Raw genomic sequence first — 61,070 nt, 5'->3', positions numbered from 1 at the left:
TCAACCTATTGTTCCTGTAAGTTTATTTGTAATTGTCCTATTTATAGTTAAATCCCCCTCTCATAATATTGTAAAGCGCTACGGAATCTGTTGGCGCTATATAAATGGCATTAATAAATAAATAAATAAATTTCAAAACACATTCGCACAAGTGTATAAAAAACACAAAAGAAAAAAAACAAGCCAAATATCAGTAGATCTGTACACTATACTGATATCTGTGGTTATCACATTCTGAGAAGTGTTGTGTATACGATAGCCTACAGTCCTGTAGAAGTGAAGCTATATTAAGATGATGTTTAAACAATAAGTAACTACCTTTTGTTTAAAGGGATAGGCAGTCAACCATTGCACATGTAGACAACAAGTTCAGCAAAAAGTTGGTATACCAATAGAAAACACACACAAACAATATATTGACTGAAGTTCAGCTGTGCTTGCTCCCAGATGGCTCCATTTCCAATTGGAGTTGTAAGAGGACAAATGTGGCATGTGTTGTGAGATGTACTCATTGCAAACCATTGTGTCCAAGTTTAGTGGCACAGGAGCAAGTCAGCATCCAAAGAGTACTATTTAAATTTCTGTAACCTATCTCTGTACATCTGATGAAACTAGGAGTGGAAAAAACAGGGCTCTCCTGCCATGCCCCTTTAATCCTCCACGTGGACTATTCAGACAAAAAGAATTAATGAAGGTCATTGAGAAACGGCAATAACTATACTTTTCCAGCCATAGTGAAGCTTGCACAGGGACTGAGCAAAGGGAGGCCCTCGGGTCATGTGATCGTACCTGACTGACAGTTATACATTTTAATTTGGAATTACCATCTTACAATATGAAACTCAACTCTGTCGTATAGAACTCATATTGCAAAACTCAGGTTTACATTAAGAAGTCTTTTCAAGGATTTTTTCTGCCTTTTGGACAGTGAGGAAACCAATTGACTACATAATTGACAATGATATTCTTTAATATTTTGCTTCTGGTCAATGGTCAGCTTTTTGACTGTTATATACACATACAGAATGCGCGTGTGAAAGATGTATGCAATCAAATTAATAGATATCGCTTGAAAATGACTTCCTATCGGGTGACCCTCAAATATCCTTTGGTTCAATATGGATTTGCCATCTATTGCATACGACAAAAACAGACAAAAAAATATATATTACCATGTCATTTAATATCGGACTGTGTGGAAATGTGATCGAGATATAATTAAGGATGATCCCTGTAAGCATCAAACGATGCCATCGTCCCTTAATTGTCACATTAATTATGTTGAATATTATCATCAATAGAAAGAAAAAATGATTCTCTAAAGCAGTTATTCCTCTGTGTCTTTTTTGCTAGTCTCCTGTCCCTCAAAAATTGGATACTTCTTCTCCACTTCTGCCCAACTTATGAAACCGTTTGCCAAGTCGCGAACAATCCCAGGAAGTTCAGAAATCTGAAAAGAAAACATGTGATGTCATATTATTAAAGTTATTCACCTGTAAAAATACGCTTTACTAGATTATAGAGACCATAATGCTACCATAAGTTGCTGATCCAAATAAGCACAAACCTTTAAACACCATAATGCATAGGCCATATCGAAGGGTAAGCCTTCGAAGCCTAAGAATTGTTACAGGTGTTAGACAGCCTCCTGTTGCTGTGAAACCAGGCAGCACAGCCGTTCGATTGGGCTATATCAGTTTTGTATAACAGCCAGCAGCACAAGCACACAAACTGGGCTGCGCTCGCGAAACTGCGGCTCGGCCAAGAGCTTAACTTGCTTTACAAAGCAGTACGGCAGCGGCTTTAGAGAAGTTCTACTCCTGTGAAGAGTAGAACTGCTGTTTGTGGATAAACTAATTATCCCATAAACCCCTACAACTCTAGGCTCACTGAATAAACCGTGATTTGGTTGGGAACCTTTATGGTATTCACATTTTACATTTTTTAAATTACATTTTTGTGCCTTTTTTGAAATAAATATTTATATAATGCGCAAACAAATTAAGGGGGGGGGGGGGGGGGGAGGTTATTTTACCCCCATAGACTCCCTTCAACTTTTATTGTCCTAGGAAGTCACCCTGGAGACTGTTACTTCCCAGCTGCGCACGTCCTAGTCAATGACCAGGATATGAATGCCACCTGGATTTTGAGTGACTGTAACAAGACATCAAAAATGTCTGATTGCAAGTAGCTCAGTTGGCTATCTCAGTACCTGCTTTCTGAGACACAGGGGTTACATACAAGATAAATGAAGGCAATTACCATTATATTAGAATTTATCAAAAGGTGCTATTTGATGCAACAAGCATTCATTTCAAGGCAGGGATGGCTCTTTAGGATGAAATAAAGAGAGAGGTCTCCTTAAGAAATATTGCACATATTAGTATTATAAGGCAAGATTATAATTTAACGATGCTTGCATTCTGGTCTGAATCCCCGAGCATCAGACAATCAGAATTCTGGGACAGAGAAACAACTATTGTGCATGCAGGTCCACACATTCCATTCAGGTGCAGCTGAGATTTAAACAGGGTTATCTTAGACCTATATATTTATAGGCAATTTGAAAAGTGTGATGGACAGATTTAAACTGACTCTGCGTCAATCATAAATAACAAACACACTTGAATGACTTAGATTGAGGAGTAAGTCTTTGACACAAAAACATAAAAAACTGTAATATGCTATTTATGGGTATAAATAAACATCACTCCAAAAGTAGAGCATGTCTTATTGCGTACTAAATGTGGAGAACACATTGTATTTGTTTTGTACTTTACTTTTATAAACACAGAATGAGCTTGTTGGGGAACTCCTGTTAAGCGATACGGAAAACAAATTTCCTACATTTAGGCGAATGTAAAAAGCAGCTGGAAAAACCAGAACATTTTTCAGTTGGCAATATTGATAAATCCATAGAATCACTGGAGAATAGCATACAAGGTCTGTCCAGAAAGCATCCAGCCATGTAATATGAAAAATTGAGACATTTATTGAAGAAGAAACAAGAAACATTGTACATAGGGCATTGACGCCTCAGTCTCCTTCAAAGTAGGCACCTTGGGACCTCACACAGTTCTCTCAGCGTCTCTTCCACTGTTCAAAACACTCTTCAAAATCATTTGTTGGAATCGCCATCAACTGCATCATAACGTTTACCTGGATTACATCGAATGTCTGAAATCTCTTCCCTTTTAAAGAAGATTTTTAGTTTTGGGAAAAGCAAGGGCGCCAAATCTTTCAACAGATTCTCGCTCGACCATCTTTGTGGTGTTTGTGCCACACTTTTATTAGGCACTGGACTCCGAATAGTTTCCACGGAGGCATGTTGAAGCTTAACGCAAAATTTAATGCAGATTCATTGCTCTACTCGCTCAGTCATTTTGAATAAGACATCCACACATCCACATAAGACTCACTGACTAGTACAGTGAAGTAGTCATTGTTCACGCATGCGCATTCCAGTCCGCTCTCCTTGGCTTCCAAGTTACATTGATGTAGAGCAAACCGTTCTCGTCATATTACCAATGGCTGAATTTTTTCTGGACAGGCCTCATATATTAAAAATAATGACAATTTGGGTGCAAATGAAGCAACAATTAAAAAGTCCCCCCAAAACCAGTGAATTGTAAAAAAAAAAAAAAAAAAAATTAGGAATGACACTTTAATAAATCATCCCGCCATGGGTGCACATTGTTCTGAATTACCACTAGAAGGTCTGAGGGACAAGTGGAGGGACCCTGGTTGCCCAGCCATGACTAATTTCAATATACCACAGAACATTTTGTGGACAACGGTGCAAAGTAATTACCTCAGCACGGATTTGCCTCATGCTGTCACGGTCTCTAAGTGTTGCGGTGTGAGGTGTGCGGTTGACTGTATCAAAGTCTATAGTAATTCCAAAGGCCACACCGATCTCGTCTGTGCGGGCATAGCGTCTTCCTATGGAACCTGAAGAGTCGTCCACTTTGTGGGATACACCATTCTTCGTTAATGCTTCAGCTATGGAAATATTGAGACAACGTCAATCAATAAGCAATATAACATGCTGGTCTGCATGATGATGAACGATGAAAAAAAGAATAAATCTAAAACAACATGTAAATGCAGTCAAACTATCAAAACACCTGTCGTTTCTCGACAGGCAATAATCTATTTTCGTACATGGAAGTGATGGGAATTTTAGCCCACACAGAACCCCTGTTATTCATAATTTTGATTTCATCGATAGAATGAACCACAATTAATCAAAAGGGAACTTCAATTTGTATGCTGTAGTAGCTGAATTAGAAACATTCTCCAAAATATATTTTTGGTTTGACGATTTTTGCATCTATTTTTAAAACTCTTCTGAAAAAAAAGAGAAAAAAAAAAAGAAAAGCGAAAATCACTTTAGTGTAAAACTTTAAAATATTACAAAGGTCTGTAAAGTGAAACCGAAAGAGACCACTGACAGGCCTGCGTCTCGAGCCCGACTAGCTGTGGGACAGTAGGAACTGTAAATCTGCCTCTTTAAAGATCCATGCCTCTTTTACACGATTCAGGGTACGGGGGGGATTTGGTACTTACATAATTCTTTGACAAATGGTACAAATTCCTGATTTTGGCTGAGAGGAAGCACAGAGCATTTATATGGTGCAATAATGGCAGGGAAGCTGAAGTACTGAAAAAAAAAAAGAAACAAAACCCATTGTTATGAATATAAAACAGTTACGTTCAAGAAAAGCCGGACGCAATAAATGGAAAGGGAAAAAAAGAAAAATGACAAACTAGTTCATGTGAACAGAATAACACTTTAAGAAAGACCTGCTAAAAGACGTTTAGAATGTAAAGTAGCTATAGCGTAACTCAGCACTCTCTTGCACATTTTTTTTGTTGTTGCTCTAACTATAGCTTAATTTAATGTCCATGGGTGCCAGTTTAAAAAAGTTTAACATTATTATCACGAAGTTCTTCGTGTGGCAATTACCTACCCATCCCAACAAAAAAAAAAAATATTTTTAACATTGTAAATCATTAACAATAAAAGTGGCTCTGCAACAAAATTATAATTATTAGGGACACTCCACTGCGCAGATCCCCAAAAATTTGAATCACTATTTTGCAGCTATAGCCCAATGCATATCTAAAAACTGCTTGGAAAAGCTACAGTCCTCTTGTCTGACTTTCAATATCTGTCCAATCACAGACTTCCCAATGCAGTTCCATCCACCTAGGGCAGGCATAGGCAACCTTCGGCTCTGCAGATGTTTTGGACTACACCTCCCATGATGCTTTGCCAGCATTATGTGTGTAAGAGCATTATGGGGGATGTAGTCCACAACATCTGGAGAGCCAAAGGTTGCCTATCCCTGACCTAGGGGGTCAGTCTAGACCTGTGATGGCTGTTGTGGTCTACATTTAACACAATGTTCAGCCAGTGAAAAACATTTAAAAAATAATTATTTAGTATTTCTCAGGAGAGGTGATTGCAGAGCTGATGTTTTTTTTTGTGTAACATAGAAACATAGAATGTGACGGCTGATCAGAACCATTCGGCCCATCTAGTCTGCCCAGTTTTCTAAATACTTTCATTAGTCTCTGGTCTTATCTTATAGTTAGGATAGCCTTATGCCTATCCCACGCATGCTTAAACTCCTTTACTGTGTTAACCTCTACCACTTCAGCTGGAAGCCTATTCCATGCATCCACTACCCTCTCAGTAAAGTAATACTTCCTGATATTATTTTTAAACCTTTGTCCCTCTAATTTAAGACTATGTCCTCTTGTTGTGGTAGTTTTTCTTCTTTTAAATATAGTCTCCTCCTTTACTGTGTTGATTCCCTTTATGTATTTAGTGTACTTAGGGACTATGCTGCAGCTTGTAATATAATGAAAACGTAACAATTCAGGTTTGAAGTTGTTAATATACAGTCTAGCCATGTAGTTACAATCTTTAACTGGATTCCCTACATTGAAGAAAATAGGTTTAATAAAAACATGTATGCGTGTTATTTCATATATATTTTCTAACAAGGATATTTCACCTGGATTACAACTTGAATAGTTCTGAGGACAGGAGCAGATCCCAAGCACACATAACAAGTATCAGAAACGAAAGAAGGAAGTATGATTAAACTGCTGATCCTTCTAAGTAAATATTAGAGGGACAGTGTAAGTACCAAAATCACTTCAACTTAAAGTGGTGTTGAGGCACCGTTGCTGATCCAGCAGCCTTGCCTCTGAGAAAGGACTGTTTACATTTTCACGCACTAGCATGTTTCATTTAAATCATGAAGCCGGATTTATATAAATTTGACTTCAAATAATGTTATAGCTCAACATTTGCGGCTGCTTGTGTGCCGTTCAGACCGTCGAGATTAACAGCATCCAACAGCCAGCAAAATCTTACCGTCCTCTGCTCGTCTCCTTGTCGGATTTGGAATGTGTGCTCGAAAACCGTGTACATGATCCTTCCAAGACCGAATGAGGGCTCAATCACATTTGGTACAATTTCCTCGACTGGAGGGAGAGGAGGGGGGGGGGGGAGAAAAAAAATAAGCTTAATGTACCTTTTTCCCAGGGTGGTTTTCTTTTCTTCTTAAATTAAATACAAAGAAACAATAATTTTCAAGCCGTAATGGGACACCCTAAACACAATAACTACTGTTATTTGTTGCAGTGGTCTGGTAAAAACTAGGTTGCTCCCAATATCATAAAGAGACTCTTCGGTCACCTACCAGTTGACTTCTGCTGTACCCCTATAAATATGTTCTAGTGATGGGCTGCACTGCCTTTCTAGAATGGATAGATACGCATGGTGGATGAGGAGTCCAGATTTGAGTGCCAAGAGTTTATATCAAACTTCTCCAGAACATATGGTGGCTACAATGCAGTATTCTAATGTCAATACATTTCTCAATATTTTACTTCAATGGGCATTTAGTAAATTGTGGCAGGAAAGTGGTTAAAATTGGCACCAATCAAAAAAGTTTTACTAAAACAGCTTGTTTTTGGCAGAAGATCAGAAAGTGCAGCTTTATTTTTAATTGTTTAGCAGTGTTTTTTCTTTTAGGTTTATAAAGTGTAGGCCACGGTCCCAATTTCAACTGTTTCCATGGTGACCGTAGAATTCTATTGAATTCCTTCTCTGTGCTATTGGCCTGTTCCCATAGTTATAAAACAGTCAAGGTTTTTTCGGTGTAGAATGGAAGAGTAAGCAGTAAGACACACATTGTTCAATCACAGGCGTGGGAGGAGGGGTCAGCACAATGCACAGCGCGCTGTAATTCACAAGCTATTCTTATTGTTACTGGAAGCCTTCTGCTCCTCTATGTCTATACATATTCTAAGTGAAACAAAAACAAAAGAATAACTCTGGCATACAGCTTTTATTGTTCTAAATGCAAGAAGAGGTGAATAACGTTTACCGTTGTATAACCCATCACGTCAGAACACAGGCCATACAATAAGCAGGGTCTTCTGTATCAACATTCTATATTGCACTCAATAATAGGACAAGATCAGCTTTATTTCAGATAGATACAAACTCCAAGGCCATCACTCAAGGCACAATAACATAAAATGACAGCTTTCAATTCTGATCTTCTGCAGAATATCGTATGATTCACTTAACAGGAAGCTAACAAACCCAGACGTACACAAAGTACCTCCACACAAATTCCAAACTATCTCCCCTGTTTGAAACAACGAAAATGAAACTTTAACAAAGTCTTACTGGACAGATTCTACCACCACTAAAAGAATCCCCACTGTGAATGGCGTTCCGCTGGTCAATGCATTATGGCACGGTTCTGTATAAGAAGCTACTCCAGTTACAAACAAAGACTTGGAGATTAAAAGCTTTGAGCTACAATTACAAAGAACGTAAAACCTTGGCTTCTTTCATCAGCAAAATCATTGCAGGACTAAGTCATCAAAATACTTTAATTGGCTGTGTGCCGGAAAGAATTTTAAAATCCATGTTCGGTTTTTAAAAATGTAACAGAATTAGCAGTTCTTTTGGAACTGAACGTTGAAATTCTTAGGGTGAGAGATGTTTTCAGACCTCACTAGTTAAAATGTGGAGATCCACACCTTTCACATCACAAGGGTAATGGCTAAACCAATTCATTCGGGACATGGCTTGTTCCGTGTTGTATGAATGTGTTTAAATAAATATGAAGATACAGGGGACTCTCACACATGCATCAGATAGGTTCAAAGGAAAACATAATGTAGGGAGAGGCTGATTATAAAATATATGTATATAAAAATACATAGGGTTCGATTCTGGACCAAAGAGCGCACACACAAATTAAAGAGAAATGGCTAATTAACCCTATAAATTAGCATTAATAGGGTTAAAGTGTGCTGCAGCGGTAAGCAGAAGACGCACTTATCTTCATTACATTTCCAGGTGTTGGCACCTTCGTCGTCCCAACATATGTGAGATTTGTTTTAATATGTTATCCCATAAAGCTGAACAAATGTCACTGGGATTTACAGTAAACAGCATACTGGTAGCCTCCCATTTTATAAAAAAAACTAAAATAAAATAAAATAGTGCAATCCATACCTTGCTGTAGAATGATGTACATATCCTAGAAAATGTATGTTCAAATTGTAGTTTTTAAAACACATTGCAATAGCAGCAGTTTTAGGTATCTCCATTATTGTACAGGAGCAGATGGGATATGAATATAAAAGGTTTTGATGGTAGTAAAGCTTGGTGGTTGGCTAATGATAAATAACGCTGATCTTACCATGTATGGTTTTCTGAAACTTCTTTACGCTGACCATGTCCTTCGTTAGCTGAAATGTCTTCCCTTCTGTTTCAATGGTAAATTCCCTGAAATCGGAAACAAATGATTAACGGGTGATGTATTAATACAGTTAAACCAAAGTCAAAGCCCTGGCGTGGATACAGGACTCCACAATGTGCAAGTGCCTAGAGCAGACCATGCATTGCCAGGTTAAGACAAGCTGCAGATTGACCTGGCGGTGCAGGGAATAGAAGAAAGGCATATCTTGCTATTGTGCTACATTACAAAATCTTCAAAAGTCATTAAAACAGTCATTTTATGTCGTGGCTCATTACCCAAAACGTGGACCTCATGCTAAGTTCAGTGAGCCACCACAGTAAAAAAACAAAAAACAAAACAGGCTTATCAGTCAGGTACCAGGAAAAAAATGTTTAGTGTAGCATTGAACCTATGAAGATTCAAACAAAGGAGTTAGGCCTGCAAAGTGTGCAGACATTACCAAGAGGCAACAAACATACGTTTCTGTAATAAAAACGTCTCGTTTTCGAATCAGCTCCTGCTATTGCTGCAGTGAGGTCACAATTTGCAAAGAACTGAACAACAAGCAGTACATTTAGTAAACAGTAAACTTTCTGGTGCCCATACATAGGTGTTTGAGATGTAATATAAACAGGAAAGTACATCGACAAAAAATAGAAAATAACTACAACGCCAATTTCATCACTTTGAGATATCTTTTTACATTAAATCTAAACATTGATTAGAGTGAGTGACAGCCCTGCTCAGGGAGCAGGGGGCTTCTACTGTCTAGGCCAATACAACAGATAACTATGATATGCCAAACATGGAGCTGGGAGACACTATGAGAGTAGTACATCCCGACGTTCCCTCCCTGACACAATACACACAGCGTGCATCTTCACTCACCAGTTTGGGGGATTAAACTGATTTATATTGTAAGCTCAGGCTGCACCAGGGAGGTTGCAATGAGAAACTAAAACAAAACTCTTTTTTAAAGGAACACTATAGTCACCTAAACAACTTTAGCTAAATAAAGCAGTTTTAGTGTATAGATCATGCCTCTCCGGTTTTACTGCTCAATTCACTGCCATTTAGGAGTTAAATCACTTTGTTTCTGTTTATGCAGCCCTTGTCACACCTCCCCTGAATCTGATTGACAGCGCCTGCATTAAAAAAAACTGGTTTCACTTTCAATCAGATGTAATTTACCTTAAACAATTGTATCTCTTTCTCTGCAAATTAAACTTTAATCACATTTAGGAGGCTCTTGCAGGGTCTAGCAAGCTATTAACATAGCAGGGGATAAGAGAATATAAATTAAACAGAACTTGCAATAAAGGAAGGCTAAACTTTAGATGACTCTTTACAGGAAGTGTTTGGGAAGGCTGTGCAAGTCACATGCAGGGAGGTGTGACTAGGGTTCATAAACAAAGTGATTTAACTCCTAAATGGCATAGAATTGAGAAGTGAGGCTGCAGGAGCATGATCTTTACACCAACACTGCTTTATTAAGCTAAAGTTGTTTTGGTGACTATAGTATCTCTTAAACTAAAAGAAAATATAACCAGCAGCCAGCTTTCAGCTAAATACAGTCAGGCAATTAAAGCATACTAATCCTCTACACACACACACATTTCAGTGGAGATTATTAAATGAAATACTCGTACCCTTTTTCGTTTAGCAGCTGCTCCATTTCTGTGATGTAGCAGGAATCGCAGATAGCGAGATATTCCATGACCAGTTTAGCATCTTTCTTGAAGGCTTTGCCGAGGGCTCCCTTATTGGCATCAAACTGAATTACATTCACAGTCTTGTACACTTGAGTCAAGAAACTTAAATATCAGAGTCATTTATTTTTTTTACACAAATTAAGGACCTTATTGCAGTTAATCTTAATCACCATTATAGCAAATGGTATCACCCCATCAGAAGCATTTTGCCAAATATAGGCGTAACAATATTGCTTCAAAAGTAGCTAATGAACTAACCAGAACTCTGTTTAATAAACTTACCTGATAAAAAAAAAAAAAAAAAAAACATGAAAAACTATTTAAAACAAAAACACATGATTCATCTGAAAATGGGGGCAAAATAAGGTAATAAAAATAAATAAAATCCAAAACACATGACAGAAAGCCAGTTTGTATGAATACCCCTTACCCAAATAGTATTGATATCAAATACATTTTCACACTGTAAAGCGTATCCTATCCTCGGAAATTCAAATATTAAACTAAAATAGCACAATTGAAAAAAAAAAAAAAATGATACGGTTACTCATTCAAACAGCGATGCTCTAGCGCCATCTGCTGGTAATAAAGCAGTTTCTACATCGCACTAAAATTATCTATAGAATATAAACACCCCAAATCAAGGATATGGGTTCCTTAAGTGGCTTTTCAGCAACGAGGGGGACTTTAGTGGCTCTGGCGTGACAGGAGAGGTCATAACATGATCGATCTGCGCAGCCAACAATTTCTATCCAACCCTAGAAAAGAAAACCACACAAATTAGTCATTGTTTTCAAACCTCTTAGGTGAGTCCTACACTAACAATTCACCTTGCTTCTTTAACCCCTTAAGGACACATGACATGTGTGACATGTCATGATTCCCTTTTATTCCAGAAGTTTGGTCCTTAAGGGGTTAAAGTGACACTCCAGGCACCCAGACTACTTCTGCCCATTGGAGTGGTCTGGGTGCCAACTCCCACTACCCTTAACCCTGCAACTGTAATTATTGCAGTTTTCATAAACTTCAATAATTACCTTGCAGGGTTGAGTCCTCCCCTAGTGGCTGTCTACTAGACAGCCACTAGAGGGCACTTCCTGGTGCATAGCACAGGTTTTCTGTACTATAGCGTCGCTGGACGTCCTCACACTGTGTGAGGACCTCCAGCGTCGCTAAAATCCCCATAGGAAAGCATTAAAAAGCATTTTCAATGCTTTCCTAAGGAGAGGTCTTATGCGTGTGCACGGCATTGCCGCGGATGCGCATTAGGTCGCCCCAGCCGGCGGGTGTGATCAGTATCCCCCGTCGGCTGATGTAATGAAGTGGAGGAGCGTCGTCGGAGGAGGAAGAAGCAGCGACGAGGGACATCGTCACTGCCTTTGGTAAGTGACTGAAGGGGTTTTCACCTCTTCAGCAACTGGGGATGGGAGGTGAGAGGGAAAGGGGACCTGCAGTGCACTGGAGAGTCCCTTTAAGCCAAAAGGCAAAATCTCTTAAGAGACAGAGATGGGTATTTTTGTAAACCCCTACATATTTATTAACCATTAATAGGGAACACATGGGGTGGGAAGCAGCACTGTAACATGGCTGCTGGCTTTTGTATTACACACCCATGTTACCCACGCTAAGCACCACTTCTTATTAATGCAGTGGTTTTGATGAATAGATACTGTCCCTTTATTCAGACAATGTAAAAATATTGCCATTCCTGAGGGGGGAAAAAAAAACAAGTTTACATCTGTCTGAAAATACATCTCTACAGCTCTAGAGGTTTCTCAGTAGGACTGCACCAAGATTATGCAGTGTACACTGTCAGGAAACTTCATTATTATTATTATTATTATTTATATAGCGCCAGCAAATTCCGTAGCTCTGTACAATGGGTGGACTAACAGACACGTAATTGTAACCAGACAAATGGATGCACAGGAAGAGAGGGGTTGAGGGCCCTGCTCAATGAGCTTACATGCTTAGAGGGAGTGGGGTATAGTGACACAGAAACAGAGGGATTGAGGGCCTGCTCAGTGAGTTTACATGTTAGAGGGAGTGGGGTATAGTGACAGTAACAGAGGGATTGAGGGCCTGCTCAGTGAGCTTACATGTTAGAGGGAGTGGGGTATAGTGACACAGTAACAGAGGGATTGAGGCCCTGCTCAGTGAGCTTACATGTTAGAGGGAGTGGGGTATAGTGACAGTAACAGAGGGATTGAGGGCCCAGCTCAGTGAGTTTACATGCTAGAGGGAGTGGGGTATAGTGACACAGTAACAGAGGGATTGAGGCCCTGCTCAGTGAGCTTACATGTTAGAGGGAGTGGGGTATAGTGACAGTAACAGAGGGATTGAGGGCCCAGCTCAGTGAGTTTACATGCTAGAGGGAGTGGGGTATAGTGACACAGTAACAGAGGGATTGAGGGCCCAGCTCAGTGAGTTTACATGCTAGAGGGAGTGGGGTATAGTGACACAGTAACAGAGGGATTGAGGGCCCTGCTCAATGAGCTTACATGTTTGAGGGAGTGTGGTATAGTGACACAGTAACAGAGGGATTGAGGGCCCTGCTCAGTGAGTTTACATGTTAGAGGGAGTGGGGTATAGTGACACAGTAACAGATGGATTGAGGGCCCTGCTCAGTGAGTTTACATGTTAGAGGGAGTGGGGTATAGTGACACAGTAACAGAGGGATTGAGGGCCCTGCTCAGTGAGTTTACATGTTAGAGGGAGTGGGGTATAGTGACACAGACACAGAGGGATTGAGGGCCTGCTCAGTGAGTTTACATGTTAGAGGGAGTGGGGTATAGTGACAGTAACAGAGGGATTGAGGGCCTGCTCAGTGAGCTTACATGCTAGAGGGAGTGTGGTATAGTGACACAGTAACAGAGGGATTGAGGCCCCTGCTCAGTGAGCTTACATGTTAGAGGGAGTGGGGTATAGTGACACAGTAACAGAGGGATTGGGGGCCTGCTCAGTGAGCTTACATGTTAGAGGGAGTAGGGTATAGTGACACAGTAACAGAGGGATTGAGGGCCCTGCTCAATGAGCTTACATATGCTAGAGGAAGTGGGGTATAGTGACACAAGGGGTATAAGTAGGGGTAATGAAACAGGTTGCTAGAAAAGTATTAGCTTATTTTTGACAGTTGCAGGAGAGGAGTCGTGGGGGGATGAATGAAAACCCCTCTAAGAGTCTAAATGATATGCTTTCTTGACGAAGTGTGTTTTCAAAGATTTTTTGAAGAAGGAGTTGAGACTGGGTGAAAGTCTAACAGAGAAGGGAAGTGAGTTCCACAGGAACGGTGCAGCCCTGGAGAAGTCTTGGAGCCGAGCATTAGATGTGAGAGTACGGACAGAGGATAGACTTAGGTCTTCCACAGAGCGCAGGGGCCTCAGCGGGACATACTTGTGTATTAGGGAGGATGGGTAGGTTGGAGCAGCATTATGTAGGGACTTGTAAGCAAGCACCAGAATCTTAAATTGAGCCCTATATCTAACTGGAAGCCAATTTAGGGACTGACAGAGGGGGTAGGCATGGGAAGTGCGGGCGGACAGGAGAATGAGCCTTGCCACTCCATTCATTATAGATTGCAGCGGAACACGTAAGACCACTGAGAAGGCGAGAAAGAACAATGGCATGGACCAGCACCTTACCCGCGTCTGGTGTTAAAGGGACACTATAGTCACTAAAACAACTTTAGCTTATTTTGGTGACTATAACCCTTAAGGACCAAACTTCTGGAATAAAAGGGAATCAGGACATGTCACACACGTCATGTGTCCTTAAGGGGTTAAATAGGATGCGAGCTATGTTTTTGAGATGGAAGCGGCAGGATTTGGCGATCGACTGAACATGAGGGGCGAAGGAGAGTTCTACTTTGTTGCAATACAATGTGCTCTGCAGAACACACAGCATTGTAAAGTGCTACACACCATCAGTTTTATTTTAGTAGGAAATTACTTTTGATCTATAAATTTATTATGTACATCGAGATATTTGTATTGTCTAGCAAAATGTATTCTTCTGGATTAGACAGGCACTGGGTGCTAGCCAAACAATGCAAACACACATTCTGCTCTGGGATCTAGATACCGGCTTACTGTAATTTTATGTGGGATTGGGCAAACATGTTGTTTGTTTTTGCAGTTGTTTATTCTATGGAGCTATAATTAGCTGCTCCGTGTGTTCTCTGCGCATGTGCTAAATATTTTTTCCCAAGGCATTTAAGGGTTTCTCCAGGCTTCCACATGTTAGGTGCACTGTGTAGGTTAGGTTGCAGTTGGGCTTATATTATTAAAGAGACACTCTAGGCTCCCACACACGTTAGATGCACTGTGTAGGTTAGGTTACAGTTAGTTATACTGGGTGAGTTTATATTATTAAAGGGACACTCCCGGCTCCCACACACGTTAGATGCACTGTGTAGGTTAGGTTACAGTTAGTTATACTGGGTGGGTTTATATTATTAAAGAGACACTCTAGGCTCCCACACACGTTAGATGCACTGTGTAGGTTAGGTTACAGTTAGTTATACTGGGTGGGTTTATATTATGAAAGGGACATTCTAGGCTCCCACACACGTTAGGTGCACTGTGTAGGTTAGGTTACAGTTAGTTATACTGGGTGGGTTTATATTCTTAAAGGGACTCTCCAGGTTCCCACACACGTTAGATGCACTGTGTAGGTTAGGTTACAGTTATACCGGGTGGGTTTATATTATTAAAGGGATATTCCAGGCTCCCACACACGTTAGGTGCATTGTGTAGGTTAGGTTACAGTTAGTTATACTGGGTGGGTTTATATTATTAAAGGGACTCTCCAGGTTCCCACACACGTTAGATGCAACGTGTAGGTTAGGTTACAGTTATACCGGGTGGGTTTATATTATTAAAGGGATATTCCAGGCTCCCACACACGTTAGGTGCACTGGTACAGTTATACTGGGTGTGTTTATATTAATAACAATTCACCTAGAGAGAACAAGTGGGCCTATCTCTCCCCTCCTTAAGAGGGAGAGAAAAGTATAAAAAAAATGATTACTTTAACCCCTTAGTTTTCAATTTTCTTGCCGTTAAAGACCAGGGCTGTTTTTACATTTCTGCTGTGTTTGTGTTTAGCTGCACCCAAACATATTATATACCGTTTTTCTCGCCCAAAATTCTAAAATATGATGAAAAAACGTAAAAGTTTAAAAAAAAACAAAAACACTTTTTCTAATTTTTCTAACTGGCAGCTCCATAGACTCCGATTGCGGCCATGTGATCATGGTGATCATGGAGGGCCGGAGCTGCTGCAGAGGGACTGCTGGGATCTCAGTTCTCCCCCACCCCCCGACCGGGATCGCCACGGATCGCCGGTCCAGGGTTCCTATTTGCCGCTGGCGTATCAGGTAAGTCTGAGGTCGTTAACGACCGTTTTTTGTCAGACGTACCTGGTACATCCTCTGTCGGGAAGGGGTTAAAGTGACCAGCATTGTGATAATAGAGGTCACTATAAAGTAATATTTTTTTTTACATTTTCATTTATATAATTGAACACAGTTTGCAATGTCTCCACACTGACCACCAGAAATTACTTACATAGGAGGTTTTAGCTTCAGCATCCCAGCAATCGCAAGCATAATGCGCCATCTCATTCTCCATGTGCTGTCTGAAACGCAGCTTCTCAGGCGAGATTCCCACTCTCACCAGGTACAGATAGATTCTACCAACAAAGTATCCCAGGACAGAATTATTAATCACACCCTGGGAGAGGAAGGAGGAGTGTTAATAGTTTTATATTGAAATTCCATATTATTGTCCAAAAACCTTCTAAATGCCATTAACCTAATGATTTTGTATCTATCTATGCAAATCGCAAAGAGTGGAAAACACCGATGTGCAAGCAAAAATAAAAAGTGGAATATACAAAGACCACATAATAGAGAAGTGACTTACTGTTAACAATTAAAGAATATAGGAGTGACCAGCAATACCAGGCAGTTCGTACAATCATCCCAGTTATATAGGTTGGTAAGATGTATAGTAAATATATTGTTAAACACAGATCTGCACACACTGGTCCACCAGTCAAGCCATGATGCTTTCCCCACAGAAATCTCACATTTGCAGTGATATTACTAGTGCAAGGGATTCTGTGTGGGCATATGCAAATGAGTTCAACAAAGAACCAACTTTTTTGTCTCATTTGTTCCACTTTAAATACGAATTCATTGGTCTGCTTTATAAGGCTTTGAAACACAACAACTCAGGAAGAGATGCGAAACCAGATAACTTGAAGACAGACGTTTCATTGTTAGTGCAACTCATCCGCACGAGATTGGTTACTGGCTTGCTATTGAAACTTGGCGTTACTTGTGGAACACAAGCCGAAAAAGTTATGGTGGAGTAAAAAAGTGATGGAAAACCTGTTCCCTCCTGAAGTCAGTGGATAGTAAATATATTGTTAAACACCGATCTGCACACCTGTCAAGCCATAAGTCTTGCTTTTCCCACAGAAATCTCACATTTGCAGTGATGTAACTACTGCAAGGAATTCTGGGTGGGAACATGCAAATGAGTTAAACACAGAACAACTCTTTTGCCTAATTTATTCCTTTGAACAACACTACACACAGACTCCCTGCATCAAACAGACCCAAACATCAGCATTATACACAAATATTCACAAAAATACGCCCACATTCACAGATACTGCATACAAATAGAACCCTGCAAGTAAGGGTCAATAGTCAATTCACAGCTGGCAAAGCATCATGGGATTTGTACGGCAGCTTAGAATCAACCTTCTGCCCCCTCTGCTCTGCAGCAGGTAGGAGGAGGGCCCCTTAACAGATTCTTGCACAGGGCCCCTATAGTTTCTAGCTACGACCCTAGAATACAGAATTTTATTCTAGAGATTTCTGCATTAACCGTTTTTAGATATGTCTTTACGACCTGAATATTCACTTACCTGCTCAACAGCATCGCCTAGTCGCTTTTTTGTGGCAGACTCCCCACTCAACTGAGCTTGGGAAGAGTATAGCAATATGTTCAAGTCGGCTACATTCTCAAATTTGGGGTGTTGTTTTTCATTGGGGTCTACAAAGTGCTCTATTTCTGCCATGGTGAACTCTCTGGAAGGAATATAAAAATATATAGGTTAAGCTGTACGTGTAAGAGATATGCCCTTCTCCATCCTTACAGCAATGAGAGCACATCGGGGCACAGCATCATTTATTTAGCCATGTCAAGGGTGACTCGTAATAACCCCGATGCTGGGGATCTACAGAGAAATGCTGTACGAGCTCACACACACTCTGAGGTTTCATGGTATTCTAGTCAGTCCTGTTGGTCCTTTATTTTTCACACATTACTTCTGTTATTTGTGTAAACCACAAACAGTTTTATGTTGGACATTTTGATACTATGTAAAGCGTTCGTTAAACAAACCTCATCTGGACAAACCTATAATACAGTCTTGGCCACAAGTTCATTAAACACAAAACTGATAATAAAATCACATATACCTGCATTCTTTAAAGCGATGCCTCTGTAACCGCTGAATATGTCCTTAAACACCAATTTAAGATTTAAATAAAAAATAAAAAAAGTGCAACTTACCTTCATTCCCTCACAGTGACATTCTTTCCATGCCTCCCCTCTCCTCCCCTGGCTGCCAATTACAGGAGGTAAAATAACATGCTGAATTACCGTACTCTGATGAGTCCAGAACGGGGTGAAATTTCATTCCTAAAAGAATTCCCAATCTGAGCCGCAGCAAACGGCAGTTTTCCCTGGTTAAATTCTAAAAGCCGTTTAAAGTTAAGGAAGATCCCCTGTGCGGTTTCTGGTCTCAAGTATCTGCGGATAAGTAAGTGAAAGTTAGCACAGGATGCCATAGTTATTAATAAGTATCTATGCCCTGCCCTGCACGTTAAAGATAAACATTGCTAAAAGATTGACCACGCAATTTATAACATTTTACTTGATACACATTTTAAACAAATAAAATATAACGTTTTTACATTTAGTGTAATCTAATTGGTAACACCAATTATTGTGCAGAGAATGTGTCTCTTTTCCCAGAGCAGCCGATAAGTGCTTACTTCCTCCTTTGAATCATGAGATCCAATCTGTGCATTCCGTAACACTAGCAGAAGAGATCTCGCTCCACCAGTAAAGCCAGAACAAGTGGCTGCATGGGTCATATATCCTGAGTGATAAACTATGTATGCTTTATACCTGCAGAATGTCAGTTAACGTATAGGCAGGTTCTATTTTTAGGAAAACTCAGAAGGAACAAAGCTGCTTGAAAGGGGCACTCCGGGCAAATTTATAAGCCGTTTGATTTAATGTATAACATAAGTATTCCTAAAAATAACCTACACAGTTCCAGAGGTCTCTTGTTAATAGATCTTTCCTTGGTAATGTACAACAACCATCACTTCCGTCTGAGCTATGCCACACAGTCCATGCCTTGTCCCCTATACGATGCTACTTGTATGGGCAGTGTTTAATGGTACCCATTATAGGCTTCTTTCTAGCAGCGGTCACGGTTCTTTGAGTTTGTATGTTTTGAAATGTAGCACATACAGATTAACTCAATCTCTGGCAGCATCAAGGGGTGTCATTAGCCAGCCAAATGCAAGAGCCGGTTAATGTCAATTCTGTGCAAAATGACAGCCATTGGCTGAGAGCAGTCAGCGACCAGCAGAAGCATGTCTATGCACCAACAGGGAGCATCGAAACCCAGCACACAACCCAATAAGAGGGCAAACCGTTGCTAAACAGGCTGCAGTGGTTATGACGTTTTAAGCAACCCTATAAGCATGTGGGCCACATAAGAGTGAATTCACCAAACTCCAATTGATTACAATGAGTTTTGCTGTAAGAGCTATTCTACTTTTAATTTGACCATTGCATCTCATTGACCCATTGCCCAGCGCTGCAAAACATGGTAATACTTCTTAAATAATAAGTATAATTCATATTTCTAATAAAAGGAATGCAACGTCAGAGAGGTTGGGGGGGCTAGAAAGTAGCAGAAAAACAAATTAATTTAACAAAAATGTCCACACAAAACAATGTGCAATAAAAAAAAAAACAAGTTAGTCTTAAATGATGTAAACTAATTCAACGCAGTCCTATCTGCCGCTTTCTGGATCTTCCTGTATTTTACCACCCGCCTCCGGAGTCGTCGGCACTTCACCCACATTCTGAAATGTGTTCATGCTCTTATTTTTTTTTTTTTGTAAATATGATTTTTATTATTTTCAAATAATTTTTTCAACATATGGTAAGTAGCATGTCGAGACTCGCAGGTCTCCGTAAAAACTTTCAATAAGTAGTATCATCAGTTGTATAAATTCACAGTGTTTCAAGGGCACATGCGCCTCTATGTAGTAGGGACTCGCAGGGCCCTTGCGAAGTACATATAAACTGTTGCCTTTTGGCTTATATAACATTTTGGTTCACTTTAGAACTGTGTGTAGGCTCTGGGTTCTCAACCCTAGTTTGTCCCAGCTTCTTAAATCAGTGAACGCATTTACCCTCATTAGTAGTTGTATCTCATGTCCTTTGTATTATGTCTGTGTGTGTGTGTGTGTGTGTCTGTATTGTTTGGCCCTCATCTATTTGTAGCGTGTGGCGGGTCCCGAGACTGCCGGGGTCCGAGCTTCCTCCGTTCCGAGGCCCTGTCTTTGGCGTTCGTTTCTTACGTGTTTCGTCTCTCTTCCTAGGTATGAGTTATGTGTCTCCTGTTCTCTGCTATGGCAGAGGTCTGAGTTCCCTGTTGGATGTGTGTCCCATCCCCTCACTACCTTGTCTGTTGTTCATGCTCTTTTTAATGCGGTCATCAGACGTCCAATATGCACAAAATTAACATTAACCCCCCGGAACTCCCCTCCAGCAGCAGAGGGTTACACTCTGTATGGACAGCATTTTATAACAAAACACTGCACACACAGCGAACTAAATGTTGTGCCTAGGCTGTTTCTTTAACACAAATAATATTTGCAGGGAATACATTATACAGAGTGTTTGACCCAAATACAGTGGATAACAGTGCCACAAGTCATAAAACATGCAGGAACATACCCGACCATGTTTCCACCAGGCCCAATGGAAGTCTGGAACATCAGGTTGAAGGGGACAGGAGGAGAGAGATCATTTAACGTTATGGGAGACTTGACATTGTACTTCACAAAGAGGTCTGCAAGATCTTGTTGACCGTAGTTGTCCATCTGTAGGATGAAGAAATGGTCACATAAAATAGGGAATGTTGGTACAAGCAAAGCAAAGACTAATTCATTCTGCGTTTCACTTATGGTCTTCAATAAATAAAAAAAGGCTCATTGGCCATCTAATGGTGAAGACATATTCCACCAGTCTGGGCATCTTGCGACAATAAAATGTAAAAATTCACAGAACATTATATGGATTATGTAAATAATCAGACATCAAAGACAAATGCATTCAAATTGGGTGTACAATGTCTTAATTCACTCTTGGTCAACAGATCGTTTTCCCAGTTATTTTACATCTGCCATCTGAATGATGGTTTATCAGCCCAACTTTAAAGAGTCTTCCAGTTTAGTTTAGTTTTTTATTTAGCCTTTTCCGCCGACACTAACCTGTGTCAAGACGCTCTCCATTTCAGCCTTTTTATCTGACGTGCATTTCTTGTCAGACATCAATTTCTGGAGGTGGGCTGAAAGTCACAAAACGACACCGGTACATTTACATTAAACGGTTTAGACAATTCACACTATACAGCACACTATGTTAATGTAAAGCGAACCTGTTACTAATTATACATAATGTATCATAGATATTAACGGCATATTCAATTTAACATTTTTAGATATTATCTCTGGTGCTGCCAAGTCTGCAGCTTTACCCACATTCTGACATCTGTCTATGTGCTCGGACTTCAGTATGCACAAAATAAACTCTATATCGGCAGCATTTTATTACAAAACGCTGCACACACAGACTTCAAAGAATGCAAAAGGACTTTTTTGAACACGCATCAGCTGAGCACATACAGACTCAAGACACCAACACCACTTCAAATCACTGATGTGACCATGCGGCTTAGCATAATCCTTTAACCCCTTAAGGACCAAACTTCTGGAATAAAATGGAATCATGACATGTCACACATGTCATGTGTCCTTAAGGGGTTAAGATATGTTTCAATTAGACTTCCAATACAGAAACAGTCCAAACACTCACATCACACAGCCATTTATTAAACGGAGGATTTAAAGTGAATTTAAAACTCAAGGTCCAAAAAAAAACCTGCAAAAATTCCCTAACTCCAGCATTAAAATTGAAATTCCCTTTGCATGCTCACTTTAGTATATAAACAATAGCAATCAAACACAAGCAAATAGAATCTACCGTATATACTCGAGTATAAGCCGACCCGAATATAAGCCGAGGCCCCTAATTTTACCCCATAAAACTGGGAAAACTTATTGACTCGAGTATAAGCCTAGGGTGGGAAATGCAGCAGCTACTGGTAAATTTCTAAATAAAATTAGATCCCAATAAAATTACATTAATTGAATATTTATTTACAGTGTGTGTATATAATGAATGCAGTGTGTGTGTGTGTTTGTGTGTAGTGTGTGTTTGCATTCATTATATACACACTGCATTCATACAAACACTGCATTCATTATATACACACACTGCATTCATACTATACACACACTGCATTCATACTATACACACACTGCATCCATACAGTGTGTGTTTGTGTGAATGCAATGTGTGTATATAATGCAGTGTGTGTTTGTGTGAATGCAGTGTGTGTGTTTGTGTGAATGCAGTGTGTGTGTTTGTGTGAATGCAGTGTGTGTTTGTGTGAATGCAGTGTGTGTATATAATGCAGTGTGTGTTTGTGTGAATGCAGTGTGTGTTTGTGTGAATGCAGTGTGTGTTTGTGTGAATGCAGTGTGTGTATATAATGCAGTGTGTGTATATAATGCAGTGTGTGTTTGTGTTAATGAAGTGTGTATATAATGCAGTGTGTGTTTGTGTGAATACAGTGTGTATATAATGCATAATGTGTGTTTGTGTAGTGTGTGTACACTGGGTGAGGGGAGGGCATTTTTATTATTTTAATTGTTTAATTTTAATATAATTTTAATATTATTATTTTAATATTATTATATTATTTTAATAATATTATTTTATTTTAATTTTTGTATTTTTTTTTTTTATTATTGTTTTTTGTCCCCCCTCCCTGCTTGTTGCCTGGCCAGGGAGGGGGGCTCTGTTAATCCCTGGTGGTCCATTGGCATTGGCTGTTCAGTGGGGGGGCTGGCAGCGAGCTGTTACTTACCTCCCAGCAGCTCCTGTCAGCTCCTCCGTGCAGCTCCCCTGTCAGCTCCGTTCTGCTCACAGAGTAAGTCTCGCGGTCTGCGTGCCGCGCGGAGCGTTGCCACGGTAACCCGTGGCAACGTTCTGACTGCCGCGGGTGTCGCAAGACTTACTCTGTGAGCAGAACGGAGCTGACAGGGGAGCTGCACGGAGGAGCTGACAGGAGCTGCTGGGAGGTAAGTAACAGCTCGCTGCCAGCCCCCAACAGGACCGCCAGGCTTGTAATGAGCCTGGCGGTCCTGGTCTGTATTATGGCAATGTAAATTGCCATAATACAGACATTAACTCGAGTATAAGCCGAGTGGGGGTTTTTCAGCACAAAAAATGTGCTGAAAAACTCGGCTTATACTCGAGTATATACGGTATATGAAAATCAGCTCACTATGAATACCTTGTTTTCTAGATAAATACATAAAGCAAACAAATACTGCATAGGAGCCCACTATATAAAAGGTCTAAAAAATAAAATAATGTAAAAATCAAAAACACCAGATAATACAAAAAATAAGTTTTTGTTAATAAAAAAGGTTATTACCCATTAGTTAAAAAATTCATAACAGGGGGGGGGCGGAGCTTACCAGCCGAGCAAGCCGGACGCTCATGGCGGGAGCTCCCGGCACTGAAGCCTTGATTCGGGGCACTGCGCCCGACCACCGGATCGTGCCGGCAGCGGACAATCACCCTCGCATCCAGGAGGGAATGCTGAACACGGGGACACCCTTCCCGGGGCTCCCCGCCGCGGAAAAGCCACTTTCTCAACCCGCGGCCTGCACGGGTGGGAGCCGTGGAGAGACGGCCGCTCTCCCGGTTCTCAGGCTGAAGAGGAGACACTTGCACGCCACTTCCCCCCCCCCCTTTGGACCGGTGGGGGATATCCCGGTCCCCACCAACACGGGACACGGCTAGGCAAGCCAGCATAGCAGACGCCACTGACCTTCCAAGCAGAATGGCGGCGCCCAAGATGGCGGAGAAGCTCAGTGTCTCTACACGTGGCCTGCTACAGCCGCGACACAGCGATGACATGCAAACGGCAGTAAGGAGAAAAGGGGAAGCACAAGGTAAAAGCAATACCCTTGCCACCCCACCTAAAAGTACCCAGGAGTTTTTTGACCGCCTCTGCTCTGGTTTATGGTCACAACTCCGGCACAAGATTCGGCCCTTTAACCAAGCGGTCCAGGCACTAGCACTATGGGTCCGACCAGCTACAAGGCGGCAACTATATAAGCACCCACAGCGAGCCCCGAGGGCAGCCTCCAGAAGGGGACGAAGGCAGAGAGCGAGGCAACAGGTAGCGTTGAATCGCCCCTCAGGCACCAGCACTCTCCTTCCCAAGCGACCACAAGCGGCGGAGACAGCCCCAGGACAAATGCCTGCCCAGCCCCAGCACGTCCAAGCCACACACAGACAAGAGGGTAACCGAAACCCAGCGATGGCGCACAGCCGGAACCGCACAGCCGCAGCGCAGGGGGTAACCCCTACACTGATAGGCACGGACGGCCCACAGACCTACACCGAAAGCCTACCGAACTCTGGTATCGGGTAAATGGGGACACTGGCACCAAATTGGCAGCCTGATAAGCCATTGTGCACGGTCTAAGGACTACCTTGCACCCCTGGTACAGTTCATGCTGACCTCCCAAATATTGCAATCACTGACTCGCCCAATTTGTTTTTGTGGTTAATATTACTGCACCCTGTTTACTGCATATTTTAAATGTGTATAATTGAAAAACGCTGTGTTCGACACTATAAGCTCCCTATCTTACTGCTTATTCTATACACAAAATTTAAGCCTGTCGCTCTGCTGCCCCCTAGTGGATAAACTTACGCCTACAGAAATCTTTTATTACTAGTGACCTTAACACGCGTCTCCATGTCCACACGAGGATTTTTGTTACGTTATTTACAATGGCCCTGCAAGTATGCCGACTTAGATGTGTTAAACGACAGTTATCCAGAGGCATGTCTATTAGTCTACTAGACCAATCTTAAATCTGCCAAGCCTAGCGTGTTTCAACTACCTTATTACTGTTTTAAAGCCTGAAATTTCTATGTATTCCCACGACGAAATTTGACAAAACACCTGTGCTCACATGGTTTAAAAATGTTGTAACTTGTGCATAGCTTAACTTGCCTGACCAGTACCACTAACGCTAAACTAGCCAGACCTGCGCGCATACTGAAGATAGCATGTACTTAGCACAAGTAACTAATGTTTTGTTTTTCTTTTTGTTATATATGTGTAACCTGCCACCTGGCTAGCATGACCTAGCGAGATACTAATCAGGATCCTACGATCCCTAGCTTGTATTTCCAAATTGGAGCTTAACTACGTTACAAAAATAAAAAATTAGGCATTGATAATCTGGATATGTACGTTAACTTTGTGTATTGTTGTACCAACCCTATAATGTAACTCGCTTTAACGTTACCTCCGTCTTCTCTTTTGTACCCCATACTATATGCCTTAATAAAAATCAGATTGACTAAAAATCAGATTGACTAAAAAACAAAAAAAAAAAAAAAAAAAAAAAAATTCATAACAGAGAAAAAAATGTACATAAAAAAAATAATAATACAAAAACAAATAGCAATGCACACAAATGGGTACCATGTTATGAGAGAGGATCCAGATACCAAAAGAAAACACTCAAAATGCCTCTCACGTGTGTGCATTGCTTCTGGTATGTAATCCTGTTGTTCTGGTTGGTTGTTTTTGTATTTTTTATTATGTACACGATTTCCTGCATTATGAATTGTTAAACCAATAGGTATTGCAATTACCTGTTTATTGAAAAACTATTTTTTTTTTATTATTATCTGGCGTTTTTGATTTTTGCATTATCATTATAATATTTTATTTTTTGGATTATTAAATCGAGTCTCTTGATCTTTTATTTAGTAGTCTCCTATGTAGTATTTTTAACGTTAGTAAATAACGCGGTCAGAGTTATTGCACTCACACAGAGGGGGACATATACAGCACCGGCAAGCTTCGAAAACAGCCCAGAAAGATACACGTCCACCCACTATCTCATACTGACTGCACCATCCTTCATTAATATTCCCCAGCTTTTAGATGGACATTTACTTGACTTCCAGAAAATGCCAGAAGTACATTAATGTAATTCATTTTATTTAATCTGTACATACAATTAAATCACCTTTTAAAAGATGGTCTGCACGAAAGCACTCTCCATTCTTTACATCTTTCACCATGAAGTCTGCAAACTTATCAACATGACCGGAGGTTCTAAGAATAAAAAACAGACAGAAACGGTGAGAAACCAGTAGAAAGTAACACAGTGCAGTAAGTTTAATATCCACACTCGTGTGATACATTAACCCCAGACATTTTGCTCAGTGAAAAATTGAGCAAAGTCATCAGCTCATTCTGCAAAAATAACATTACATTGCCTTCTATCCGAACTGCTCCCAAATTCATTGCCTTCTATCCAAACTGCTCCCAAATTCATTGCCTTCTATCCAAACTGCTCCCAAATTCATTGCCTTCTATTCGAACTGCTCCCAAATTCATTGCCTTCTATCCAAACTGCTCCCAAATTCATTGCCTTCTATTCGAACTGCTCCCAAATTCATTGCCTTCTATCCAAACTGCTCCCAAATTCATTGCCTTCTATCCAAACTGCTCCCAAATTCATTGCCTTCTATTCGAACTGCTCCCAAATTCATTGCCTTCTATCCAAACTGCTCCCAAATTCATTGCCTTCTATCCAAACTGCTCCCAAATTCATTGCCTTCTATCCAAACTGCTCCCAAATTCATTGCCTTCTATCCAAACTGCTCCCAAATTCATTGCCTTCTATCCAAACTGCTCCCAAATTCATTGCCTTCTATCCAAACTGCTCCCAAATTCATTGCCTTCTATCCAAACTGCTCCCAAATTCATTGCCTTCTATCCAAACTGCTCCCAAATTCATTGCCTTCTATCCAAACTGCTCCCAAATTCATTGCCTTCTATCCAAACTGCTCCCAAATTCATTGCCTTCTATCCAAACTGCTCCCAAATTCATTGCCTTCTATCCAAACTGCTCCCAAATTCATTGCCTTCTATCCAAACTGCTCCCAAATTCATTGCCTTCTATCCAAACTGCTCCCAAATTCATTGCCTTCTATCCAAACTGCTCCCAAATTCATTGCCTTCTATCCAAACTGCTCCCAAATTCATTGCCTTCTATCCGAACTGCTCCCAAATTCATTGCCTTCTATCCAAACTGCTCCCAAATTCATTGCCTTCTATCCAAACTGCTCCCAAATTCATTGCCTTCTATCCAAACTGCTCCCAAATTCATTGCCTTCTATCCAAACTGCTCCCAAATTCATTGCCTTCTATTCGAACTGCTCCCAAATTCATTGCCTTCTATTCGAACTGCTCCCAAATGCATTGCCTTCTATCCGAACTGCTCCCAAATTCATTGCCTTCTATCCAAACTGCTCCCAAATTCATTGCCTTCTATCCGAACTGCTCCCAAATTCATTGCCTTCTATCCAAACTGCTCCCAAATTCATTGCCTTCTATCCAAACTGCTCCCAAATTCATTGCCTTCTATCCAAACTGCTCCCAAATTCATTGCCTTCTATCCAAACTGCTCCCAAATTCATTGCCTTCTATCCAAACTGCTCCCAAATTCATTGCCTTCTATCCAAACTGCTCCCAAATTCATTGCCTTCTATCCAAACTGCTCCCAAATTCATTGCCTTCTATTCGAACTGCTCCCAAATTCATTGCCTTCTATCCAAACTGCTCCCAAATTCATTGCCTTCTATTCGAACTGCTCCCAAATTCATTGCCTTCTATCCAAACTGCTCCCAAATTCATTGCCTTCTATCCAAACTGCTCCCAAATTCATTGCCTTCTATCCAAACTGCTCCCAAATTCATTGCCTTCTATCCGAACTGCTCCCAAATTCATTGCCTTCTATCCAAACTGCTCCCAAATTCATTGCCTTCTATTCGAACTGCTCCCAAATTCATTGCCTTCTATCCAAACTGCTCCCAAATTCATTGCCTTCTATCCGAACTGCTCCCAAATTCATTGCCTTCTATCCAAACTGCTCCCAAATTCATTGCCTTCTATCCAAACTGCTCCCAAATTCATTGCCTTCTATCCAAACTGCTCCCAAATTCATTGCCTTCTATCCGAACTGCTCCCAAATTCATTGCCTTCTATCCGAACTGCTCCCAAATTCATTGCCTTCTATCCGAACTGCTCCCAAATTCATTGCCTTCTATCCAAACTGCTCCCAAATTCATTGCCTTCTATCCAAACTGCTCCCAAATTCATTGCCTTCTATCCAAACTGCTCCCAAATTCATTGCCTTCTATTCGAACTGCTCCCAAATGCATTGCCTTCTATCCAAACTGCTCCCAAATTCATTGCCTTCTATCCGAACTGCTCCCAAATTCATTGCCTTCTATCCAAACTGCTCCCAAATTCATTGCCTTCTATCCAAACTGCTCCCAAATTCATTGCCTTCTATTCGAACTGCTCCCAAATTCATTGCCTTCTATTCGAACTGCTCCCAAATTCATTGCCTTCTATCCAAACTGCTCCCAAATTCATTGCCTTCTATCCAAACTGCTCCCAAATTCATTGCCTTCTATTCGAACTGCTCCCAAATTCATTGCCTTCTATTCGAACTGCTCCCAAATTCATTGCCTTCTATCCAAACTGCTCCCAAATTCATTGCCTTCTATCCAAACTGCTCCCAAATTCATTGCCTTCTATCCAAACTGCTCCCAAATTCATTGCCTTCTATCCAAACTGCTCCCAAATTCATTGCCTTCTATTCGAACTGCTCCCAAATTCATTGCCTTCTATCCAAACTGCTCCCAAATTCATTGCCTTCTATCCAAACTGCTCCCAAATTCATTGCCTTCTATCCAAACTGCTCCCAAATTCATTGCCTTCTATCCGAACTGCTCCCAAATTCATTGCCTTCTATTCGAACTGCTCCCAAATTCATTGCCTTCTATCCAAACTGCTCCCAAATTCATTGCCTTCTATCCAAACTGCTCCCAAATTCATTGCCTTCTATCCAAACTGCTCCCAAATTCATTGCCTTCTATACGAACTGCTCCCAAATGCATTGCCTTCTATCCAAACTGCTCCCAAATTCATTGCCTTCTATCCGAACTGCTCCCAAATTCATTGCCTTCTATCCGAACTGCTCCCAAATTCATTGCCTTCTATCCGAACTGCTCCCAAATTCATTGCCTTCTATCCGAACTGCTCCCAAATTCATTGCCTTCTATCCAAACTGCTCCCAAATTCATTGCCTTCTATTCGAACTGCTCCCAAATTCATTGCCTTCTATCCAAACTGCTCCCAAATTCATTGCCTTCTATCCGAACTGCTCCCAAATTCATTGCCTTCTATCCGAACTGCTCCCAAATTCATTGCCTTCTATTCGAACTGCTCCCAAATTCATTGCCTTCTATCCAAACTGCTCCCAAATTCATTGCCTTCTATCCAAACTGCTCCCAAATTCATTGCCTTCTATCCGAACTGCTCCCAAATTCATTGCCTTCTATCCAAACTGCTCCCAAATTCATTGCCTTCTATCCAAACTGCTCCCAAATTCATTGCCTTCTATCCAAACTGCTCCCAAATTCATTGCCTTCTATCCGAACTGCTCCCAAATTCATTGCCTTCTATCCGAACTGCTCCCAAATTCATTGCCTTCTATTCGAACTGCTCCCAAATTCATTGCCTTCTATCCGAACTGCTCCCAAATTCATTGCCTTCTATCCGAACTGCTCCCAAATTCATTGCCTTCTATCCAAACTGCTCCCAAATTCATTGCCTTCTATCCAAACTGCTCCCAAATTCATTGCCTTCTATCCAAACTGCTCCCAAATTCATTGCCTTCTATCCAAACTGCTCCCAAATTCATTGCCTTCTATCCAAACTGCTCCCAAATTCATTGCCTTCTATCCAAACTGCTCCCAAATTCATTGCCTTCTATCCAAACTGCTCCCAAATTCATTGCCTTCTATCCAAACTGCTCCCAAATTCATTGCCTTCTATCCGAACTGCTCCCAAATTCATTGCCTTCTATCCAAACTGCTCCCAAATTCATTGCCTTCTATCCAAACTGCTCCCAAATTCATTGCCTTCTATCCGAACTGCTCCCAAATTCATTGCCTTCTATCCAAACTGCTCCCAAATTCATTGCCTTCTATCCAAACTGCTCCCAAATTCATTGCCTTCTATCCAAACTGCTCCCAAATTCATTGCCTTCTATCCAAACTGCTCCCAAATTCATTTCCTTCTATCCAAACTGCTCCCAAATTCATTGCCTTCTATTCGAACTGCTCCCAAATGCATTGCCTTCTATCCGAACTGCTCCCAAATTCATTGCCTTCTATCCAAACTGCTCCCAAATTCATTGCCTTCTATCCAAACTGCTCCCAAATTCATTTCCTTCTATCCAAACTGCTCCCAAATTCATTGCCTTCTATTCGAACTGCTCCCAAATGCATTGCCTTCTATCCGAACTGCTCCCAAATTCATTGCCTTCTATCCAAACTGCTCCCAAATTCATTGCCTTCTATCCAAACTGCTCCCAAATTCTGCACTTTGCTTTCATGCTCAAAGTTTATATAAAATATTGTGAAAGCTGCTTACATAATAACAAACAATAAATAATTAAAGGGACACTGTAGTCAACGAGACCACTACATCAGTGGTCTGAGTGCAGTGGCCCTGTCCTTGTAAAACACTGCATTAAAAAAAAATAATAATAATAATAATATTTACATTGCAGAATTAAATCAACCTGTAGTGGCTTTCATACTGACAGCCACTAGAGGGGCTTCTGCTGCACTGACTAAGCAAAACCTGGTGACGTTAAAGGAACATTAAAGGCACCCAGTTTCCCAGGCCCCCCCTAAGGTACCCTCTTGTGGCCGTCTACCAGGCAGCTACAAGAGGCGCTTCTGGGGGTTTACCAGACTTTGGGTCGCTCATATAACGCTGGACGTCCTTACACTCTGCATGAGAACATCCGGCGTCAGTGAAAAACCCACAACAAGTGTCTGCTTTAAATATAGCCGTGGACAGAATTTTACAGAAGTTGAGCGACTGACCACAGAATACAGAGAATGGAATTACTTGAGAACAGGTTCCGGGGTGAGCATCGTGCAGTCTATCTCCAGGATCTGTTCTTCTTGGATAAAATGCTGCCTCCAGGTCTGGATGATGTTATTTTTCAAGGCGCATCCAACAGGCCCAAAATCGTACAGTCCACTGACCCCTGATAGGAACATACATGGAAATGAATCCGGGGAATAAATGTGCATGTTTCAGAACTAACGACAATCCCAATGGGTTTTCAGTATGTTAACAAGGAAAAACATAGCTGCGGGTCTAAACACTGGTTATTGTGGAGAAATGCACTTTACATTACTTTAACATTCAGAGTGACTTATTTTTACCAAAAATTTAATAAAATGAACCAATTACTAATGACACCATGTTCAGAACAAAGGCCATCTTCATCATTTTTAAAACAAAGACAACTACAATGTATTAATCTGTGGGTTATTACTGGTCTTAATATATTTTCAGTGACCTAAATTAATTTAAAAAAAACAAATTCCCCTTTGACTGAATTTGGATGTCTTTACATCATTATGGCCGATACTTCCGGATAGCTATAAATCATTCCTGTAATTTAAAACTCTGCTGGACAGATTATATTTAAAAACAATTCACAAAAACATCATTTATTGAGTGTCCGCTGTGAAAGTGTGTTCCAAAACACACCAGCCTCATGATAAACATGTCAAATATAATCCAGCCAAACTTAGTCCTTACGACTAGGTCTAAAAATGCTTCAGTACACGTTATTTCAGAGCATCCATTCAATGCAAGCACAGACAACTCCAGTTGGATACAGCGGAGTAGAAACAAAAACAACAATCCTCTCGATCTGGTTTTCTAATGTGAACCACCTGAGGATTTAGTAAATATAACCCACAGGATCATGATAGCAGGAAAGCATATATTAGCCATTTCCATATTTAGTGTTCAAAACATCTAATAACATCTAATAACCGAGACTGTGAAATACGTACCTCCGTAAATGGCAAAGGCTTGGTCATAAAAGAAGCGTCGTTTCAACGTATCCTCCATTTTGGTTCGGTCCACGATGTCATCCTTGGGTTGGAGTGATAATTCCTGCAAAATAATAAAGAGATATTTTGTCATTAGGATGAATAACCTCTAACCTACTCTTCCACAATCTCCTTCCTGGGCTGGGTAGCAATAATTAGCACCTATAGAGCACTTTCACATTTGGCAGCTAAAAAAAGGAACTCATTAACACTTAAAAAGTAAACAAACCAAAATTGTATTTAGATTAGGGGTGACCCACTAATTTATTGTTGACTAAAATTACATGACTGGCCCGCTAATGACAGGATGACCAGTCTACCAGAAAAAAAAAAAAATAGGTGACTTACTAATAATTTTTGAAGCTAAAATATAATTTAGAACAATAATATATATTATTTACATGCTGTGGAGCTCGGTTATACACTCAGACACACCACTATTATAAAGCTCATAGAAAAGAGGGACGAATGGATTTCCAGTGTAGGGACTTTCCCTTGTAAATAGAGGCACTTGGGAGGTATGCTTTCACACCGTCATACATGGGGGCAGTTAGTTCTTGAAGCAAAAAAATGGAACCTAGAAACTGGTTAGAAATAAAGAGCCTCCGCCAACTGGGCTAAATTTAACACAAACAGCATCATCCCCATACAAGTCAGAAATGTCAACCAGGCATATTTGCCGGCCCAGATAATTGCAAAATTGGAGCCATATGACAGAATGAGACTGGACAGCAAGAGAACTGCTTAGTCAGCATGGACACAAATGTATTCTTACCATTAAGGAAAGAATAAACTGACCGATGTAAAATTGTATCCATTTAAAAAAACATTGCTATAGGCAGACAAGGGATGACAAAGGGGGACAGGTATAAAGGGAAGGCAAGGGAGGCCAGAGGAGGCAAGGGAGGGCAGAGGAGGCAAGGGAGGGCAGAGGAGGCAAGGGAGGGCAGAGGAGGCAAGGGAGGGCAGAGGAGGCAAGGGAGGCCAGAGGAGGCAAGGGAGGCCAGAGGAGGCAAGGGAGGGCAGAGGAGGCAAGGGAGGGCAGAGGAGGCAAGGGAGGGCAGAGGAGGCAAGGGAGGGCAGAGGAGGCAAGGGAGGACAGAGGAGGCAAGGGAGGACAGAGGAGGCAAGGGAGGGCAGAGGAGGCAAGGGAGGGCAGAGGAGGCAAGGGAGGGCAGAGGAGGCAAGGGAGGGCAGAGGAGGCAAGGGAGGGCAGAGGAGGCAAGGGAGGGCAGAGGAGGCAAGGGAGGGCAGAGGAGGCAAGGGAGGGCAGAGGAGGCAAGGGAGGGCAGAGGAGGCAAGGGAGGGCAGAGGAGGCAAGGGAGGGCAGAGGAGGCAAGGGAGGGCAGAGGAGGCAAGGGAGGGCAGAGGAGGCAAGGGAGGGCAGAGGAGGCAAGGGAGGGCAGAGGAGGCAAGGGAGGGCAGAGGAGGCAAGGGAGGGCAGAGGAGGCAAGGGAGGGCAGAGGAGGCAAGGGAGGGCAGAGGAGGCAAGGGAGGGCGTGGGATGAGACAGGTAAAAAAAAAGGCAAGGAAGGACAGGAGGTGAGAGGGGGAGGTCGGGCACAAAGCAAGCCATTGCAGAGAGGGCAAGAAGGCAGGGCATGGCAGAGGGGGGGGGGGGAGAAGGCAAGGCATGGGAGACGGGGGGAAGAAGGCAAGGCATGGCAGACGGGGAGGAGAAGGCAAGGCATGGCAGACGGGGAGGAGAAGGCAAGGCATGGCAGACGGGGAGGAGAAGGCAAGGCATGGCAGACGGGGAGGAGAAGGCAAGGCATGGCAGACGGGGAGGAGAAGGCAAGGCATGGCAGACGGGGAGGAGAAGGCAAGGCATGGCAGACGGGGAGGAGAAGGCAAGGCATGGCAGACGGGGAGGAGAAGGCAAGGCATGGCAGACGGGGAGGAGAAGGCAAGGCATGGCAGACGGGGAGGAGAAGGCAAGGCATGGCAGACGGGGAGAGAAGGCAAGGCATGGCAGAGGGGGGCAAGAAGGCAAGGCATGGCAGAGGGGGGCAAGAAGGCAAGGCATGGCAGAGGGGGGCAAGAAGGCAAGGCATGGCAGAGGGGGGCAAGAAGGCAAGGCATGGCAGAGGGGGGCAAGAAGGCAAGGCATGGCAGAGGGGGGAAGAAGCCAAGGCATGGCAGAGGGGGGAAGAAGCCAAGGCATGGCAGAGGGGGGAAGAAGCCAAGGCATGGCAGAGGGGGGAAGAAGCCAAGGCATGGCAGAGGGGGGAAGAAGCCAAGGCATGGCAGAGGGGGGAAGAAGCCAAGGCATGGCAGAGAGGGGCAGGTATCCATTATGAAATGCTAGTAAAGTTACCTTTGCTTCCAATGCCCTTTTTCTTGCTTTCAGCTCGGCCACCGCTCTGTCCACATCCACTTGTGGTGCTTGATCCTGTTTCAGCTGCCGTACTAGGTCACCCTGAGAGAAAAATATAAAAATTTCAAAGCTTGGACTCCGCACATAAAACAAGTGATTTGTCTGCATTAAACTTTTTTTTCTAGTATTTTCACAAATTAACATGTCATAATTTCCAAAAGTAAACCAAAACATGTGAATTTAAAATTGGTTTGTTATCACTCAGTGTTTGCTAGGGGCTGTGAAAGCTGACTTAGGCAAGGCTGGTATTTCTGAACTACATTTCATAGGACAGTCAGCATAAACTTGACAAAAAAAACCTTGAAAAACTGACCGTTGCAAACAGAAAACATGCTTCCACCAATTTGTGAATAAATCTAAGGTTAACACACATGGAGAAAATATGCATTTTCGCCACAGATCCACTTTATACTTTTGAGTGGAAGAAAAGTCCATGAGTTTCACGTGAACCCACCATTAATGGAGTGGGCCTAAAATAAAGACATTAACTACTTCCTCACTATCTGGTCACTGAGACCTCGCTGTCAATATACAAGTGGTACCAGATTGTTATAATGATATAGGTCATTAAAGGCGGTTAAGAGCAGAATCTAAGAAAACGAAATGAGCAACCTTTGAGACAGTGCATGGTGGCATCTACGCGCACGCTGGGTCCATGAAGCATATAATACTTGCCATGAAGTCTGTATCACTTGCCAACCCATCAAACAATCAGAAAGATGGCCATGTGGGGTGACCAGGTCCGTGGGCCATGTGGGGTGACCAGGTCCGTGGGCCATGTGGGGTGACCAGGTCCGTGGGCCATGTGGGGTGACCAGGTCCGTGGGCCATGTGGGGTGACCAGGTCCGTGGGCCATGTGGGGTGACCAGGTCCGTGGGCCATGTGGGGTGACCAGGTCCGTGGGCCATGTGGGGTGACCAGGTCCGTGGGCCATGTGGGGTGACCAGGTCCGTGGGCCATGTGGGGTGACCAGGTCCGTGGGCCATGTGGGGTGACCAGGTCCGTGGGCCATGTGGGGTGACCAGGTCCGTGGGCCATGTGGGGTGACCAGGTCCGTGGGCCATGTGGGGTGACCAGGTCCGTGGGCCATGTGGGGTGACCAGGTCCGTGGGCCATGTGGGGTGACCAGGTCCGTGGGCCATGTGGGGTGACCAGGTCCGTGGGCCATGTGGGGTGACCAGGTCCGTGGGCCATGTGGGGTGACCAGGTCCGTGGGCCATGTGGGGTGACCAGGTGAGTGGGGTGGAAAATTTGGGAACAGATCTGCCTCCAATGGTCTACAGTTTCTAATGATATATAGCCTTGGCACTATGCATGGTTGTGGACTACATTTCACAGGACACTCAGCCTGCTGAAAGTCCTCCCTAACACCTTGCGAAATGTAGATAAATCCTAATTGCCAAGGTTAGGCCATCTAGTGGATCAGCCTTGCTTTATATTTGGTGTAATGGACCGACTGGGTGCCTCCGCCAATCGCGGCTTCCTAGGAATTGCGAGCACCATAAGCACCGCACTGGAATACCATAACCACCGTAAACCCCACAGCTGCCGCAGCTTGACTGGGGTCTCGCTGTCCTCCACCCACTCTGGATCCAAGTCAGAGACCCAGCTTCCAGTGGGTAGACCTCTCCTACTCCAGAAAGTATAGCAGGATAGCTCTTAAAAGAGCGAGTGTTGTAATCCAAGGGAGTATAGTGATATAGCAATCCCCAGAGTGAATATAGCTGTCCCCTCCACAAATGAGACGAGGCTCTACGTTGAGGGTGAAGAGGAACTGGTTTAATGGCAGCCACAACTGGCCTTATATGCAGGTCCCCATGCAAGGGGGTTCCGGTTACATAATCCAGGGCATTTCCTACAGGACCTGAGAGTAGACTACAGAAAAACCAAACATACACATGATTACATTGGCTCGCAGATCCAGGACACTCCCACACAAAACAAGATAATCCCTCCCCTGTGCCTGGGAGATAATTGAGTCAGGAACTGAACTAAACTCAATTATCTCCAGGCACAGAAAACATACATTAAAAGGCTAGGGGAGTCTTTTTAAAAAAAAAAAAAAAAATTTAATTAAAATAAATATTATGTCCCCCCTCCCTTCTTACCTTTACTGGGAGATGGGGGGACATTTCCCTGGTGGTCCGGTGGGGAATCCCTGGTGGTCCAGTGGTTCCAGTGAACTCTAGCCCGCGCTCCAGGGCTAGAGTTCACTCTCGCGAGATTTGGAGCGTTGCCGTGGTAACCGCGGCAACGCTCCATGCTCGCGAGAGGAGGACCCGCAGGAGCTGCAGGTAAGAGCTCCCGGGTCCTCTCTCACAGATCTTTGATTTCCCTCCCCGGTCCGCAGGCACATTGCAGGGCTGGCATCTACATGTGCTGGCAGGAGAGAGGGAGACCATCTGTTTTCTCAGGGGGTGGGGGGGCAATTGCTTTGTTGCCCCCCCCCGGATCCGCCACGGGCGCTTGCTGGCCTTGTGTCCCTTGTTCGGGAGTTTGCTCCCACCGAACACCGCTCTTCTCATACGAGCGCCACCGAACATACTTGGTTATGGAAATCCCAGCGGTTTTCGCGCCATCGAGTGTCTGCTTTGGGTTCCATACACTCGACGACAAAACACCACTATACGCGTTCACTGGAACAAGATGGCCGCTACCTCGTGTTCATCCATACGAACGGCGGCCACCTAGCCAACCGCTTAGTACGTTGCAGTTAAGGTGTTGATAGGGGCCAAAAAGTCAACAAGCAGCACACAACTCCCCTGTGTGTTCTAACTGTTCGCTAGTTGGTTCAGTATACGAACAGCATAAGTATAATCTGTTCGGTAATTCCTATATACCAAACCAGACAATGTGAAAGGCACAAACAAAGCCTTTGCCCAGTACTGAACCAAAGTCTAACACATGGGCCATAGTCCTGAGGTAAGAGGCTGGCCAGCATGCCCCTCAAAGAGCCAGTGGCGAGGTTACTTTCGCCAAATTTAGTATTACCCAATCTGTGTATTCATAATACATGAAACAAAAAAATAAATAAATGCACGTTCATACCATACAATAGAAGAAGAATTTGTAGCAAGTCATTCCATACATGTTCTATACTCTAACCTACAGCAAATGCATATTTTACACCTATACGCAGGCATCACGAATAAACTGACCCACCCAGCCCTGCGTTTTATAAGCATCCGGGAGGCTGCATACTGCTCAATGTGTTCACTGTGACTATAAAACTAACACTTCCAGCATCTAATCCACTGTTATTACAGGAATAAGGGGGATCAGCAACAGCATGCGAGGCAAAAAAAAGAGTCACACCAAGCTTAATCAGCGATGCTCAACTTAAATAAGCTGCTCTATAAAAGCAGACAGCGGAACCACCCAGAGACTTTCCATGGGGGTTGCTTGTGTGTTCTGCCTCTCCAGGACATTAAAAGCCTAGTGCAGTACTTACAATAAATGTGACTCCAGATAACCAACACTGGCTGTTTATGTATCGTATACACTGGAAAGTCCAGCTTTCCAAAATACTAAAGAGATTGACAATGAAATGCAGCGTCATGAAAGGGGACAGAGGGGATTATCTATATTAAAAAAAAAAAAAAAACAATTGTGGGGTCAAAACATCGAGAAGTGGTGCAGTCACCATGGAAACCAACAGAACATCCTATATTTGGAAGTCAAGAAATCAGCTAGAGGCTATGATTTGGCTGAAGCCAATTTATCTGAACTATGTGAATTGTTTGTATGTAAACTCTCACAATAACGCATAAAGCAATACCAGAGCCGTTTCCTAGGTTTGCCAAAAGGCTCAGAGCGACACCTGGCCGCAATCTATTAAGAAAGCATGTATCTAGGTAACCATAGTGTTTGCAATGCCTAAGCTTTTAATCTGTGGTACTGGCAGCAAAGCACCCACTATGGTTTTGGATATTACTTGTTTAGAAACTGTAAGACGTACAATTGGGTCCGGGCCATGTGCTGGGTACTGATTCTGCAATAAAACACACAACATGGGGGAAACCGGAGGCTGGGAGAATCGCTGCTCTTATATTTTTGTCCCTCTTCATGGGCCCTTTATAAAGATTATTGAGTATACAAGGTTCAGCAATGGAAAAACACCAAACATGGCAGAATGAGGATCTGTGGTCTCTGTTCCATGATGGTTATAGCCGTTTGGCTGCAAATATGACATAACGGCCTTTGAGCAGTCCCTGCCACATGCCAGTCTGCGTGACCAGTTAATATGAATGGCATTTAAAGGGACAATCCATGTATCATTACCATGAAGGACCACTACGATTCTACGGTTACAATACCCTATTTAAATAAATTCCCTGGCACACAAAGTGCGCACACTCAGTATGAGACGGTGAGAGGTGATGTATAAAAAGTGTCATGTTCCATTTTTATTTCAATTTATTCCCTTATTTGCGTCAAAATATCCCTCTATGTGAAACTGTGCCTCTTGCATAATTGTATTTTTCTATTTAATTTTGTTTCACAAACTTGTTGCTATTAATGAAAAAAAAGTTACAAAATTGAGCCTTTTTATACATTTTTTTTTTTTAACCATATTTTCTATGCCAACTAAGCTGCTTTCATATTCATTTGTGTATAATAAATACAAAGAACAACCCATCAAATTGCAAATGCACAAATAAAAAGTGTCGGGGTGTTGGGTCATTAAAAGTCTCCACTGTACCATACTTGCGGAATCAAAGAGGTATCCCGAGACCTACCCCTGCTGCCCACTCAGGTCCTCTCCACTAAGCTAGGGAAGCCCCTGTCTATGTGTTATAATGCCCTACTAGAGGGTCAGGCAGGTGACGCACGAACCTATATGACGCAATGGGAGAAGGAACTAGGTTGCCAACTAACACTGGCCCAATGGTATGAGGCACTGACAAACACGAAAAAAGCCTCCAAGGGCCTCTCGATATGGGAGGCATACTGCAAAATAGCCATGAGATGGTACCTTGTCCCACACAAACTAGCAAGCATCTACACAGGTTCCTCTGGGCTTTGCTGGAGGTGTGAGGGGGGAGTGGGCACCATGATACACATAGTTACATAGTTACATAGTTCGATAGCTGAAAAGAGACTTGCGTCCATCAAGTTCAGCCTTCCTCACACCTGTTTTTTGCTTTTGATCCAAAAGAGAAAAAAAAAAAAAAAAAACCCAGTTTGAAGCACAATTTTGCAACAAGCTAGGACAAAAAATTCCTTATTGACCCCAGAATGGCAGTCAGATTTATCCTTGAATCAAGCAGTTATTACCCTACATTGAAAGATTATATCCTTGAATATTCTGTCTTTGCAAGTATGCATCTAGTAGCTGTTTGAACATCTGTATGGACTCTGATAAAACCACTTCTTCAGGCAGAGAATTCCACATCCTGATTGTTCTTACAGTAAAAAAACCTTTCCTTTGCCTTAGACATGTTTTGGGAATGTCAGGCTTTAGGTTCACTCTGGAAACAAATACAAGGCCTTATTGAGAATACTACCGGCCTCTTGATTCCGCTGAAACCAGAACATTACTTATTACATATGATATCTGGGCTCTCACTGCACCCCCACAGGAAAGTACTAATTAACATACTTACGGTGACAAAATCCTAATAGCCCAACATTGGAAAAGCAAAATAGTACCCACACTGGTGGCTATCACAGAGAGAGTGGATAGTATAAGCTCCCTTGAGCGCATGGCCAGCAGGATCTGGGATGGGGAATGCAGGTACGAAAAAGACTGGGCAAGCTGGAACCTCAGACCCTGACTCCCACTGTCTAGATGTGCGCCCCAGGCTGTAGGTATTAACGACCACGAACCAGACCCGTTTAACTGATGTTATAGCATCCAGAGAAAGACTACAATTGTTTATGAGAGGCTAACTAGACCGAGCAGGAAAAGGGTAGCAAGGCTGGGGACTCTCAGTCTCCAATCCAAGTTCAATCCCCCCCCCCACCCCCACCAATGCTCCTGACCCCTTCCCCCAAGTTCTGCCAACACATTACCAAAAGTAAGAAATTCGAACCTAGGTATAAGGCAACACAACTCAGGAGCACACAGTTACCCGACGTTATAAATAAAGAGCATATACGGACTGTTCCATGATGCATAAATTGTACTGTTCAAATGGCATTGTTACTGAATTCACATTGACATGTAAACCTGATATAACCGACAATGTCTGCAATGTATGTTTGTTCATGCTGTTGGCAAATAAAGATTATATATGGAAAAAAAAAAAGTCTCCACTGTATAAAATGGAGTAACGGTTAAATACTTGAGAAAAATGGCGCATGCACACAGAACTGGCCGACACATGAACATTTTTACACATAATCCCCATAATGAGGAAGATTCGCTTCTACATAATCGGTGCAAATATTTGCACAATGTAAACATGCAGCATGTAATGAGGTAGTGTGCTCATTGAGAGATCCTTCAATATTCCGTGGCTCGCAAAGGATAAAACTTCCTAATTATGACATTTTACTGCTATAAAGGTGAATGCTCTGTCTCCGCCATAGGATAATTAGGGACGACCTGCTGCTGGGAATCTGCTGAGTGCTCTACCCCCAAGATCTAGGAGTCGAACAATGATGATTTGTTACTGCACGCAGATTTATAGACTATAAACTTCCTTACACATGTAACTCTATACTCTTTAATAAAGTAACAGTACTTGCAACATACATGCTTAATGAATCTCTTCTTTTTCACAATTTGGTAACACCTAAAATCACAATCTGTTAAAACAAACTGAGTTTTGAAAACATTCATATTCCTAAAACGTTATTTCTATGACATTAAGCTTGCACTGTTCTCGATGCACAAGAAGGCTGCGGGACACTAAATCCTTGTCAGTATATTTCTTCAACATCTGGATGGATTCTGCATTGAATTCAGGTTAACGTGGCAAAGGGAGGAGACAGAGGGGTGGGAGAATCATCCTAAATTCCTCAAAAGCAAGGGGGGGGGGGGGGGAGGGAAGCGAGAGGAGAGGGTTAGTGCAGTTTATAAAAGCAAGAAAGTGATACAAGCCCTGACAATTTAGAATACAGTGACATTTACAGACACTCTGGATTAATAAACTGGGAATAAGAACGACAAAACTGAAGTCTCCAGGATAAAAGCATAGTTTAATGTAAAGTGGTAGTACCACACTTATAGGTTTGATATTTGCTATAGAAAGAAGTTTAAAATAAAGCCACATTGCGTTGCAGAGGCCATGTCAACGTTAAAATGGGACACCGAGCAGACACAATGTGTAACTGCCCCAGCAGACGAGGTTAAAGAGGTCACGAGCGTGGGACCGTCCTGCTCATTCATAAAAATGTCTTGTTTTCTTCTAAGTGATAAATACTAGGATTGTACTACAGCAGTAAAATGATATTGTTTGTGTCCTTTAGACAAGCACACAGTTCAGGTATTTTCAATATCACAATATATATTGTATATTATTCCTCACACTTAAGGGATATTGCAATCCTAGTTTCATATATTATCTAGTTTACCCAAAAGAAAATCAGATCATCTGCTATTAGAAGCTCATACATTATTATTTTTATTTATATAGCGCCTGCAGATTCCCGGCTGAATTCATGGTTTTTCTCATTAAACCTGTCATTGCCAGATTATCCCTACCACTTAATTTTGAGGTTTGTTTTACAAAAGGCAAAAAGTTACATTTCCCTTTTCTAGGAATTTTTCTCACAGTCCAATTAAATCTCTTCGGCCTATGCTCCTATTAAACAGCAAGAAGCCAATTAGTATCAAGGGTTAATTGGGCAGGTCGCATATTTCCCAGTAGGATCGGAGTTAACACCCAGCTACTCCCAGCTGATTGGAACCTGTGCACATGCCATGAACAGGCTGCAGGTGAATTCAAGGGCATGGGTAGTAAAAACAATTCACTATACTTTGCATTGATATATTATTAACACATCTGATTTAACAAAAATTGTATTTCCCAGCATGCATTTGAACATGCTCTGATTGGCTGCCTGATTTGTAGAACTGTATTTCCCTTTAATATGTTTCTATATGTTTTATAATGGAAGGAGAACAGGTAAGTGAGCTTACAGACACACTACTCTTACGCTTACAGTTCTGCTACCTCTGACATCACGAATGTGACATCACAGCTGGTAACGGAAGGAAAATCTGTATAGAGTGCGTGTCTGTATGAGCTCCTAACTCACTCTACATGAAAGAGTTTAGGATTGAACAACTATGTACCCTGTTTATACCAAAGCCATGAAAGCCAATTAAAGTCTAAGATATAACAGAAAATGAAAGAAAAACTGAACTTAAAAGAATGAATCAAAATTACAATTCGATGGGATAAATGGAAATGATATAATAAAATGGTTACATTTTGCTTTATTTTATATGTCTTCCATTTACCGATAGTTCAGTGGGCTAATGCATCATCAGTAGAATCTGTTCAACCCTTGGGGGTCAAATGTTTAAAGGGACAATATAGTCACCCAGACCACTTCAGCTCAGTGAAGTGGTCTGGGTGTCAGGTCCCTCTAGGGTTAACCCTGCCTGATGTAAACATAGCAATTTCTGAGAAATTGTTATGTTTACATCTGGGGTTAAGCCAGCCTCTCGTGGCTGTCTTCCAAACAGCCACTAGAGGCGCATCGGTAATGATTGAGGCATATAATGCCTCAATCACGCAGAGCGTCCATAGGAAAGCATTGAAAAATGCTTTCCTACAGACACTTTGAATGCACGCGCGCAGTGACGTCAGACAAGGATGCTAACGTCGGCGGGGGAGGAGAGGTAAGAGAGCCGGCGGGGGGAAAAGGGTGAGTAGCTGAAGGGGTTTTAACCCCTTCAGCGCCGCGGGAGGGGGACCCTGAGGGTGGGGGCACCCTCAGGGTACTAAAGTGTCCCTTTAAATCCCGGCAGAGTTGACTCAGCCCTTCATCCTTCCGAGGGAGATAAAAGGAGTTCAATTAAATTGGGTAATAGTAACATCCCCTGGAGGTTGGGCTAAGGTAACATCCCCAGGATGTACTTGGAAACCAGAGTAATCTGAATGTACCTTTCCTGGTTAAATACTTTGTTATTATTATTACTGCGGGCCCACTTCAGAGTCCCTGCAATACAAGGCTAGCCAGACACCCCCTACAAGAGCTGCCATTTGCAGAAATGGAGTGCCAGTTACTTGACGAGATGCTCTTTCGTGGTACGTTGACAAATCTTTTGCTACAATACATCTCCAAGCTCACCATATGCCCTATTAGTGCAGAGCAATGGTCCCCAGGGAACTTACCGAGCTTCGTTCCTTAAGGAACACTTGAATCAATATTAAAGAGACACTGCCACATCTACCATGAAAGTGCTTTAATACCCTATTTAACAATAACCGCAGTCTAATTTACTGAGAAAATTGTAGTTTGTTTTTCAGGAAATCGACTAATCAAGACTCCATACAATTTCAATATTTGAATGCTTTAAAACAAACAATGATCAGAACCCCCTGATGCTTGGGGCTAAATCTTGTCTGTCTTTCATTCTGCAGATGTCAGTGTTTGTGGGGGTGGGGTGGCCAGGTCACAAGCAATGAGACTTCATTTACAAAAAGCAATTGTATGGCAACATCCTAAAAGTTAAGCAGTTGCCATGGTAGCAGAAAGAATGTTACTGCTAACTGCTCCATTTTTAGAATTTTTACCCAAACAATATTTTACAATAAGTTAGACAGCACCTAAGCAATTCATTATAATGACCTTTAATACGGCATTTTAGCATAGAATCTAAGTTGCCCTGGACCCAGTGCAATTAGTATTGCACACATTGCACTTTCATATGTATAGCAGCAAAAATAACGTGTTACACTCTATGCCCCATAACCACTACGGTTCCTGCAGTGTTTATGGTGTTATGAGTTTTTGGGTTTCTGATAGGACTTGAGTGGCTGGACAAAAGCAAAACCTTTCATCAGCACAAACAGCCATCGCTCTCCTCCAGCAGCCCCTTATACCTGTAAGTGTACCTGTAAGTCCAACCGTGGTCAGCAGTGACAGGCTGTGAGAGCTGGAGTCCAGATAATAGTTTGACATCCAATACACAGATTTAATTTTATACTCGCATTATGTTTGCTTCCAGTTTGGCATTATGGGATGTTGCGCATTGCATTGTGGGAGTGGATGAGCAACCTTTGCAAGATACAGATCTCACTGCTATTTAATGTCCACCTCAAACATACTAGGAGGAGGCACAGATCAATATTACATCACGTTTGGAAGCTTTAATCATTCAGTCCGGTAGCGCAGCCCAATCTCTAATGGCCGTTGGATTGGAATACATAATACTGTATATCCTTCGGGTAGCTCCTTAAACTATCTTTCCATAATACCAGCATTTATTTCATGTTCCTGCCGTTTGCTCCACAATAATAATTATTTATACAAGGCCTACCTAAGTTAGACATACAGGAATAGTAGGTGAAGGACCCTGCCCAAACGAGTTCACAATATCTACCTTTATAATAGTTGCCCCACAGTTGCTCATTATAAATAATTGTTATTGTTATATAGATAATGACCGACAACACCTATATCACCGACACAAAGCAGAAAGTCTAGAGGAGACTGAGATACAAATGTCACAGGTATTTTGTCACAGGTGACCATTGGTTTACACACACTGGACACGTGCAGAGGGACTATACAGAGGTGATGTGTGACCTGTCAAAATACCTGGAGGCTAGCCCTGGCTCTGATATCAAAACAAAGTGACAGCAACACATCTCACAGCCCTCTAAAAGGCCGTATTGCGTATCTTGACAGGTGATAAAATAAACAAAAAACAACAAATGAATTAAAAGAGATAACCCTGAACTATGCATGTAAATTATTTCATGTTAGCTCTAACAAAGAAAATAATTACAAAGGTAAAATCCCTGCTACAGAAATTAACCCTTAATGAATGGGAGGTCTGGGCGTAAAGTTTAGTGCAAGAAAAGGAGTGAAACTTGAGTGTGGGCAAATAATTCACAATTATTCACCAGTGAGATACAGGACTGACTCACAGAGCACTGATGTCATGGTACAGTAACCACACATTCACCAGCACATCTGCTAACAGAAAATACAAAATGCGAAGAAAAAAAAAATATAGAGAGAGAGAGAGAGAGAGAGAGAGAGAGAGAGAGAGAGAGTTAGGTTCTAATTTAACAAGTATTGCCATATAACAATGTGATTCAAATTCTTTACAAACCAAAACCAAATCACTTCTTACTGAAATGATGGAAAAAGAGAGAACCTGAAATTAATTTATAGAAGAAATCTGAATAAAAAGGAGAATAAAATAAATAAATATCGACAGACAGTATGCCTGGCAGAGCTGTGTAACCTCCACAATGTTGGTGATCTTTACCCAAAATTAACCATTCCCCAATATCTGAACCATGTTAGGGGCTGTGTGCAGACTGAACAGCTCCCATCATGCTCAGCCAGACACTGCAGCATCCTCCAGGGTCTCATGGCCACTGTGGACTGAAGTCTAAAACTCACATCAGGCTCAGCCAGTGTTTGGTTTAACACACATTAATGCTGAGGCTGGAGCTATGACTCCCAGCAGCCAGAGGCTGCCTGGGAGTGCTGGGAGTGGTGGTGCCAGGCCCTGAGGATGTCTCTCACCTGCTGTTTGACCGCCTGTCTGAGGGGAGCGAGCTGCTCCTCTATGTTGCCCTCCATGCCGGCTGTGCGGGGCTGTGCTGGGTGGGCTGGCTGAGGGTGCTGGGCCCGGGCTGGGCGGGCTGGCTGTGCTGGCTGAGGGTGATGGAGTCGCTGGAGCAGCAGGGGGGCTCCCAGAGAGCGAGGCTGGAGATGGTGCAGCAGGGCGGGGAGGGATCTGAGCAGCAGCATGGACTGGGGACTCACTCACACTGCATGATGAAATCTCTGCACGGCCGCAAAGCGGCACCGACACAGCGCGACACTTTCACAGCAGCCGGGAGGCAGCGGCCGCCATCTTGGTTCAAGGAATGCCTGCCAGTACTGTGTTATCATTTAATACAAACTGCAACTCCCATCACCAGGAATAGGCACACTCTAAACGGGCCAGGGGATTCAAACTCCCATCACCTGGAACAGGCACACTCTAAATGGGCCAGGGGATTCAAACTCCCATCACCTGGAACAGGCACACTCTAAATGGGCCAGGGGATTCAAACTCCCATCACCTGGAACAGGCACACTCTAAATGGGCCAGGGGATTCAAACTCTCATCACCTGGAAATGGCATAGTCTGTATGGTTTGTAACATTCATCAGAACACCTGTATGGATCAACTGACCACTACTCCCATCACCAGGGCAAGGTACAATCTGTATGGACTGCAACTCCCATCACCAGGGAAAGAGACACTGTATATCTTGTAACACTCAACTAAACTTCTGCGAGAATCAATTGACCACCACTCAAATCAACAATGAGAGGCACAATCTGTATGGACTGCAACTCTCATCACAAGGAAAAGGCAAAATCTGTATGGACTGCAACTCCCATGACAAGGGAAAGGCAAAATCTGTATGAACTGCAACTCCCATCACCAGGGAAAGGCACAATCGTTATGGACTGCAACTCCCATCACCAGGGAAAGGCAAAATCTGTATGGACTGCAACTCCCATGACACGGGAAAGGCAAAATCTGTATGAACTGCAACTCCCATCACCAGGGAAAGGCAAAATCTGTATGGACTGCAACTACCATCACCAGGGAAAGGCAAAATCTGTATGGACTGCAACTCCCATGACAAGGGAAAGGCAAAATCTGTGTGAACTGCAACTCCCATCACCAGGGAAAGGCAAAATCTGTATGGACTGCAACTCCCATGACAAGGGAAAGGCAAAATCTGTATGGACTGCAACTCTCATTACATGGAAAAGGTAACATCTGTATGGACTGCAACTCCCATCACCAGGGAAAGGAAAAATCTGTATGGACTGCAACTCCCATGACAAGGGAAAGGAAAAATCTTTATGAACTGCAACTCCCATCACCAGGGAAAGGCAAAATCTGTATGGACTGCAACTCCCATGACAAGGGAAAGGCAAAATCTGTATGAACTGCAACTCCCATCACCAGGGAAAGGCAAAATATGTATGGACTGCAACTCCCATCACCAGGGAAAGGCAAAAATCTGTATGGACTGCAACTCCCATCACCAGGGAAAGGCAAAATCTGTATGGACTGCAACTCCCATCACCAGGGAAAGGCAAAATCTGTATGGACTGCAACTCCCATCACCAGGGAAAGGCATAATCTGTATGGAATGAAACTCCCTTTACTAGGGAGAGACACACTGTATGGTTTGTAACATTCATCTAAATATCTGTGTGGAGAATTGACCACTACTCCCATTACCAGGGAGAAGCACAATCTGTATGGACTGCAGGCTATAGGACAGGCAGCCTTTTAGTGTTACTGTGCCAAAATAAGATCTTTAAGTCCCTTGGTGTGCCGATCCTATTTCTTTTTAAATTGAGGTGTGTATGTTTAAATATTCTGCTGGTGTTATTAATGAGTGCTGAAGTTGCTTTGTCGTGTTACATTTGTGTGTCTGGGGGCTGTTATATTGTATATATCCATGAGTAGTTTGTAGTATTGTGTATTATACCTGTGTATGGTGGCTCATTGTGGAATTGTGTGGGTGTGTGTGGATGATATGTCACATAGTGTGTTGGTGTGTGCATGTGAGGGGCTGTGTATGTGGATTGTCAGTACTGTTGTTTGTGTGGAGACCGTTTGTTTGTGGGTTGTTAGTTTTTTTTGGTACAAGATAAAGGCTTATTTTTCAGCTCTGCCCAAGTCTAGCAGTGTGGGTGACTTTATTGGGGTTCAGTGGGGACAGGGCTGGCCAGGTACAGGTCAAGGGCAGGAGTTGCTATATCTGCTGTGGGCTGCTCTACTCTAGTGCGGCGGATTGCATTCGTTCTGGGAGGAGGTTTTCTGAGATGACTTTCTATAGTGCTGTAATGCATAAATTGAGGATTGTCCCTCACCACCTTTTTGTACTAGCGATATCTGAAGCCACACATGGATTTCTGATAATCCAGAACCAGTTTGGCTCTACCAGCCTTGAGTGTCGTGCAAAGGCACATCCAGTGCCATAGGTGGCCTACCCCTGTTATAGGACCTAGACACAGTCTGTGTGGACTACTACTCCCATCACCAGGCAGAGCCACAAGCTGCATGGTATGTAACTCTCATAGGTGGCCTACCCCGTTAGAGGACCTAGACACAGTCTAATGGACTACTGCTCCCATCACTAAGCAGAGCCACAATCTGCATGTTATGTAACTCTCATCGCAACTTAATGGACCAATGAACTGCTCCTCCCATAACCAAAGAGAGAGAACTACAACTCCCATCACCTAAGAAAGACACACTCTGAATAGCAATTTCTATTGCAAACTCTGGACTTTAACTCCCATCACCAGGGCTATATAACTCCTCAGTATGGGCTGAAACTCCTTTCGTATCCCTCATTTATTCATCTATTGACAGCAGCTCCCTTCAACATGAACATGTATCTATCTACTGAGCTGCAACACCCATCACAAGGGCTTTCCATCCCCATCAGTCGGTATACCGCTCTCTGATTCAGCTGCACCTACATAAACAAGAACAGGCACCATCTGTTCAGACTGCAACTCCCATCAGGTACAGGCACCATCTCTACAGACTGCAACGCCCATCAGGCAAAGGCATCATCTGTAAACGCTGCCAGAGTAAAGTAATGGAATAATAGAAGGGACCCCACAGGAACCTCCATGATTACAGATGGATGCATCATTTGTGAATTCTCCATACTACTGGGCATCGCTATTCATACACCTCCCAACAGTGGGTGGGAGATGTAGCTGTCCTCGAAGACATGGCGAGAAATGCCCCCAATCTAAACAAAAGTGCTCTCTCTCTATCCAAGCACACATTCCGACTTCCACACTACTTCCTAACACACAAAGTGCTCTCTCTCTATCCAAGCACACATTCCGACTGCCACACTACTTCCTAACACACAAAGTGCTCTCTCTCTATCCAAGCACACATTCCGACTGCCACACTACTTCCTAACACGCAAAGTGCTCTCTCTCTATCCAAGCACACATTCCGACTTCCACACTACTTCCTAACACACAAAGTGCTCTCTCTCTATCCAAGCACACATTCCGACTGCCACACTACTTCCTAACACACAAAGTGCTCTCTCTCTATCCAAGCACACATTCCGACTGCCACACTACTTCCTAACACACAAAGTGCTCTCTCTCTATCCAAGCACACATTCCAACTGCCACACTACTTCCTAACACACAAAGTGCTCTCTCTCTATCCAAGCACACAGTCCAACTGCCACACTACTTCCTAACACACAAAGTGCTCTCTCTCTATGCAAGCACACATTCCGACTGCCACACTACTTCCTAACACACAAAGTGCTCTCTCTCTATCCAAGCACACATTCCGACTGCCACACAACTCCTAACACACAAAGTCTCTCTATCTCTCTATCCAAGCACACATTCCGACTGCCACACTACTTCCTAACACACAAAGTGCTCTCTCTCTATCCAAGCACACATTCCGACTGCCACACTACTTCCTAACACGCAAAGTGCTCTCTCTCTATCCAAGCACACATTCCGACTTCCACACTACTTCCTAACACACAAAGTGCTCTCTCTCTATCCAAGCACACATTCCGACTGCCACACTACTTCCTAACACACAAAGTGCTCTCTCTCTATCCAAGCACACATTCCGACTTCCACACTACTTCCTAACACACAAAGTGCTCTCTCTCTATCCAAGCACACATTCCGACTGCCACACTACTTCCTAACACACAAAGTGCTCTCTCTCTATCCAAGCACACAGTCCAACTGCCACACTACTTCCTAACACACAAAGTCTCTCTATCTCTCTATCCAAGCACACATTCCGACTGCCACACTACTTCCTAACACACAAAGTGCTCTCTCTCTATGCAAGCACACATTCCGACTGCCACACTACTTCCTAACACACAAAGTGCTCTCTCTCTATGCAAGCACACATTCCGACTGCCACACTACTTCCTAACACACAAAGTGCTCTCTCTCTATCCAAGCACACATTCCGACTGCCACACTACTTCCTAACACACAAAGTGCTCTCTCTCTATGCAAGCACACATTCCGACTGCCACACAACTCCTAACACACAAAGTGCTCTCTCTCTATCCAAGCACACATTCCGACTGCCACACAACTCCTAACACACAAAGTGCTCTCTCTCTATCCAAGCACACATTCCGACTGCCACACTACTTCCTAACACACAAAGTGCTCTCTCTCTATCCAAGCACACATTCCGACTTCCACACTACTTCCTAACACACAAAGTGCTCTCTCTCTATCCAAGCACACATTCCAACTGCCACACTACTTCCTAACACACAAAGTGCTCTCTCTATCCAAGCACACATTCCGACTGCCACACTACTTCCTAACACACAAAGTGCTCTCTCTCTATCCAAGCACACATTCCGACTGCCACACTACTTCCTAACACACAAAGTACTCTCTCTCTATCCAAGCACACATTCCAACTGCCACACTACTTCCTAACACACAAAGTGCTCTCTCTCTATGCAAGCACACATTCCGACTGCTACACTACTTCCTAACACACAAAGTGCTCTCTCTCTCTATCCAAGCACACATTCCGACTGCCACACTACTTCCTAACACACAAAGTACTCTCTCTCTATCCAAGCACACATTCCGACTGCCACACTACTTCCTAACACACAAAGTGCTCTCTCTCTCTCTATCCAAGCACACATTCCGACTGCCACACTACTTCCTAACACACAAAGTGCTCTCTCTCTATCCAAGCACACATTCCGACTGCCACACTACTTCCTAACACACAAAGTGCTCTCTCTCTATCCAAGCACACATTCCAACTGCCACACTACTTCCTAACACACAAAGTGCTCTCTCTCTATCCAAGCACACATTCCGACTGCCACACTACTCCCTAACACACAAAGTGCTCTCTCTCTATCCAAGCACACATTCCAACTGCCACACTACTTCCTAACACACAAAGTGCTCTCTCTATCCAAGCACACATTCCGACTGCCACACTACTTCCTAACACACCCTATCTCTCAGTTCAGACACAGTCACGAATCTAAAATGTCATCCCACTCTCTTCTGCATTCAGCATCCACCTGAACCAACTCCAATCGAAGGGATAGCCATTTAATCGCTGCTCATATACCGGGGAAAGGTTTAGCTTCTGGTCCATTTTTACTTTTTATTTTATACTTAAAGGGACACTATAGGCACCAAAACTACTTCAGCTCATTGAGTGGGTGCAGTGTGTCAGGTCCCTTAAGAATGCAATAGAAATTATTGCAGTTTTTAAAAAACCTCTCAGGGTTAACTCCAACTCTAGAGGGACTTCCGGGCTGTGTAGCGACTTTTGGTCATTTAACTGACGCTGGATGTCCTTATACAAGGGGATGTTCAATGTCACCCAAAACCTCCTCGGAAAGCATTGTATAATGCTTCTCTATAGGGATATATCCTAATGCAAGTGTGGGCATTGCCGCGCACACGCATTAGGTCAGCCGGCGGGAGAAGAGCGAACGCGGAATCGAGCCAGGGCCAAGGGACATCGGAACTGGACCCAAGTAAGTGACAGAAGGGGTTTTTAACACCACAGGGAGAGGGGCGCCAGTGAGGGGAAAGCTATAGTGCCAGTTCCTGGGACTATAGTTTCCCTTTAAAGGGTGAGCACTTTGAGTACTTTGCTTGCTGAAGTACTTTATGTGTGCAGAGTGTGTCCTCTTTTTGTTCATTTTACAAAAAGTACAGATTTCAGTAGAAATTGACACTTTTATAAATGAACCTTGTTACACCTCCCGGCTGTCAATCATATAACAGAAATTTGTCATCACCAATACCATCTCCCAGCAAAACAATTGTCTGAAGACAACGTGGATGCCCCATTGGTCCAAACTTTGGCACTTAATAGATAACATCAGCCCTTCACACCAGTTACAGAGTTCCTTGCACAGTGCAAATGTTCTAGCACTCCTCACAGACAAGGTGTCCATCCTGAAACGGTGGTCGGGACATTTCCATTCAGTCTTCAGCACCAACCGCACAGTTCAAGTTTCTGCACTCCATCACATCCCAAAACAGATTTTTGGGCCCAATCATAATGCAACGGTAGATATCCCCAAAACAGAAAAGACATATTACCTGACCTTAGAATAGCCGGCTTAACATGCCATCGAGCGAAATCATAGTCAATTTACAAACCAAGGTCAGGACAACAGAGAGAGGATAAACATTTTAACCAGGTCAGGACAACCGAAAATTTGGAAACTGTATAGACTGCCAGATCAGGGTTACAGAGGTACTCAAAATCCAGAAACAAGTCAAGGTCAATACCAGAAATACAGACAAGGTAATAGGAACCCACTAAATGGGTACTAAAAACAGGGCAGTGTAAGTGGGGCTAATGCAATTTAAATAGTGTTGTGTTTAAACTGGTTGGTCCTCGTCCTCCTGCGACCCCAAAATGTAGGGGAGCAAGGTTGCCGGAGTGCCGTGGGTACAGTGGGACAGGAATGATGCTGCACACGCTATTATTTGCAGCATCCCTTATATTGCTAAGAGACGGGACAGATGTAGGGTTCTCCCAATCGATGCTTGGCCCACAGGAGAAGACATGAGGGCCACACTGGTTGTTGGTGTAGAGCCACAGGAAAACAGATTTGTATTTCTAATGCTATAATGTTCCTTTAATGTTGATTATTCCTATAAATAAGAGAGATTGACATTAATGAAGTATTTATTTTCCTTCTCTTGGGAAGCATAAACGATGCTCCAAGCTAAAGCTGCACCTTATTATGGCCTTGATTTTATATTGTTAGATCCATTTTTTCAAACGATTTAATATTTTGAAAAATATTTTTAACATTTTTTTATTTTTTTATTTTATTGATATGTTTATTTTTTATACACAATACATTTTCTGATATTTAAATATCTTGAAAAAGAATCATTCTAAAAGTTTATCCAAAAATATTAACCCCTGGCATTTTTTTGAACTGTAATTCACCTTTTTCATATTAAGTGCACCCACATTTATCATATATAATTTTGTTCAGGAGAAACAGGGCTTTCATTTCACATGAACTATTCATATATGAAAAATAATTCATTATGAATAAAATCTAAAAACAAGTGGGAGAAATTTAAGAATTTTAAAAAAATGTTTAGTTCTGCGTTGCATTTTAACTGTGAATGTCATAATACTGTTTGCTTTTACTACAATGAAATGCGCATATTTGTATTCAGCAATGTATCACAAGTACAACAGTACGCCCATATACAGGTTTTATGGTGTTTTGGAAAGTTACAGGGTCAAATAAAGCGTTTTTCATTTTTCAGTTTATACACATTTAAATTTCTTAGAGTAGTTATGTTGCCATTGAGACTGTATCGTAGCCAAGGAATGAGAATTAACCCCGTGATGGCATACCATTTGCAAAAGTAGACAACCCAGGGTATTCAAAATGGGGTATGTCCGGTCTTTTTTAGTAGTCACAAACACATGCCAAAGTTAGCATTTATATCTGTTTGTGTGTGAAAAAATTCAAAAAACTATTATGAACGCTAACTTTGGCCAGTGTTTGTGACTAAGTGGCTACTAAAAAAGACTGAACATACCCCATTTGCAATACTTTGGGTTGTCTTCTTTTGCAAATGGTATGCCATCATGGGGGTAATTCTCATTCCTGGGCTACCATACGGTCTCAAAGGCAACATAACCAATTTTCAACGTGAAAAAACAGAATAGCAAGCCTTATATTTGACCCTGTAACGTTCAAAAACACTATGAATCCTGTACGTGGGGGGGGTACTGTTTTACTCAGGAGACTTAGCTGAACACAAATATTAGCGTTTCAAAACAGTAAAACGTATTACAACAATGATATCATCAGTGAAAGTGCCGTTTGTGGGTAGAAAATTAAAAAAATTTCACTTTCACTGACGATATCATCATTGTAATACATTTTACTGTTTTGAAACACTAATATTTGTGTTCAGCGAAGTATTCTAAATAAAACAGTACCCCCAATGTACAGATTTTAGTGTGTCTTGGAAAGTTACAGGGTTAAATATAGTGCTAGCAAATACAAATTTCTGGATTTTCTGCAGGTCCCTCATATTGTAATCAATAAAATTACTTAATTATGTAAAAATATTAAATAAATATCCATGTCAAATTTTGATATATATACATATTTATATATATATATATTTGAAGTCTACGTGTATATTTATGAAGTTATTTATGTGATTATGTGTATGGGTATATTTATGTTTTTTATTATTTTTTTTTGCAATTAGAATTTTATTCATTTTTTTTTTTAATTCAAAAAATGGGTACAGAGGGGGCGGAGCCAAGCAACTGACCTGAATGGCCGCACGCCGAACTCCCACACACGGTGCGGAGGCTAATGCAGGCACTATTACCTCCCAAGCAAGCCAGACAGGTACCCATTGAAAGGGTATTCCGCCTACCACGAGCGGCTAAGGCCCCGCCAAAGGCCCCACGAGACCTACTGACATGCTTCCAAAATCAAGGAGACAAGGTGGCGGTGATGCAAGCCACGCGGAACCAATCTCCGTACCTGTTTGAAAATATGCAGCTATCTTTCTACGCGGACCTGTCGGGGTCCACTCTGGCGTGGAGACGCACGCTTCAGCCCTTCACAGCCCTCCTACGCCAACATAATATCACCTACCATTGGAGAGGTTCGCGCACAATGTTGATCCTCCACGGGAACGCGACCTCTACCAGGGCCGCCATCAGGGCATGACAACCGCAACGGTTGTCATGGGCCCGGCGGTCCTGGGGGGCCCGGACTGCTCAGGTCGTCCGGGCCCCACATTCAGTGGGAACATACCGGGTCGCAGGGGGTCCTGCGACCCCGGTATGTACCCACTGGGCCAGCCTCTTCTCCTGGGGGGCCCAGCAGCCGGTCACCTCAGGGCCCCCCAGAGGCTGACCCTGCTGACAACCGGCGGGCGCGCGAGGGAGCACTCTCCTCTGAGTGCTTCCTCTTCAGCTCCCTCGCGCACCGTACTGATGTCGGAGCCGGAAGATGACGTCATCTTCCGGCTCCGGCATCAGTACGCGGCGCGCGAGGGAGCTGAAGAGGAAGCACTCAGCCAGGGAGAGTGCTCCCTCGCGCGCCCGCCGGGTGTCAGGACATTTGAGTGAGGGGGGGGAGGGAGGACATTTGAGTGAGGGGGGGGAGGGAGGACATTTGAGTGAGGGGGGGGGAGGGAGGACATTTGAGTGAGGGGGGGGGAGGGAGGACATTTGAGTGAGGGGGGGGAGGGAGGACATTTGAGTGAGGGGGGGGGAGGGAGGACATTTGAGTGAGGGGGGAGTGAGGACATTTGAGTGAGGGGGGGGAGGGAGGACATTTGAGTGAGGGGGGGGAGGGAGGACATTTGAGTGAGGGGGGGGAGGGAGGACATTTGAGTGAGGGGGGAGGGAGGACATTTGAGTGAGGGGGGGAGGACATTTGAGGGGGGAGGACATTTGAGTGAGGGTGGAGGGAGGACATTTGAGTGGGGGGGAGGGAGGACATTTGAGGTGGGGGAGGGAGGACATTTGAGGTGGGGGAGGGAGGACATTTGAGTGAGGGGGGAGGGAGGACATTTGAGTGAGGGGGGAGAGGGAGGGAGGACATTTGAGTGAGGGGGGAGGGAGGACATTTGAGTGAGGGGGGAGGGAGGACATTTGAGTGAGGGGGGGAGGGAGGACATTTGAGTGAGGGGGGAGGGAGGACATTTGAGTGAGGGGGGAGAGGGAGGGAGGACATTTGAGTGAGGGGGGAGGGAGGACATTTGAGTGAGGGGGGAGGGAGGACATTTGAGTGAGGGGGGGAGGGAGGACATTTGAGTGAGGGGGGGAGGACATTTGAGGGGGGAGGACATTTGAGTGAGGGTGGAGGGAGGACATTTGAGTGGGGGGGAGGGAGGACATTTGAGGTGGGGGAGGGAGGACATTTGAGGTGGGGGAGGGAGGACATTTGAGTGAGGGGGGAGGGAGGACATTTGAGTGAGGGGGGAGAGGGAGGGAGGACATTTGAGTGAGGGGGGAGGGAGGACATTTGAGTGAGGGGGGAGGGAGGACATTTGAGTGAGGGGGGGAGGGAGGACATTTGAGTGAGGGGGGAGGACATTTGAGGGGGGAGGACATTTGAGTGAGGGTGGAGGGAGGACATTTGAGTGGGGGGAGGGAGGACATTTGAGGTGGGGGAGGGAGGACATTTGAGTGAGGGGGAGGGAGGACATTTGAGTGAGTGGGGGGGGGAGAGGGAGGGAGGACATTTGAGTGAGTGGGGGGGAGAGGGAGGGAGGACATTTGAGTGAGTGGGGAGGGAGAGGGAGGGAGGACATTTGAGTGAGGGGGGGAGTGGGAGGGAGGACATTTGAGTGGGGGTGGGGGGAGAGGGAGGGAGGAAATTTGTATGAGTGGGGGAGAGGGAGGGAAGGGAGGAAATTTGAGGGAGTGGGGGGGAGAGGAAGGGAGGACATTTGAGGGGGGAGGAAGGAAATTTGAGGGAGGGGGGAGAGGAAGGAAATTTGAGGGAGGGGGAGAGGAAGGAAATTTGAGGGGGGAGGGAGGAAGGAAATTTGAGGGGGGAGGGAGGAAGGAAATTTGAGGGGGGAGGGAGGAAGGAAATTGGAGGGGGAGAGGAAGGAAATTGGAGGGGGAGAGGAAGGAAATTGGAGGGGGGAGAAGGAAGGAAATGAGAGGGAGGGGGAGAAGAAGGAAATTGGAGGGGGGGGAGAAGGCAATGAGAGGGAGGGGGAGAAGAAGGAAATTGACGGGGGTATGGGGAGAGATTGACATCCATCACACACACACAATGCACCCCTTGCACACAGAAAAACACACAATGCATTACACATAGACACACATACACAAGCAATGCATCCCTTACACACAGCAACAAACAATGCACCCCTTCCACACACTCAGTGCATCCCTTACAGACACACACACACTGCATCCCATACATACACAAACTCACCTTGCAGCCCTTACACATACAAACACAGATTCACACAATGCATTCCTTACACACATCAGGACACCCCCCCCCCTGTGTAAAGGGCCCTCAAAAAATTGAGCTGTTTCCCATTCTCCCAGAACATTGATTTTTGTGACCACAGTTACAAACCGCCTCCAGAGAGCCTGTTCTACACCAGACCAGTGGAGCCAGACGGCAGCTGAAGCCCATCATCATCCTCATCTGGTTGTAAGTAGGCAATCTAGTATATTATTCGTGGCACTAATCTCTAATTTACCTCACATTAAAGGGACACTATAGTCCCCAGAACCACTGCAGCTTAATGTAGTGGTTCTGGTGTCTATAGCCTGTCCTTGCAGGCCTTTTAATGTAAACACGGCGGCACTGCAGCACTGTGTTAGTTAACATGGCAGATCATATGGGTGGCGCACTGTGATGTCACATGGGGGGGCGGCAAACTTTACTTTTGCCTAGGGCGGCAAAAATCCTTGCACCGGCCCTGCAGACACTGCATGCCTGTGGGCGGACTCGGGGGGGGGGGGGACTCGGGTGCAGGCGCCGGGGGGCCCAGACCTTGAGCTGTGTCAGGGGCCCCAAAATTTCTGATGGCAGCCCTGACCTCTACCATACGGGACTTACAAGAGGCAAATGAGCTACTGTCGACCCTGGGACTTCCCCCGATCGCTCATCCTCCACCAGAGAACAGAACCACACTGGCACACGGCACCGCATGAAATTACATATATACATGTAATTTTTTTCATTTTTTTTTCATTTTTTTATTTTTAATTAATTCTATATTTTTTATAATAATATATATATAATATATAGTTATTATATAAATATATGTGTGTCATTTTATTCTAAGTGTATATTCATATTAATATATGTATATATTAATACATAGTATGACATTATATATAAGATATATATATATATAGATAGATAGATAGATATAATATATGTATATTTTTCTCATATGTATTAAGGCCTTTTGGCCTGTAATTGTGGGAGGGGCATATGACACATCTCTTCCCTACTTAAGGGACACCCCTTACCTGGCTCCATACCGTTCGAGGTCAGCGCTGCATGAGGATCCACTTCCGGTTCTCGTACGGCGCCATCTTGGTTTTTCAGAAACCCACGATTTCTCCCCCTGTAGCTGTGTCCAGGAATCCTCCTCCTCCGGTCTTCATCGTAGATAATGTCCCAGGGACTTTAAAATTGTAAGTCCGACGCCCGGTTTAGTCCCACGGCGTTCATGGCGTTCCGTTCTCAAACGGGTCCTCACTTTACGGCTTCCGGCCAGGCCGCAATTGCATACGTTAATTTCTAATTTCGGTATCACTTGTCCGTGCCATAATCCTTTCGGTATGGGCAGTCATGTCACTATCATACTCATAGACTTTTTCACCTCCCACACATACTGGTAGAAGCCCTAATCCCAGCCTATACAGATTACACAGGTCTCACATGATCCATTCTCACTCTATCACATTTTGTTTTCTACCCTTTTAGGTTTATCCAGGTTTTTCATACCTGTCGAATCTCAAAACATTATACGTACTACCAGGTACGTAAGCCTGCTCACGTTGTAGTTCACATACGTTTCATTCTCCTAGGCCATAGAGTACTGGCAAGTTAGGGGTATAGGCCCAAATAGGTACCTCCGTTCTTGGCATTTCTGCCTATCGTTTAGTGGTCCGCGAGGCCAACACCCCGCCTCAACGTTTCGGAGGCAAACGCCATCGGGCCACACGTGAGTTAGCCGCCTCGCATATTATAGAGAGGGCCTCACCTGTTACTCCCGCCCCCTGTTTTCTTTTACTATCACCAAGAGGCCTACGATTCCTGCCACTACGACGGGTGGCCTCAATAACCCCTCGCGCCAACTCATAGACAGAGCCTCTCATAGCCACTTGGCAACTAGCAGGGCCTCACCTGTCACAAAACTAGATTAATTATTTGCCTTTAAGGCCTAGTTAGCCTGCCAGTATCACCCCTGGGTTTTTCATACACTAACCAAATATTTTGTCATTTAGTATGTCTCAAGAAGGGGTAGAGGATTTCTCCCTACCGGGCACTCCGGCTAGAGCAAGCACCCCATCACAGGGAGGAGAGGTGGCTAGTCCAGCATCTTTCAGGTCATGGACAATCCCTCGCATAACCAACGAACTCAGGAGACGTCAAATCCAATTTCCTGCAACAGCAAGGAAAGCGGAACTCTACAAGTTACTGCACACCTGAACCGATAACATGGACGCTGGGGAAGGGACTAGCCAGTCTAACCCAGGAGATATACATGGCATGCTCTCATCCCTCATGGCATCCATGAGCAAGGTCAATTCTAGGCTGGAGAAACTTGAATCGGTCACTACAGCCCTTACCATGGCTGGACCGGCCGCTGCAACCCCTCCAGCACTGGTCGAGTTGCAATCAGTTTCTCCAGCCATCACCTCGGATGATCAAGAGGTTTACCCTGCCCATATGATACCTGAGCACCTCAAAAAAGATATCCTGGAAGGTAAAGATATCAACTTGGCTTCATTGCTGATTGCCTCCCAGGATGTTGTGGAACATAAGACATACGCTTATGACGATATTTCTGTGGTGGTCAAATCTAGGGATGCCCGATTAAATAGGAAACTGACTATCCCTGAATTTGTGTTGGCATTTGGCATTTATCGTGATGTTATCTGTGCTGTATATCCCCACAGACGTGAGGAGTTTGACTTGTATATGCACAAGCTGGTGGACCTGGGCAACAAATATGGTGGGTCAGCTTTCTATTATTACCATAGATCCTTTTCTGCCAAAGTGTCTGGCGCTTTCTCCCAGTCAGGAACAAGGTCCAACTGGAGCAAGATTGATACGGTCATTTTCTGCAGGCACTTTGCAGGTCTAAGAAAGCCGGCTTGTGCATACTGCTCATCCATGGCTCATACGGCTAATTTCTGTCCAACCACTGCGAACAAACCTACCCCCTCGCAGGGCACTAGTTCCACTGGTTCTGCAGAAAAAACACCCAAAGACAAACTGGGACGGCCTATCAAGTTTCTGGGCAAGTCCCAGATATGTAATAATTTTAATGTTGGAGCATGTAATTACAGTGGATGTCGGTTATTGCATATATGTTCGAAATGTTTCAGGGCACATGCTAAAACTATGTGTCCAAATAAAATGTACCCTAAACAATACTTAACGTCGATAAACATTTCTGTACTTAAAGCGGCACTGTCATGCCGAACTTACCTTTCCTCAATCTCTTCCTCTTCTCCCCCTCTCTCGGGATCTGTTATTCTTTTCTTCCAGTCTTCTTTAGTTTTCTTTAAAATCATAAGACAAAGTAGGGACTCTGTCTTATGGAGGATTCCTCCGCTTGACCAGCTCTGACCAGCGGAGGAGCAAAGTGTGCTTCATTTCCGCTGGTCAGAGCAATTTTCCCATGATCCCTAGCTTTCCTCCCAATTCCCACAATGCTTCCTGTCAGTATTGCCGAACGTCCTGTCACTTAGACAGAACGCCGGCAAAACTGCCGAAT

At 43.4% G+C, this 61,070-nt stretch overlaps 1 protein-coding gene across 1 annotated transcript; it reads right to left on the bottom strand.

Moving 5' to 3' along the window:
• Positions 1-952: 952 nt before the first annotated feature.
• On the bottom strand, positions 953-46,319 carry GARS1 (glycyl-tRNA synthetase 1). The gene is made up of 17 exons (XM_063452731.1): positions 46,038-46,319; positions 34,313-34,414; positions 31,957-32,059; positions 30,992-31,133; positions 26,019-26,107; positions 21,096-21,172; positions 20,560-20,705; positions 18,175-18,324; positions 17,435-17,597; positions 16,063-16,227; positions 11,141-11,253; positions 10,433-10,573; positions 8,745-8,830; positions 6,392-6,501; positions 4,570-4,663; positions 3,812-4,002; positions 953-1,450 (listed from the first exon to the last, which is right to left on the bottom strand). The coding sequence occupies exons 1-17, from the start codon at positions 46,263-46,265 to the stop codon at positions 1,328-1,330; spliced, it is 2,223 nt and encodes a 740-aa protein (XP_063308801.1). The 5' UTR covers positions 46,266-46,319; the 3' UTR covers positions 953-1,327.
• Positions 46,320-61,070: the final 14,751 nt, after the last annotated feature.

The sequence above is a fragment of the Pelobates fuscus genome, chromosome 4, assembly GCF_036172605.1.
Source record: "Pelobates fuscus isolate aPelFus1 chromosome 4, aPelFus1.pri, whole genome shotgun sequence".
NCBI lineage: Eukaryota > Metazoa > Chordata > Amphibia > Anura > Pelobatidae > Pelobates > Pelobates fuscus.
This window is presented reverse-complemented; position numbering and strand designations above follow the sequence as displayed.

Bases quoted from the DNA above. Each gene is read 5' to 3' on its own strand.
- GARS1 (XM_063452731.1), bottom strand. From the start codon at position 46,265: ATGCTGCTGCTCAGATCCCTCCCCGCCCTGCTGCACCATCTCCAGCCT. The intron at 21,173-26,018 runs GTGATTTAATTG...TGTGACTTTCAG, and splicing joins TGCAGACCATCTTTTAAAAG to CCCACCTCCAGAAATTGATG. The intron at 10,574-11,140 runs CTTGATTTGGGG...AGTGTACAAGAC, and splicing joins CCACTTAAGGAACCCATATC to TGTGAATGTAATTCAGTTTG.